The following is a 72,089-nucleotide window of genomic DNA, read 5'->3' on the forward strand; positions in this document are numbered from 1 at the left end:
CCTTACGAGGCGCTTTATGGTATGAGGTTTCATTCTCTTCTATACTGGGATGAGCTAGGTGAAAGGTGAGTTTCGGGGCCAGAAATAGTATAGTAGACATAAAGTCTGACTTATTCGAGATAGAATTAATGCAGCATAGAGTTGGCATAAAAGATACGCAGAAACTCGCCACTGGGAACTGGAATTTAAAGTGGGTGACCATGTGTTTTTGAAAATAGTACCATTGAAGGGAGTTATGAGATTTAGGAAGAAGGGTAAGTTGAGCCCTAGGTTTATTGACCCGTTTAAAATACTTGAGAAGATTGGGTTAGTTGCCTATCGGTTAACTTTACCACTAACTTTGTACATAGTACATGACGTATTTCATGTTTCTATGTTAAGGAAATACGTCCCAAATCCTTCCCATATCATCAGTTATGCAGAATTTGAATTCAGTGATGCTCTAGCTTATGAGGAAGCTCCAGTACAAATTTTAGATAGAAAAGAACAGGAATTGCGCAGTAAAAAAATACCACTAGTAAAATTTCTGTGGAGGAATCACGTGGTGGAGGAAGCTTCTTGGGAACTTGAAGAGGAAATCAGACAGAAATACTCACACCTATTTAGTGGGGTATACTAGTGATTTGCAAAGTTCAAGTAATGATAGTTTTATTTTGTTTAGTACGGGGTAACGAATGTATAGTTGAATTTTAGAATATAGGATAGGTAGTGTTTTGGTTTTGGGAGAATTTTTTTTATAAATATATTTGCAATCTTCCAGAACCCTAAATGTAACCACGGTATTCCTCCGCCATAAGTGAGGGTAAGTAATAAAATAAGTAGCCTATTTTCCTTAATGGACGATGTTCAACACAGATAGTAAATTTCAAGGACGAAATTTTATAAGGAGGGGAGAATGTAGAGACCCGTAGAATTATGGTAATTAAATAATAAAGGAAAGGATGAAGTAAAGGAGAATTTTTAGAGGGTCTGCAGGGTTTCATCAACGAATGCGAAGCGCTTGTCGACGAACAGGCTTCTTAGGATCATCGACGTGGACACGTGTCTCGTCGAAGAGAAGATACTGAGAGGGGTTTAGCAGAGCCTGAAATTTGTCGACGAACTCCCTTCTTGGACTCGTTGACAAGGTGACGTGTCTCATCGACAAATCCAGGTTTATAAATATGCCTAAATCGGATTTTTCAGTGAGAATTTGTGCAGAAACCCTTTTTTCTCTCTCTAAAACCGACCCTCTCCCCTTCTCTCTAAGATTTCGACTTCTTTTTTTGCCAGTTCGATGATCAGAAGCTACCACGCTACTCCTGGGAAGAGTCTTTTTAAGTCTGCTGAAGTAGATCATTGGTTAGGAAAACTTGGGCACCATCCCAGAATTTGGGTAAGTTGAATAAATGGGTATTTTCAGCTGTATGAGGCTTATTTGAGTTTAGATTTTAAGTTATATGGGTATATACTAGTATTTTGTAGAATAAAATTTGAGTATTATATTTTCAGGAATAGGGTGTTTCGGGACCTTGCTTATATGGGTTAGGAACCTAGTGAGTATTTTTAGAAGCCTAGGTAAACTATATTTCAAAAATTTACGAGTATGTAGGCTCGAAGAAAAATAGTTGATTTATTGGAAATATTCATGTGCATTATTTCAGGATTTTGGGGAATAGTACGCCGTGAGTGTGAGGATTAAGTTGAAGGCAAGCCTCCTAGCCAATTAGGTAAGGAAGATATTCTATGCTAGGAATTTTAGCAAATTTACCAAGAAATTATATATATATATATATATATATATATATCTATATTTATATAAGTTTATTATTCAGCTTTTCTAGAATATGAGTTTTGTTATTTGTGTGGCCTGAGTATATATTTGCCTGACACATAATTTATGTAGTTTTTCCGAAAAAATCATGATTTATAGTATATACATATATAGACAAATATTTACCATACAGATATTTATCAGACAAGTATTACAAATATTTTACAGACCAGTATTTTACAATAATTTCAAAATGCTATGTTTTCCAAAACCATAACACTCAGACTTTACAGATTATTCAATCAGATATTGCAATCAGACATACAGTTATTTTAGTAAGATATTACAATATTTATTGATCAAATTTATAGTGTTATGGTTATTTTGGAAACATGATGAAAAAAATAGGATAATTATAGTAATAGTATATACAATATCGGATCCCTAATGAACTATTTCAGATAGATTCAGTCAGCAAAGCACGGTACCATTGCTGTTTTTAGATCAAAGTGCAACCACATATTGCAAATAGTATGTGGATTCCGTCAACTATACCTGGAGAGTTTGTAGTCTCCTTAGTACTTTGGGTTAAGGGGGCTTGGTTTGACGAGGTAGTTTCCAGTTCCGTGTTTTAGGAGAGGAAGTAGTTTGGCCAGGTTGAGGATTGGTAGAGTGCAGTTTACTTACCTAATAGGCCAACTAGGATTAAGTCCCTCCTATGGGATGTACAACCCTGTCATGAGGGGTTAAATCATGACATATTGTTTTTCAGGGAAAAATCTCAGTTATGTATATATATACAAATTTATTGAATTTTTAGCAAAGATAGTATGATACTAGAAGTATGTGTTGGCCTTACAAGGTTTAAAATCTTGTTTTAATGTTAACAAACAAGTGGAACTTAACATTTTTGTTTGAGTGGTGATATTTTAGAACTCACAAGGATCACATATGTGAAAGTAAGGTCAAACTGCTCACAAAGATCAAATGAAACTTAAAAGAATCAAAGCATGGATTTAAAGATGATATTTTAATGCTTGAAGAAAATGAGGACATGGATGATTTATTGAAAGCCAAAGAAAAGTTAGAAGTCAAAAGAGCCAAAGAAAAGTAAAGTGAGAGAGCTCAAAGAAAGACAAAACATGAAGACTTAAGTACCTAGAATGTGAAAACTCTTAAAAGTCTTTATATAAGTACTTTAATGTTTAAATATTTATTATAATATCATTTGAGGAACTTTAGGGGAAATACGTGGACTGAGAGACCTATTTTAAAACCCTAGAAAATGTTTTATAAAAGAGTAAAGAAAGAGAGCAAAATAGATTTTTAAACTAAAATGAAAAAAAACTAGAAAATGGAAAGTTCAAAAGACCGAAGTCACTGCCCAAAAGACTGAAGAGTCAACTTTAAAATACTGAAGTTTAAGCTTAGTCGTGTGAAGAATTACTTTAGAAGATTGAAGATTAAGTTCATTCATCTGAAGATTTATTGGTGAAACATAGAAACAGATATAAGCACATTAGAAGACTGAAACTTGACTTTAGTCGTCTGAACCCAAAACTTCAGAAGTCTGAACCCCAACTTTAGACATATGACCCTGTGTCTAGTTCAATATTTTCAAAACTTTAAGGAACTTCAGAAGACTGACCCCAAAGGTTCTGTTATCTAAACATTGTTGGATTGTTGGCCAAGCGTGGGGTATTGCTTAGAGAGGTGTAACTCTAACCTATTGAAGGAGTGACTGAGTGTGGGGTATCACTTGGAGAGGTGGACTCTTGCCTATTGAAAGAGTGTGTAAAGGTGTTGCTCCACTTGGCAAAGGAATTGGTTTAGTGAATCCTTTGGTGGTTTGTCAAAGGCGAAGACGTAAGTTGGGTATAAGCCGAACCTCATAAAAATGCCGGTCTCACTCTCTTTTTCCTTTACTCTTTATTTTTAACACATATAAACTACATGGATGTTTTAAATTCCTTAATCATAAACACTAGGTGGATTTGGAAATCATTTAAACTTAAAGTCTAATTTTGATTTGAGCTGCGGAAACCGAAAGGGAGTACATTGGTTAAACCATACTTTGTGGAAGCCATAAGGGAGTATGTTACTTGGTTAACACCCAAAGATAAATTAATTAAGAGTTAATTTGAATTCTAAATTTTGGGAAGAGTGTGAATGTTTTGTTGAAAATCACTTTAAAAAAGCTAATTCATTATCAAAGGGATTGCATTAACAACAAGGCTGCAAACAAACAAAAGTTGAAAACTTGAACCTTATATCTTGGTTTGGATATTGTGTTTGATTGGATAATTGGTTTGGTTGATTCATTGGTTACTTAATTGTTTAAGCAATAGTGTTGTGGATTGTATAAAAAGAACTAAGTTCTTATATGATTGATAAATTAAACAAACAAGTCAAGAATTGGTTAAAAGAAGTAAAATATGTTAAGAAGTTTTAAAAGGAATTAAGAGAAAATTTTTTAAATCCAATTCACCCCTCCTCTTAATTATTAGCTATAAAAAATCTTAATGTCTTACATAGGCGTAACCCCCTTTGGAGAGGGTCAATCCTCAACCCGACTACCTATCTTTTGTTTACATAACTACACTTTTTGGAAAAAAACGAATGCAAATCTATCTTCAACATATGGATTGGAAAGCATGGGAAGTTGTTATGGATAGAGATCGAATTCCTACAAAAATAGTGGATGGAAAACAAATTCCTAAATAGAAAAAGGACTTGACTGATATAGACTACAAAATTCTTCAAATAAATTGAAGTGCCATAAATGTCTTGTATTGTGCTTTAGATGCTAATGAATTCAATAGAGTCATGGCTTGCAAATCGGCAAAGAAAATATAGGATAAGCTAGAAGTCACTTACGAAGGCACTATAGATGTTAGGGAAAATAGGATTGATATGCTTACAAGTGAATATGAAACTTTTAAGATGAACCCAGATTAATCTATAACTAGCATGTACATTAGGTTCACTCATATAATAAATTTCCTAAATGCCTTAGGAAAAACCTACACTACCTATAAGATGATAAGAAAAATTTTTAGAGGGCTGCCACCCATATGGGAACCAAAAGCCACTTCAACAACTGAAGGAAGAAACCTTAAAAACACTTCCCTAGATGAACGTATAGGTTCTCTCCTTACATATGAAATGACAATGAATGAAATAAGTGGAAAAACTAAGCTTAAGAATCTATAGCCTTCAAAGTTTCAAAAGAAAATTCTAGTAGTGAAGAAGAGATGGATTAAGATGAAGTAGCCTTCATATCTAAAAAGCTAGCAAGGATACTAAGAAGGAGAAACAAATTCAAAATAAGAAATCAAAACTCCGAATCAGATAAAGAAGGAACTAATACAAAGAAATCAAAGAATAAAATCCCCATATGCTATAATTGCAACAAAACTGGATATAAAAATCGGAGTGTCCACTACTTAAGAAAGATTCTAAAAAGAAAAAGAAAAAGACCATGAAAGCCACTACTTGGGATAGTTTGAGTACAAGTAGTTCGAAAAGTGAATCAAGAGACCAGGAGGTTGCTTATACTTGCTTTATGGCTTGGGATGACGAGGAAAGCTCCTCATCCAAATCCTTAGATAACTCTTGTAGTGATTCATAAAATGAATCCAATGATGAGTATATGCCATCTTATGATAAATTATAAAATGATTTATTCAAAGTACATAAGATGATAATCAAAACAACTAAACAAAACACATCATTGAAAAACAAAAATGATGGAATAATGAAAGAGCAGGAATCAATTAAGATTGCTGAAAATGATAAAGATTCAAAACTCAAGAAAATAGAAAATAAGTATAAAGTTGCAATAAAAGAATTAGAAGCTAAAAATTTTGCTGAAAAAGAAAAAAAAACTTGAAAATCAAGAAATTAGAAAGCAAGAACGAAAAGATGATTGAAGACCTTCGATCCCTATCCTCTATGGAATATGAGAAAGACAAATATATTTCTGAATTAGAGGATAAAATCAGAAAATTATCTCAAGAATTAGAGAAATCACAAAAAAGGTTGATGACAAGAAAGATATTGAGATAAAAGATCTCAAAAATCTAATTGAAGATAAATAAAAGATCATTTACAACTTCACAAAAGGAAAGAAAAACTTTGACAAAATGATAGGCTCACAAAGGATGTCCTTAAAAAACAAAGAAGACATTGGATTTAATGGGGTTGAAAATAAAAATAAAAAGAATCTTTACATAGGATATTTTTCAAAAGCATCCAAAGATTATGCTAGCACATCTTCTAATGTCTACACTAACACCATATGTTGCCTGTGCAAGAAAAATGGTCATATAAAGTTTGAATGTCCATTAAAGAGAAAGGATGTAAGAATTAAACAAGTATGGAGAATAAAAGAAAAATCAAGTCTTATGAAACCTTCTGGACCCAAGAAAGTATGGGTACCGAGATAAAAGGCCTTAGAAATCTCAAAGAATTTATTAGAACAAATAAAAACACAAATAACATTGTTGGCCAAAATCATAGGATGATTCATACAAGTTTAAAATAAAAAGTTTTAAAATTTGAAAATAAAATTCATATCAAAGCAAAAATCAAGCATATTACATGAATATTTTAAGAAACATTTTAAGAATGAGAGATACTTGAAGACAACTTGAGCAATATGACAAAGCAAATGAAAATGAAATATATGTTGTGCTAATTTGCTATATATACTACATGTATGATCATGACTTGACTCATATTAATAATGTATGACTCATTATATTGCAAACTTGAGCATGATTATGAAGCTAAATCTTGATATAAGAAATATGGAGTTTGAGCATGAGATTATTGAGCATGAGCATGAATCTTGATAGAAAATTAATTTTTGACTATGCATGCTAATAATGAATCAAGTAGATAAATTTGTCTTGTGCTACTCTTTATATTGGTCTCCATGAACTATGCATGATGTAATATTAGCTTTGGTATCTATAAAGTATTTTTGGTATCACGTTTTAAAAATTTAAATTATTATCACAATTTAAAAGGCTCAATTGGTATCACAAATCGATATTTAAGAATGATAAGCATAATTGAACTCATGAGCATGTTATGATATTGATGATGTTAACATGATATTGGTATTTGATGATTGTGTTCATGAGAACATACAGGATATGAATCAATATATGAAGCATGGATAATAAACTTAAAAGCATAATTGGTATCAAATCTGAATGTATTAAATTCAAGGGGAGTATTATGACTTATTGCTTGTATTATGTTTCTTCCCAAATTATTAAATTGGAATCATGGAATAAATAATTGGTACCATGAATTATTATGCATGCTGAAGTTTAAAGTACTATACTTTTTATGCTTGCTCATAGCCTTAGTACTTAATGTCTTACTCTTTTTGATTGATGTCAAAAGGGGGAGAGGTTTTGGACAAAAATTGAGCATAATATTTAAAATTGGAAGCTTATTGAAATGATATATCAAATGGAGGAGAACTACTTGATATTGATTGATATTGATATTGAATAATGTGATGAGCATGATAGTAAAAGAGTTTTTGAAATTGATCATGATATTATTAAGTTTGTCAATATGATGCTTATTGAAAGGGAGAGCCTTCTTAAGGCTTACTCAAATTTTTGCTTCTTATTTGTCATCATCAAAAAGGGGGAGATTGGTGGCCTTATAAGGTTTAAAATCTTGTTTTGATGCTAACAAAAGTGGTGATATTTTAGAACTCGCAAGGATCACATATGTGAAAGTAAGATCAAACTGCTCACAAGGATCAAATGAAGCTTAAAAGAGTCAAAGCATGGATTTAAAGATGATATTTTAAAGCTTGAAGAAAATGAGAACAGGAATGTTTTGTTGAAAGCCAAAGAAAAGTTAGAAGTCAAAAGAGCCAAAGAAAAGCAAAGTGAGAGAGCTCAAAGAAAGACAAAGCATAAAGACTCAAGTACCTAGAATGTGAAAAGTCTTAGAAGTCTTTATGTAAGTACTTTAATTTTTAAATCTCTATTGAAATATCATTTGAAGCTCTTTAGGGGAAATACATGGACTTAGAGACTTATTTTAAAACCCCGGAAAATGTTGTATAAAAGAGTAAAGAAAGAGAGTAAAACAGATTTTAAAACTAAAATGAAAAAAACCAGAAAATGGAAAGTTCAGAATATCGAAGTCACTACCTAGAAGATTGAAGAGTCAACTTTAGAAGACTGAAGTTTAAGCTCAATCTTCTAAAGAATTATTTCAGAGGACCGAAGATTAAGTTCAATCGTCTGAAGATTTATTGGTGAAACATAGAAACAGGCAGAAGCACATCAGAAGACTGAAACCTGATTTCAGTCGTCTGAACCTGAAACTTCTGAATTCTGAATCCTAAGTTCAGACGTCTGACCTTGTGTCTAGTTCAAGATTTTCAAAGCTTTAAGGAACTTTAGAAGACTAACCCACAAGGTTCAGTTGTCTGAACATTGTTAACAGTCAAATTTTTTAAATATTTTAAATATTTGAAAATGGTTTCTTGTGCTCCAAATTTTCCTAAAACTTGGGAAATACTCCAAGTAATCTTAGGCAATACGAAAATACTTTTGAAAGCCTATAAATACATGGTTTCGCAAATAAAAACACACCAAAAATTGAAAATCTGATTGATAAGCTGAAAGCACTCTTGTTCTTACAAAGGTCTCTTGCTTATTCATTGCAAAAATCTTTTACTAAGATATTCTAAAGTGCTGATCCTTCTTCCTCTGAATTCCTACTGCTAATCCTCATCCAAAAAGGATATTGGTGAATTCTATACTTGAGCTTCAATTCTAGTTCATATTGATATTTTTACATTGAAGTATATAGAGCTGAACTTGTACTAATATGCTCTTTAAGTGTGGGGTATCGCTTAGAGAGGTGTAGCTTTAACCTATTGAAGGAGTGACCGAGTGTGGTATCACTTGGAGAGGTGGGCTCTAGCCTATTGAAGAAGTGTGTAAAGGTGTTGTTCCACCTGGCAAAGGAACTGGTTTAGTGAATCCTTTGGTGTTTTGTGAAAAGCGAGGATGTAGGCTGGGTATAATCCTAACCTTATAAAAATCCCAGTCTCACTCTCTTTTTCTCTTACTCTTTATTTTTCGAACATATAAACTGTGTGGATGTTTTAAATTCCTTAATCATAAACACTACGTAGATTTGAAAATCAAGTAAACTTAAAGTCTAATTTTTTATTTGGGTTGCAGAAACTGAAAGGAAGTATGTTGGTTAAACCATACTTCGTGGAAACTATAAGGGAGTACGTTACTTGGTCAATGCCTAAAGATAAATTAACTAAGAGTTTATTTGAATTCTAAATTTTGGGAAGAGTGTGAATGTTTTGTTGAAAATAACTTTGAAAAAGCTAATTCATTATCAAAAGGATTACATTAACAACAAGGCTGCAAACAAACAAAAGCTGAAAAATTATACCTTATATCTTGGTTTGGATATTGTTTTTGATTGGATAATTAGTTTGGTTGATTGATTGGTTACTTAATTTTTTAAGCAATAGTGCTGTGGATTGTATAAAAAGAACTAAGTTCTTGTGTGATTGATAAATTAAACAAACAAGTCAAGAATTGGTTAAAATAAATAAAAGAGGTTAAGAAGTTTTAAAAGGAATTAAGAGAAAATTTTTTAAATTCAATTCACCCCCCTCTTGGGACTACATCTTAGTTTTCAGTATGAAAAATAGAAAACTCAAATGATACAGTTGTACTTTAAACTATGATAAATGTGGGTTATACTTTATATTAATTTACCAACTTATACAGTTTTAGATATTGTCATTATAGTATTTATGAAACTCGGTCGCCACACACTAATAATATCATATTTCTTCTTACTGAGTGTTGTCTCATCCCAGTGGTTTAACATTTTTCATATAATCTAGTTAGGCGAGTAGATCAAACTCGTCGATTGAGAGATCTTTTATTTTGCTCTGCTTATAGGGTAAGTGTATTCAATGGATTATGTTTTTAAACAAATGGTACTGGGGGTGATGTGTAAATATGTATGTATGGTTTAGAAACACTGAATTCTGGTATTGTAAATATAAGTGTATGACTTTATGTTTTCTGCTACATAGGTATGTCAATTTGTGTACAAGGATACCTTAATGCCCATCGGAGGCCTGAGATGTTATAGCAGGTATAGCAGGGGTATGAGAGTAATTTATATTTGAAATGAAAAAAAAAAAAATGAATGGTGTAATTTTTAGGTCGTTACAAATTGAGTCCACAAAAAATAAGTGGTCTCGTTGAGGATTGACCCTCTCCAAAGGGAGCTGCTCCTATTTGTGCCATCTAGATCTTTATATAGCTACTTGTTAGGATTTACTATAACCCTTCTATGATACCAATTGAAACCTAAGGTGTAGTCTCAAGAGGGGGGGGGTGTGAATTGGGTTATTTAAAATTCCTTAGAGTGTTTTTGTGAGTTCTTGACTTTCTACAATTCTTTTAAAGACTTCTTATATTCTTATTGATAGGAAATCCACTCAAACATTTACTTCTTTATTCAATCCACAACCATAACATACACAACCAACTAATTAACTGTTTCAAACCAAACAAATACAATGCAAGTAATCAATATATGCTTTGCAATATTCAGCTTAATTATTAGTAGCCTTGTATATGAATGTGTAAGTCATGTAGTTGGCCTTTGAACTGAAAATTAAAATAACATCCAATTACTCTTTTCAATAACTCATATTTTAAATAAACCGTTAGTTAAAAGAATTTAGGAGTTGATTATCCAACGTACTCCCTTTCGATTTCCGCAATCAATGATGATCAACCCAATCAATTTCAATCATAGGTTTATTTAATATTCAAGGTTGTTTGTAAGATTAACACATCTACGCAGTTTATATTGTTGTTGTAATTTAAAAGAGAATAAGAGAAGAGAGGGACACAGTGTTTTTACGAGGTTCGGCTTACCCCAGCCTACGTCCTCGCCTTAGGTCAACCACCTAAGGATTCCACTATACCTTGTTCCTTTTGGGTGGAAGAAAAAATATTTACAGTAACCAAACTCTTTTTTAGGAGGAGAAACCTCTCCAAGCAACAACCTATGCTTGGTGCAATGATCCAACTATACCTTGAACCGTCAAAGATCCTTTAGAAATGAATGGATATCTGCGTATAATAACACTCTCAAACACAGAGCAAGTTGTACAAGTTAAATCACTAATTGTACTTCAAAACCAAAACTAAATAGAAAATATGAATCTCAAGGTTTAGAAGTCACCAATGGTTATTTCTTATTGATATAGAAATTTTAGTTGCAATTCAGAACTGAAGCTTTTCAATCAATCAACAATTTTGTAGAGTTTCCCCCAGCAAGTGTGTGAGCATGTATGAGCTTTATGTGAGTTTTAGCGTAGAAATTGTGTATTGCTTAAGCATATATTTTCATTGAGCAAGAGAGGTATTTGTCAACTTCTTAAAGAAAAGCTTCCTCATTTAACACAGAGTATTTAGGTAACTTTTCAAAAGATATTAAATCATAGAATTAATTTTGAAAAACTTCTCGTATACTTTGAAATTCAAAATTTCCGTAGAGTTAGTCGGCTGACTTACTCAATTGGGTCATTTTTGTACAAGTTAGTCGGTTAGACAGGTAGTTAACACCATTCGGTCTCTTAAAAAATTAATCCTGATAAATTTTCAGTCGGTTGGACAAGCTGCTGACACCACCATTTTGTCTCTCAAAAAATTAATTCTAATAAATAGTAAGTTAGCTGACTCAACTATGTTCAAAATAGTCAGTCAGTTGGAGAGACCAGGGAGTTAGTTGGCTAACTGATCCCAGTTAAAAAATGATCAGTCGGCTAGACAGATGTTTTTCCATTCTTTGTGCTTGTTAGTCGGTTGGCCAAAATGGTGTGTTCTGGTCAGTCGGCTGACCAGTCCTCTCTTTTTCATTTTTGATTTTTAAACTCTAGTTCATTTTGAAAAACTCAAGTACCACTCTTTCAAAATAATTTTCAAGGGTTTTAGAAGAAATAGTTTCTAAGTCTTATTATTCTAATGAGCTTCACATATCTAAATAATAATGAATTTTAAGTACTTACAAATATTCTTCTAAGCATGATCTCCTTAACCACTAAGTCTTCCAGTCTCTTAAGATTCAGTCTTTTACTTCAAGTCCTGATTAGCCTTTAAGCTCTTCATTTGTCATTCATTGCTTCAATATACTAAGAAGTTTTCACTTGATTGACTTTGATTTCCAGCTTACTTTCATGATTAACCATAAGGTCCTTTTACTTAGACCTGAAATAAAGCCACTCAACAATACATGTTAAAACATCCTTCATTTGTTATCATCAAAACAAAATTGAAAAACCAAGTTAGGCCAACACATAGAACTCTAGTAATGAAATATGGAGGCTATTTTATTTATTTCCACTGTAATTATATATTTACCATGGTATGAGGTACACAGACGTCACTAAAATGGCACCTCGGGCCTATGTGGTGGGTTGGGGTGCTACGGGTGGTATCAGAGCCTAGATTTACTAGGTTCTACAGACTTGGATGATTAATGATTATCAGAGTATAGTTTGAGATAGGATAAGAATGGGCATTTTAGACGAGTCTTGGTTCGCAAGCTTAAAGACAGTGATCCTTGACGATCTTTTGTGTTTTTCCTGGAATGACGATTTCATGAAAACCATGGTAAATCCATCGATGGTTTCATTTCTAGGTTGCGAGACTAAAGCTTGGAAATTAAGGTTGGGAATGTTAGGTTGGAGGAGTATGTACGTAGTATCAACATTATGACTAGAGGACGATACCTTGGCAGTTTTGTAGCGGAAGTTTATAAATGTTGCCTTTAACTGCAAACTCATATGTTTTAATTGTTAGTCATTTCATACTTGCATCAACCTTGATAAATGTGGAATTTCTAAAGTCGGTTTCTATCCTATGTTCAAGATGGATCCTAGGGGAAAGGAGGTCATGGCTGGAGGGGATAATCATGTGGATACCTTCAGCGAAGATGGCATTGATGCCTCGGCAGTGCTGCATAGTATAGCATGTCAAGCTAGGAAGGAAGCTTGGAGGGATTCCTGAGAGTAGGATCAGTGATTGGCTAACAGAGGCTGCACGTTCTAGCAATTTACATAGATGAATCCGCCAGCATTTTTAGGAGGAGTGGATCCAATTGCAGCTAAAATTTGGGTTCAGGAGATGGAGGAGCTATTAGGCATGCTAGAGTGCTTAGAGGAACAGAAGGTTTGGTTTGCCTCCTTTAAATTGGTGGTGGAAGCAAAGAGATGGTGGAGGTCAACAAAGCTAGTGGAGAAATAGCACCCAGGGCATGCATTTATTAACTGGAGTTGTTTCAGGGAGGTTTTCTTCAACATATACTTCTTTGTTGCCATCTGAGAGGCGAAGGCAGAGGATTTTCTTCACCTGACTAGGGGCCCATGATTGTGTAGTAGTATGCGGCTAGGTTTGTGGAGCTGTACCGTTTTGCTCTGCATATGATACCAAATGAGCCAAAGAAAGCTTGGATGTTTAAGAATCGTCTGAGGCAGCGTATAAGCGCTCAAGTAGTGGCGTTATTGACGCAGAATTTTACTGAGCTGGTGGACAGGGCCATGGCAATTGAGGCTAGTATCTAGGAGGGGGAAAAAGTAGCAAACCAGAAGAAGAGGCCCTTGCCTCAAGGTTTTCAGTTTGGCGCCAGCTAGGGTTCATGGAGGCGACCTGTTAACTTTATAGGCCAGCGATAGTAGATGGGATCTCGAGGCCCTCAGGGGAGTTCTCAACATTCTACCTATCCTAGGTGCCATAAGAGGCATTGGGGCGAGTGTAGGATTGGATTGACTATTTGTTATCGGTGTGGTGGGGTAGGACACAAGGTGCAAGACTGCCACGTGATATTGAATTACACACCTCCACAGCATCAATATTGGAGAGGTACTCAGGAACCCCGAGGTAGTCACCAGAGGGGCACTACCCAGGCGCAGGTGTATTCAATGACTCCGAGTGACGCTGAGCACACATGAGGTGTAGTTACAGGTAAAATTTATATGCTTTCAAATAAAACTGTTGTGCTTTTTCATTCAGGTGCGACACACTCATTTGTATCTTGGGAATTTATTAAATGGTGCGGGCTAGAAACACAGTCGTTAGATGCTGTGTTGGGTGTGGCCACGCCAACAGGGTCAATGGTAGTGTGTAGCAAGATAATTAGAGACTACTTAGTAGATTTTCAAGGGAGAAAGCTGCTCGCTAGTCTAATCGTCTTTGATATGTATGGATTAGCTAGCATCCAGCTACACCGGCATTGATTGCCTCAGAAAGGAGGTAGTGTTCAGACCTCTAGGGGAGCAGGAATTTAGATTTATCGGGTCATGTGTGCACTCAGCACCATAGATCCTTTCAGCGATTCAGGAGAAGAGGTTGCTTCGAGATGGTTACCAAGGATATCTTGCTTTTGCGAAAGAAGCACTGGAGGAGGAACTGAAGCTAGAGGATATCCCAGTAATAAGGGAGTTCTCAGACGTCTTTCTAGAGGACTTACCAGGATTGCCACTAGATGGTGAAGTGGAATTCGCCATTGAATTAACTCTAGGGATGGTGCCAATTTCCAAGGCTCCATACCGAATGGCTCCAGGTGAGCTAAAGGAGGTAAAGGAGAAGTTATTGGAACTTCTTGACAAGGGGTTCATCAGACCGATCGTATCACCTTGGGGAGCACTAGTGTTGTTCGTGAAGAAGAAGGATGGGTTGATGAAGATGTGCATCGACCACATAGAGATTAATAAGGTGACAATGAAAAATAAGTATCCATTACCTCGTATTGATGATTTGTTTGACCAGCTAAAGGGCGCTCAGGTTTTCTCTAAAATTGATCTGCGATTTGGGTATCATCAGTTTTAGGTGAAATTAGAGGATGTATAGAAGACAGCTTTCCGCACCCGGTATGGCCGTAATGAATTTCTGGTTAGGCCATTTGGTTTGACGAATGCACCTACAACATTCATGGATATGATGAACAGGGTGCATGTGTAACAACCTAGAAAATAATGGTATTTAAATAATAAAGAGAGAGGGAAATGGAAACAGAAAGGGAAGGAGGCAGCAGGCTTCGACGACATTGCATTTTGGATGGAATAACCTGGAAGTAATACACAGGACCTCGTTGACGAACACAGGGAGTTCGTCGACTAGTGCATAAGGGGACCTCATCGACGAAGCTATGCCTCGTCGATGAGAAAATACCGAGAAGGGTTTTTGGGATAGTCTGAAATTCTTCGACGAGGGAGGAAGTTTGTCGACGAAATTATGAAAGGACTCGTAGACGAGGTGACGTGTCTCGTCGACAAATCTGACTCTATAAATAGTGAAAACCTAGATTTTAGAAAAAATTTAGCGTAGGAAGTCCTCTTTTCTCTCTCTCTATGTCCCTCTCTCCTTCTCTCTTCCATTTCAGGCCTTTTTCTCATCGGATCAAAGATCTAAAGCCACCACGACACTCCTGGCGAAGTTCTTTGCAAATTTGCTGGAGCTGATCGTTGGTGGAGTTGGTTTGGATTTCGTCCCAATCTCAGGATAAGGCATTTTATTCAGTATTTATCTTTCCCTTAGTTATAAGAAATATAATACACGAAGAAATACTGATGTTTTGTTCTAAGGGATGTGGTTTTTAAGGTGTTGAGTGGAGAGCCCTGCAGGTGTAGGGTTAGAGTACAGTAGGGGCTTTTCAGAGATAAGGTAGGGGAAATATGTTATGCTAGGAATTTTTATAATGTTATCAAAGATTTTACACATATGTACATACCAGTTTATTACCCAGTTTTATAGAATATGAGTTTTAAATACTTGTGTGGCCTGAGTAGATATTTATGTGCTGAACAACTTATATATTTTTTACAGTATATCATACTATACTGATTACACAGATATAGACAGTATGTTACAGATATTTTATCTAGAAAAGTATATGATAGTTTTACTTAGATCAGAATAAATTATAGCATTATACAAAACAGTGTATACAATATTTATAGTTTGCTATGTTTCCTATTACCATAACATTTAGAGCATATAGACAGAGTATATAGACATATTATACAGACAGATATACAGAGATAGCATCAAAATGCTATAGATATATGATATAGAGATTACAGGATTTACAATATAGAAAGATAGCGTTATGGTAATTTTGGAAACAAGATGAAAACAGTAAAAGAGCATATATATATATATATATATATGTATATATATGTAGTATCAGATCCCTGAGGAATGATTACAGACATATACAGATAAAGAATACAGAGCACGATACCGTTGCTAGATATAGATATAGTGCAACCACATATCTCAGATAGTGTGTGGGTACCGTCAGCCGTGCTCGGAGAGTATGTAGCTCCCTAGTTCATTGGGTTGAGGGGGCCGGTCTGATGAGGTAGTAGCCAATCCCGCACCTAGGAGAGTATGCAGTTTGGTTGGCGTGAGGTAGTGTAGAGTATAATGACTTACTTGGAGGGCCGACCAGGTTAAGTCCTGCCTACGGGCCGCATAACCCTGTCATGAGGGGTCAAATCATGACATACAGAGTCCCATGGAAAGAACACAGTTATGTATATGTATACAGTTTTACAACTTTTATTATATATAGTATGATGTAGCACTATGAATGATAGAAAGTTCAGATGATACAAATGTTTTAAGTTATTATACATGTGTTGTACATAATTGCTAGATTATGCAGTTTTTAAATACTATTACAATAATTTTATGACTCGGTCGCCACACACCAGTAATAACATATTTCCACTTATTGAGCATCGACTCAACCCATTACTTTACCATTTTTTAGGATAGACAGTTAGGCGAGCAGATTAGGCTCGTGGATAGGAAGTTTACTTGATTACCCCGGTTGTAGGGTGAGTTATGACAGGATTTTATAGTTTTAAGGTAGATGATGCTAAAGGGGTTTATTTTGTATGGTTGTGGCTTGTATATATTGTCTTCTGGTATTATATAGCATATATATAAATGGTTATATGATTTGTGTTTCTGCTGCTTAGGTATGGATGTAGATATACATACCAAAAAAAAAAAAAATGGTAAGAATTTTGAGGATGTTACATTTTGGTATCAGAGCCTAGGTTGCTAGGTTCTGTTGACTCTAAAGTGCAGCGAAAAACAATACCAGAATATAGGAAAAAGATTTGAGATTTTGTTATGTGATCTGGATACAGGATTTTGTGATTGTTTCTGTGTTTTTCCTAGGGTGACGATTCCAGGAAAACCATAGTAAACTTTCGATGAGTCATATGTTTAGGCTATAGGATTGGATTATGGGATAGAATCAAGGGGAAAATTTGATGTGTAGGAAATAGGATTCTAAAAATGGTGTTCTATATGTTTATAGGATGGACCTAGGAGGTAGCAGCGCTTACGCCAATGGGGATGATGGAGCAGGTCCTTTTGGCGTAGGAGGTGGAGATTCATATGTTGTGTTTCGTAGTGTGGCTTAGCAAGTTATAGCTGAGATAGCACGGAGCTCTAGAGAGCAGGGAGGTCCATCTCTAGTTCAGGGATGTACCATAGAGAAATTCATGAAGATGAATCCGCCAGCTTTTTCTGGAGCGACCAATCCTGTAGTTGCTGAGAATTGGATGCAAGAGATAGAGAAGATTTTGACAGTACTTCATTGCACCGATGAGCACAGGGTCTTATATACTACATACAGGCTGGCAAGGGAGGCCAAGAGATGGCGGTCAACCACCAAACTGTTGGAGGAGCAGAGGGCGATACCAGTTCAGACGACTTGGGCCCAATTCAGGGACATGTTCTTTGATAGATATTATCCTGCTTCAGTTAGAGATGCTCGAGTACAGGAGTTTCTGAGTCTGTCGCAGGGGTCATTGACTGTTCAGCAGTACGCTGTGAGACTTATTGAACTATTACGTTTCTGCCCCTATATTGTACCATATGAAGCAAATAAGGCTAGAATGTTTGAGAGAAACCTGAGGCATGATATTTATAGGCAGGTGGCAGTACTGAGGATCCAGGACTTCTCAGAGTTGGTTGTCAGGGCTATTATAGCAAAGGAAAGTTTGCCTAGGGAGACTGAGACGTAGAGTTAGAGAAAGAGGACTACACCCTCAAGTTTTTAGGTGGGTCCTAGCCGAGGCCCTTGGAAAGGGGGTAGATTTGGCGGAGGCCAGAAACGAATGGTAAAGCATGGTGGATTTTAGGGTAGACAGCTTCCTGCCATTTGTCCTAGATGCAGACGGAGACATCCTGATGAGTGCCGACTGGGGGAAATTGTTTGTTATCAATGCAAGAGGCCTGGTCAAATGGCTCGTTCATTTTAGATGTCGTCGAGTTATACACAGGCTCCCAGAGGTGGATATCAGGCGCCCCGCGGTGGTCAGCAGAGGAACACTGCACCTGAGAGGGTCTACGCATTGACACCAGGAGATGCTGAGACGACTAGAGACATGGTCACAAGTACTCTTACTACTTTACCATATAAAATTATTGTTTTGTTTGATACAGGTGCCACCCACTCTTTTATATCGGCGGGATATATGAAAATAGCTGGAATAGAGACACAACCATTAGATATAGAATTGTCTGTGGGTACGCCGATGGGATCTATGATTAGATGTAGAAGGGTACTTCAGAATTTTCCAGTAAGTATTCAGGAGAGAGTGCTTTTAGCCAATCTTGTGGTCCTGAATATGCAGGGATTTGATGTGATACTGGGTATGGATTGGTTAGCTATTTATCACGCTAGTATTGATTGTCATCAGAAAGAAGTAATTTTCAGACCCCCGGGTGAGCCAGAATTTAGATTTACGGGTTCACGCGTACATGCCTCGCCATAGCTGGTGTTAGCTGTTCATGTGAGGAGACTGTTACAGGATGGTTGTCAGGGGTATGTCGCATACATAAAAGAATTTCCAAAAGAAGCATTAAGCCAAGTTGATATACTAGTAGTGAGAGAGTTTCCAGATGTATTTCTAGAAGAATTACCTGGTTTGCCGCCTGATCAAGAGATTGAGTTTACTATAGACTTATTGTCGGGATCTGCACCAGTATCTAAAGCATCGTACCATATGGCTTCAGTCGAGTTGAAAGAACTGAAAGATCAGCTATAGAAATTACTGGATAAGGGTTTATCAGGCCCAGTGTGTCGCCCTAGGGAGCGCCAGTTCTGTTCGTGAAAAAGAAAGATGGAACCATGAGGTTGTGCATCGATTATAGAGAGATAAATAAATTAACAGTCAAGAATAAATATCCTCTCCCTAGGATCAATGATTTATTTGGTCAGCTCTAGGGGACCCAAGTTTACTCTAAAATTGACCTGTGGTCAGGTTACCATAAGGTAAAAGTTAGAGCAGGGGACATTTCGAAGACCGCTTTTCGTACCAGATATGGGCATTACGAGTTTTTAGTGATGCCATTTGGGTTAACTAATGCACCAACAGTGTTCATGGATTTGATGAATCGGGTATTCCATCAATACTTAGTGAAATTAGGATAGCTTCCCAAGAGAGGGGTGAATTGGGAATTTAAAAACTTTCTTTTTAATTCCTTTTAAGAATACTTAACTTCTTTTATTGTTTAACCAATTATTTTACTTGTTTGTTTAATTTGTCAAACACACAATAACTTGGTTTCTTTTATACAATCAACAACACAAGCACTTAAACAACTAAATCACCAAACAACCTTTCAATCAACCACACTATCCACACTAATCAAACACAATTTGAAAGCAAACAACCAAACCAAAATTAAGATATATAGTAGTAAGAAATTAGGACAGTTGTTTGTTTATGTATGCCTTATAAATATGAATCAAGCCCAGTAGTTGAATGATATGCTTGTTAAAATAAACTTGCTTCTTTTATATGATTTACAACCACACATCCACACTCTTCCCAAAATTCAGAATTCAAGTAAACTATTAGTTAATTTTCTTTGGGTGTTTTAACCAAGTAACGTACTCTCGTATGATTTCCGCAAAGTATGGTTTAACCAACGTACCCTCTTTTGGTTTTCGCAACCCAAATCAAAATTAAACTTTGAGTTTGTTTGATTTCCAAATATACGTAGTGTATATGATTTCAAATTTAAACTATCCACGCAATATAAATATGCTGAAAATAAAGAGTAAGGGAAAGAGAGAGTGAGACACAGGATTTTACGAGGTCCGGCTTCAACATAGCCTACGTCCTCGCCTTTGGAAAAAACCACCAAAGGATTCACTAAACCTGTTCCTTTACCAGGTGGAACAATACCTTTACACACTCATTTAGAAGGCTAGATCAGCACCTCTCTAAGCGATAATCCCTCGCCTAGCCAACGATTCAGAAAACCTGGAATCGTCACAATCTACAAGAATATAATATAAATTTTGCGTACAAAAAATACTCTCAAAATTTAGAACAGGTTGTACAAATTGAGATGTAAATTGTACTTCAAAAAAACCAAAGAAAATTAGTTTATATGAAGCTCTAAAGTTTTTAGAAGTCACCAATGGTTCGTTTAAAAGAGAAATGGAATTACAACCCAGAACCGAGCTTTGATATTTTCAATCAACCAAAATTGTAGAATTCCTCTCGAGCAAAAGATGTGAGTAAAGAAGAACTTTAGGAGAATTTCAGCACAAGATGAATTTCAAATTTTATCTGATTTCTCTCTTTTCTTGTGTTTTCTCTATCTTGTTTTTTTATTACCCAAAGAGGTATTTATAAGGTTTTTCAAAGAATAATGTCCTCATTAAATTAGGTAGCATTAAATTATTGAAATAATTTTGAAATTCAAAAATTTTCAAAAAACAATTTTCTCATTTAATTAGGTAGCAATAAATTATTGAATTAATTTTGAAATTTAAAATTTTTCCAAAGAACAATTTCCTCATTTAATTAAATTATTGAACTAATTTTGAAATTCAAAATTTTTCCAACGAACAATTTTCTCATTTCATTAAATTATTGAATTAAACTCTTTTTTGCTTAATTAATCTTGGATTGTTAACTTGTTTAACCTTGAAAAATGTGTTCCAAGACTTAAACTAAAGTCTCTAAGTCTCTTTGCCTAATGAGCTTCAAAATGAAAAAAAGAAAAAAAATATTTTAAGCTCTTTTAATAAGGTGTTTCTTAGTTTCTTTTTACTTATGAGAGCTTCACATATCTAACTAGCATTTGACTTTGAAGTACTTACAACAGTTCTTCTGATTATGGTCTTCTTAAATTCGTCAGCCTCCTTCAGCCTTTTGAGGTTCACTTTTGACTCTTGGTTTGCTTGCCTTTAAACTTCATCATTTGTCATTCATTACCTTCAACATTCTGAGGAGCTTTCACTAAATTAACATTGAGCTTCAACCTATCAACCTTGAGAGTTCTTTTACCTAAAACACATCACTTAATATTATATGTTAAAGCATCCTTCATTTTGTTATCATCAAAACAGGATTGAAAAGCCTAGTTAGGTCAACACTTAGATCAGTTTTTGGTTGTGTTCATCAATGATATACTGGTCTATTAAAGAAGTTTTGAGGAGAACGAACATCATTTGATACTGGTGTTGCAAGTATTAAGGGAAAGGAAATTATATGAAAAATTCAAGAAATGTGAGTTCTGGTTAAGGCAGGTTACTTTTCTCGGCCATGTGATCTCAGAAGCAGGAGTATCAATTGATCCGAATAAGATAGAGGCTGTGGTGAGTTGGGAAAGGTCGGGAAGTATTCAAGAAGTTATGAGCTTTTAGGGATTAGCAGGTTATTACTGGCGCTTTGTGGATGGTTTCTCCAGGCTATCAGGTCCATTAACACGACTTACGAGGAAAAATGTAAAATTTGAACGGACTTATGACTGTGAGCAGAGTTTTCAAGGGTTAAAGCAGCGGTTAGTATCAGCTCCGGCATTAGCTATTCCATCAGGGGAAGACGGTTTTATAATATACAGTGATGCCTCTTTGAAGGGTCTTGGATGTGTGTTGATGCAGGTCGATAGGGTTATTGCATATACGTCTAGGAAGCTTAAAGAATATGAGAAGAATTATCCTATCCATGACTTACAGCTTGCTGCAGTGGTGTATGCTCTTAAGATTTGGAAGCATTAACTATATGGTGGAAAATGCGATATTTTCACGGATCACTAGAGCCTGAAATATTTCTTCACCCAGATAGAGCTAAATATGAGACAAAGAAGATGATTAGAACTCATTAAAGACTATGATTGCACAATTAGTTATCATCCAAGAAAAGCAAATGTGGTAGCAGATGCTCTGAGTAGGAAGTTAAGGGGATTAGCACTAGCAGCCATGAAGATTCCACATTCAATTTTAATGGATTTGGAGAAGCTAAGTTTAGAGTTAATAGAGGAGGGTCCGCAGGTGGTCATTGCCAGTCTAGTGGTTCAGCCTACGCTTTACGAGACGATTAAAGCAGCTTAGGGTGATGATGCAGAGTTGGTAGTGGTGATGGCTAGAGTACGTGATGGTCAGGGTGAGAAGTTCAACATATCAGATGATGGAGCTCTGTGATTCCGTACTAGGCTATGTGTTCCTGTAGATATTGAGATAAGGAGAACTATACTGGAAGAGGCCCATAGATCCCTATACATGGCCCATCCCGGTAGTACTAAAATGAACAGGGACCTACGAGAGTATTTCTGGTGGAGTGGAATAAAGAGGGAGATAGCTGAATTTGTTCAGCAATGCTTGAGTGTCAGAAGGTTAAAGCTGAGCACCAGAGACCGGCAGGACAATTGCAGCCACTATTCATTCCAAAATGGAAATGGAACCACGTTTCAATGGACTTCATTACGGGGTTACCACTAGTGCGATAGGGATTAAATGCGATTTGGGTGGTTGTTGGTCGTCTGGAAAAAACCGCTCATTTCATCCCAATTAAAATTGGCTATTCCATGGATAGGTTGACAGAGATATATGTTCAGGAGATAGTTCGCATCCATGGTGTGCCGGTATCCATAGTCTCTAACCAAGATCCTCGGTTTACTTCACGATTCTAGAAAATTTTTCAGGAGGCTATGGGTACACAGTTAGCTTTTAGCACTGCTTTCCATCCCCAGACAGATGGTCAGACTGAGAGAACAATTCAGATACTAGAGGATATGCTTCGTGCTTATGTGCTTTATTTTGGAGGCAGTTGGATTCAATTTATGTCGTTAGTTGAGTTTGCTTACAATAATAGCTATTAGGCTAGCATCGGCATGGCACCTTACAAGGCATTATATGGCAGGAGATGTCGTTCTCCCCTTTTCTTGGATGAAGTAGGTGAAAGGCAAGTTTTGGGTCCCGAGATAATACAACAGGCATCCGACAAAGTCTGATTAATTAGAGAAAGGATCAGTACCGCACAGAGTCGGCAGAAAAGCTATGCAGACACTCATGGCCAAGAGTTGGAATTTGATGTGGGAGATCGAGTATTTTTGAAGATAGCTCCTCTAAAAGGAGTTATGAGGTTTGGAAAAAAGGGCAAGTTGAGCCCTAGGTATATTGGCCCTTTTGAGATACTTGAGAAAATAGGGTCAGTTGCCTATAGGCTAGCTTTGCCGCCAGCTTTGGCTCCTCGAATTCATGACGTGTTTCATGTTGTCATGTTAAGGAAATACGTCCTAGACCCATCCCACATCATTAGCTATGCAAAGATAGAGCTTAAGGATTCATTGGCATAAGAAGAAGTACCAGTACAGATTTTGGACAAAAAGGTTCATACTTTACGCACTAAAGAAATATAGTTAGTTAAAGTTTTGTGGATGAATCATGCCATAGAGGAAGCTTCTTGGGAGCTCGAGGAGCAGATCAGACAGAAATACCCGAAATTGTTCCAAGAGGTATAGAGGTACTTGTCGCGACGTCTCGGGCACGCGTGTGCCCCGGGCGGCGAAATTAAAATCAACTTATTAATTTCAAGGAAAATATTGAATGTTGGAGTCGCCACTAACCTTTTAGTGTGGTTAGAACACATGGTTACTACCCCGTTAGGGGTAGAGTGGGTCTATATTACCAGAGTTAGGTTCGGGAGTTCGGTTACGCGAGGGGAAGGTACAAGCACCCCCTACGCGCCCGTTCTTACGAACGGTACCTAATTAATTTGAAATTATCCCTAAGTTAATCTAATAAGTCTTTTGATTACTCCTTTTTATGAATTTATAAATACACGTAAAAAAATAAATAAATAAATACAATATATACATATACATTCCCTCAGAGCTTAAGGTACATGAAGCCCGAAGGCTAATACCCCCCACAATTAAATCATAGGGATTAAAAATCAAAAATACTTTATAAAATACGCTCCCAAATTTTAGAAATTTTGTGGGTTTTCCTAAGTATGAAAATACTAGTTTGGGAGGTTTTACTATATATTAATAAGATAATAAGTTAAAATATTAAATTATCACAATGCATATAAAAATAGTAATGATAATAAGCATATCTATTAAAATATTACAACTTTCAAAACAGGCAATAAAATACCATATGTATACATACATATATATATATATTAAAACACTCAAGATACTATACAAGGTAATACCATCTAAAAAAAAATACCCTAATAAGTGAAGCTAAATAATAATTATACCATAATATTATATATAATATCATACTAAGCAAAATATATACCAAAATACTAAACTTACCATAATGATTGATACCTTTATTTGTAAACATGATAAAATATTAGAATACGAATACTAAATATCAGAAAATATTAATATGAGTATAAATAACACATAAAGAAAACCCTAAGTAATTAAAATTGAACATACATCAACAATGAAAACCCTAAATAGCCCTAAACATATGGATTAAGTAAATAATTACAATAACTATTCTAGCTACGTATTAAACATACAACAATAATATTAACAATTCAACGAATAAAATGAAATTAAACTTTAAATATCTAGACAAGTTCCAACTATAAAAATTCCATACTCAAGAAAATTAACTTATATGAACAATGTAATCAAAACTTACCCTGCGTATCAAAAATTAAAATGACTATAAAAATTATAAAAACCTATGTACCTGCATACGCAAAGAAAAAAAACAAAAATCAAGACATTAGATATTAGGACAAACCAAAACTAGCAAAAAATAATAATAATAATAATAATAATAATAATAATAATAATAATAATAATAATAGCTAAATACTACAACAAATATTATATCAACATACACACATACATAGCCTAGATATAAACATTAACTAAATATTACAGCAAATAATGTATTAATATACATATATACACATAGCCTATATGCAAATATTTAACTAAAAGCTACAACAAGTATTATATTAATATACACGCACTAAATACCACAATAGATATTATTTTAATACATACCCACATGCAAATAAGAGAAAAGAGAAAAAAATAAAAATAAAAACTTGAGCTTTAAGATTTAAAATAAAACCAATATACATATATAAATAAACCCAATTAAATGTATATAAAAACAAATTAAACTTTACATGTACATGTATATATATATATATATAGACATATATATGTGCTAGCAAAAGTAAGCAACAATGTTAGTGTCTCAAATATTCCAAAACAAATAAAGATGAAAAATAAATAAATAAACCAGTAAATAAAAATAAAACAAAGTTCATGTGTGTGTGTGTGCGCGCGCGCTATGTGTGTCTACATGCAGTGGGGCTTACAGAGGGGGCCGGAGATGGGAATCGTGGCTGGAGGGGGCTCGGTTTGCCTGTGAGATGGCCGGAGACAGCCGCGGCTGGGATTGGTATTCGGAGTAGCAGAGTTGCTGTGCGCGGCTGGAGGGAGGCGGGGAGATGGTAGGCCGCAAGGTGGCTGCTGTGTGGTTCTCGGATGGTTGCAGCGGCGACGGTGAACGACGATGGCGGGTGAAGGTGACGGTAAGCGCCGACAAAGCTAAGACTGTTATGGTACGGCGCTGTTCTAGAATAACAACGGAGATGGTGTCTTCGGCTGGGAGATATGAGCGCTGGCCAAGGAGGAGTTTCAACGGAGAAAAGGCCGGCTGAGGAAAGCTGCTGCTGCTATCGCCGGAACTATTGGGGAGGCTCGCCGAAGTGTGTCTGTGCTAGTCTGCGGGAAACGATGGCATGGATGGTATGTCGGGGATTGCAGAAAGGGACGGTTGGGATGCCGGGTGAAAGCCGTGGCCATGGAAGAAAGAAGAAGAAGATGGAGAAGGAGACACAACAAGAAAATTGTTTATTTTTTTTTCGCTCGGCTACGCTGCTCTGCCCCCCATTGTGTGTTCCCCCCTTTGCCATTATATAAAAAAACATCCCAAAACCCTAAAACAACTTCCCTTTTTTGATTTTCTTTTTCTTTTTCTTTTTTTTTATGCTTTTATCCTTATGGTAATAATGAAAATGGAAATAGTAATAATAATTATCATAATAATATAAGTATCAATAAGGTAATAATAATAATAATACTACTACTAATAGTAAATAATAATAAATAATTATAGCAAAAATAAAAATTAAGATACTTATTGGTAAAATAATAATAATAATAATATTAAAAAATAAAGTAATAATACTAATATTAAAAGTAATAAATAATAATAATAATAATGATAACATTACTAAAAATAATAATAGCCAAAATAAGATACTAATAATAATAATAATAATAATAATAATAATAATAATAATAATAATAATAATAATAATAGTGATAATAATAATAATAATAATAATAATAATAATAATAATAATAATAAAAGGGGACCCAGTGTTCTATTTGGCTAGGGCAAAAATAGGGTGTCTACAGCTGCCCCTCTTTGTAGACTTAGTTGCTTCAATGTAACGGTAGGAACTCTCCCACGTTTTTTTTGTAGCAACAAGCCTGCAAAGATAAAAGACACCTATTTTAGCCAAGCCATTCAACTCTCTATGGCTTTTCAGGTTAATCAAGAGTTGTTTACTTCTGCCAACCAGAGGCGATCTGCACTGAATGTAAGAATCCAGGTTGAGGTACACAGGGATGGCTTGCTATGAATGTAAGAATCCGAGCCGTAGGGATACGATGATCCAGCCATGGGACACAATGATGGCTTGCTTCGAATGTAAGAATCCAAGCCGTAGGGACACGATGATCCAGCCATGGGACACAATGATGGCTTGCTTCGAATGTAAGAATCCGAGCCGTAGGGACACGATGATCCAGCCATGGGACATAATGATGGCTTGCTTCGAATGTAAGAATCTGAGTCGTAGGTACACGATGATCCAGCCATGGGACACAATGATGGCTTGTTTCGAATGTAAGAATCCGAGCCGTAGGGACACGATGATCCAGCCATGGGACACAATGATGGCTTGCTTCGAATGTAAGAATCCGAGCCGTAGGGACACGATGATCCAGCCATGGGACACAATGATGGCTTGCTTCGAATGTAAGAATCCGAGCCGTAGGGACACGATGATCCAGCCATGGGACACAATGATGGCTTGCTTCGAATGTAAGAATCCGAGCCGTAGGGATACGATGATCCGAGCCACCTCAACCAGTAACAAGATGTGAAAGCAAAGTTTGGAAAGTTGTTACTCTATTTGGAAAATGCGCTTGGGGTAAAATCCGAATGTCAATGAATGAATCCCCTTGTCTTTGGGATCTGTTGCCCCAGTATCAAAATAAATCAACGTGTGCCTGGGGCAACTTGCCCTAGTTTTCCAAGTAAATAAATGTGTGCTTGGGGTTAGTTACCCCAGCTCATAATTAAACACAACAGGAATCTCTCCATCAAGGTTGTCAAATAATCATTCGAAAGCTCAAGACAAGAGTGAAGGGTGCTTTATTGCTGCTTGTGATACTAGAATGCAATGATATGTTACTATATGTATGCATGTTGCTAACTTATAATGCGGTGATATGTCGCTATTGATATGCATGTTACTAACTTGTGATTATATGTATGCATTTTTTATTTTTTATTTTTTTGTGTAATGTATGAAACACACCATGGCGATGCATGAGATGTATGGTAATGCGTGAAATGCATGACAATGCATGAGATGCGTGAAATGTAGGTAATGCATGCAATGAATGACAATGCATGAAATGTAGGCTATGCATGAAATGCATGGCAATGCATGAGATGTGTGGTAATGTGTGAAATATAAGGCAATGCATGGCAATGCATGGCAATGTATGAATCTTTTCTCCCAATGTGCTTGTGATCAATGACCTCATCTTTGGTCTCTATATGAAACTCGCCATATTTGAATGGATCTGTAACTGATTTTGGCTTAATCTTCTTTATTCATCCAGTCATGAAAGTGACCGACTCAGCTCAAATGAAAATCACAAAATTTGCCCCAGTTGAATGGACCTACAGCTGATCTTGACTCTGATTTTATATTCCAATATGATAGGAAGGCGCTTGAATGGGACCTACTGAGACTCAACTCGAAATTTGCCCCAGTTAAATTCATCTACCACTGATCTTGACTCTATTGTTGGATTCTCTTTGAAACTTGACATAATATTTGCCTCAGTTAGGCCGCTCTTTTCTCGACAGGTATCTTGTTGTAGAAAGTACTAGGGAGTTTGAAACCTTTTGACTATCTATCCTCTTTTAATGCTCTAAAGAGTAAGAAGGGGTTTTTTTTTTTTTCAATGAACGATGACTGATTATGCAACTATGACATCAACTTGCTAAATCAAAAGGCCATCCACACAAAATAAATGTTTTACCATGTTTCAATGCTATCATAGGGGAAAATTCATACCAATATTCAATAGTCGTATAACGTTGATTTCTTAGCCTGGACGACTGTCATTCTCTTCAACTGCCCCAGTTCCATCAACCCATGCTTTGATCTCAAGATGGTCTTTAAGACTCGTTATGAAACGTAGGCTTAAGGATGTAGGCTTTCAGAATAAAAGGGAAACTAAGGCTCAAATATACCACCCCAAATGATGTTTTATGCCCCTAGTTCGAGTTGAGGCGTTTTGCAAGATGTTGACCGAACTTGTTATTTAAACAAGCTGCCTACGTACCTTTTCAAGATCAGTTCATTACGTAGTTCAGACTCAACATTGAGTCTGACAAATCATTTAAGACAACAATGTATACCAATCTGGTCAGGACTTTCTTTTGGATTATAATGTAGGCTAAGGGTATGGGTTGAAGAAAGAAAGATTTAAATAAGGCTCAAAATTTATCGATTTCATCGAGGGTAATTTGGTCAAAGATCACATATGTAGTATGTCCCATATTTTTCTTTCTTCTCCCTTTTCATCTTCTTTTCCTTCTTTTACTGCAACTTTCACCTTTTCTTTTATAAAGGAATCTTGACTTCATTTTCATTTGAACTTCAATTGGGACCAATCTTTTTTTTTTTTTTTTTAAAAAAACTGCCCCAGTGTGGGGTGTGATCCTTTGACGGGTTAATCAAGAAATGAATCTTTCAGGCTCAAAAAGGGTTTGCAAGGGATTTCTTCTTTGACTTTCTTTTGGGTAGCAGAACAATGGCCTGCCATCCTTTTGGTAATGACTATTGTCTCAAATGATTTGCCAAACGCTAAGGGACCCAAACCCAGGTTGGATTTTTGGTGATCTGACTTTTAAGAAAAAGCTGGTTTAACATTCAGGTTCAATTTGGTTAACAAATGGTAAATCATTGTTTGGGTTCTTTTAGGGATAACTGGTCAGCCAAAGAGGGCCATCCATCATTTGATCAAAACATGAGTGATTAATTTATCAAAACAGTGCAGCCACCTCGTTGAATTCCTTGGAAAGTAAAAAAAAAAAAACTTCTTCATAATGTCTGAATTCAATAATTGTTTCATCCTTTAACATCTCTTTCTAGCTCATGAACACTGGCAATATTACTTTCCCTATTCCGGCATGAAACATAAGCAAACATAATTTGGCAATGGGACTCATGATGCAAGTGAGATAACGAAATGCATAATTCATTTTATTGAATATAGAAACTATTCCAAGACACAGACGTCCACGGATTACGAAAAGCAAATAACAATGGAAAACAAAAGAACATCAACTGAAAAGGATTAGATAGTCAAAAGTTCGGTACTCCATCACTTTAGCCTCGACGGATAATGACTGAAACCATTGATTTGGGAACCTCCTGGATATGTCAACTACTTCCTTCCTCGTTTTTGGGCAAAGGATTCCCCTAGACTCCCGGTTGCTTGTCATCAAAAGCTAACCATCCTGCATCTCTTAACGATTGCACCTTATGCTTGAAAGCCCAACAACGGTCAATACTATGGCCGGGAGAGTTAGCATGGTACTCACAACGAACCCCAGGATCATACCACTGTGGAGAAGGGTTCGCAACGGGCGTCCCAGGGATTGCAGACACCATCCCCTTTTCCCGCAGCTTAGGAAATAATTCGGCATATGTCATGGGAATGGGGTCCACCCTTCGGAAGTTTCTGGTCACAGACCTGTCTTGTGTTTGCTGATTCGGTGGACCAGAGTGAACAATCTAGGACTTTGTGCCTGTATGCGCCGTTTGATTTCCCATGGGCTCAAAATCAAAGTTTCTCTTGGGCCATTGGTTCCCACCTCTGGTATACTGATTCTTCCAATTAAACTGCCCCTGTATCATTTGTGCTTCTTCCTCCTTCTTCCTATTAGTCCACCTTTTGCCTAAACTGATTTCTGAGCCACTATCCTTGACTAGGCCTGCCTTGATATCACCTTCAATTCTTCCTCCCGCAGCCACAATGTCCATAAAATCATGGGGAGTTGCTCCCCGAAGATGTGTGCGGTAAGGGTCTTTTAATGTGCTCACGAACAAGGAGATGGCCTCTCGGTCACTCACCGGGGGGTCCACTTGGATTGACATATCTCTCCACCTATAAGCATATTCTCTGAATCTTTCGGTGGATTTCTTCTCCATCTCTTGTAGAGTCATTCGATCAGGCGCCATTTCCGTCACATGGCGGTAGTGAGTAACAGAAGCGTTAGCTAAATCCTTCCAAGTGCGGACCCGAGCCTTATCTTGTTGAATGTACCAACGGATGGCGGACCCGATCAAACTACTTTGAAAGCAATGCATCATTAGTTTTTCATCGTCTGAGTACGCGGCCATTGCTTGGCAGTACATCACTAAACGTGTTCGAGGGCACCGGGTCCCTTCAAACTTTTCAAAGTCTGGCATTTTGAACTTTGGTGGCAGGGTGACTTTAGGCACCAAGCAAAGGTCATTTGGATTAACTAAATCAAAAGTATTAGAACCTTCCATTGCTTTTAAGCGCTCTTCTAATACGTCACAGCGACGCTCAGCCTCAAATTTGCTGATCCCCATATCAGAAGGTACTAATGGAGGAGTTCCTACTACTGGGAACCCCTGTGCTGGCATAGCAGGGATGAAATGAGGCATATTTGGCGGTGGACCCCCCATGACACCAGGCGGTGGAATTAATGTTTGTCCATGATCTGGGGTGAACCCTAGGGGATGAGCGGGGTCCATATCTACTTCGGGATCAACATGCACTGCCTTTCCCTTGTTCATCAGTAACTCCAGAACCTTACTTATCTTGTCATTTATCTCTTCTTGTCCTTGTTCTAGACCTAGGACTCTATTTTCCAATTGTTCACTCATTTCTCTCGCTCTTCGCCTGGTATTGTATTGATGCGTGGTGGTCTCAATTATTGCTTTATATTACTCAAACTACCTCTTTGAATTGAAAACCAACAATTTCCTCTTTAGAATCATGAATGCACAATTATGTACTGCATGAGTGAATGTGTTTTGATGCATGATTAGGGTATGCAATAGGTGTTTATGCATGGATGCAACTAGTGCACTTATATATACAAACAAAGATATGAGTGTGCATGCAACCTATCGTGCATGACTATGTAAGAAATGAAGTGCATGCATACGATGTAACCTAAATGAAAACTTAGCCAGGATTCTAGAAAATTCCACTAATGAAACATTTCAAAGATTAAAGCGACCATTGATAGGTGACGATTTCAATTCAATTTCTTCGCTCAACCATTCCTTTCTTTGATGATGGTCAATGTACCTTAGACCCCACGAAGGGTCAAATTATGGTCTGAGTTTGGGGTTGACCCAGGCTAGTCAACCCGTGGATTTATTCAATGTGGACTTGTGGACTTTAGTGTGTACTTGGACCTCAAGTATTTTAAAATATGGGCTTCGACCTATTTCATGATGGGCTAAGGCCCTAGTTGAAAAGGAATTGGGCTTGGATTACTTGAAAAAATGTTGGCCCGAATTTTTAGGTGATAGGGCTGAAGCCCATTTTTGGAAATCTGGGTTTGACCCTCTTTGGAAATCATATCTGGGCCAAGTTTTTACTTAGGAAAATGTCGGGCCTAGGTTTGTTTTTAAAGAATTGGGCCCGATTTATTTGAAAAGGATTGGGTCGACCCATATTTCATGATGGGCTGAGGCCCTAGTTGAAAAGGAATTGGGCTTGGATTACTTGAAAAAATGTTGGCCCAAATTTTTAGGCAATGGGGTTGAAGTCCTCTTTTGAAATCTGGGTTTGACCCTTTTTGAAAATAAGGCATGGGCCAAGTTTTTGCTTAGAAAAAGGTCGGGCCCAAGTTTGCTTTTAAAGAATTGGGCCCGAGTTATTTGAAAAGGGTTGGGCAGACCCATATTTTAAAATGCTTGGGCCAAGTGCTTCATTTTTGAAAGGATGGGCCATGGTCTCATTATTGGGCTTTTTCAGAATACCGGTTAAGTAGTATGTAAGTCTAAAATGGATGCAGAATGCATGGTATAATACAAGGTATCTCACAATATATATACAATATACTATACGTGGAGTAGGATGTGGCTCCTGTCCCAACCCAGGGTAGGTATATATATACATGGTTCTTCATGGCTCTATCCTAGTTAGGGAAAACTATAGACAAGTATGTGTGGGTAAGCTCTAATCCCTATATATAAAGGTTCCCAATCTAACCTCCATCCTCACCCAAAAGGGGTTTAGATAAAGTTTAAATTGAGCGGAGTGGTTCGCGGGTCCCCACAAGCCCTGCCACGTGGGGACAAACGCTATTACACCCCTATCTAACCCTAATAGGTAAAGTTCGGGTATAGAGCGTGAGAGTGTGTGAATTTAAATTTAACCTAATCCCGCTATCCCCACATTTATTCACATGCTATAAACAGTATGGAAACAAGATATCTACAATTAATATATATATTCAAAAGATAAGGAAACACAATATATGCAATTAATATGTTTATAAAAAAAATTTGGAAACAAAAAATAAGGAAACAAAATATTCACGATTAGTATACAAAATATCTATAATTAATATGCTTATTCAAAATATCTACAATTAATATTCAAAAAAATTAAGAAACAAAATATTTTTAATTAATTAAGGTTATTTACAAATTATGGAAGTAAAATATTTACAATTAATCAAAGTTATTTACAAATTACAATATTCACAAAATATGGAGTAATTAAAAGATTTATTAAATTTGAACTTGGGATAATTTCCAATTAATTAATGGTTCGACTCTCTAAAGTCCCCAGTGGAGTCGCCAAGCTGTCGTGGCGTTCCAGGAGCGCGTGTGCCCCGGGCGGCGGAATTAAAAATCAATTTTAATTTTTTCAAGAAAAATGGGAATATCGGAGTCGCCACTAACCTTTTAGTGTGGTTAGAACACATGGTTACTACCCCGTTAGGGATAGAGTGGGTCTATGTTACCAGAGTTAGGCTCGGGAGTTCGGTTACATGAGGGGAAGGTACAAGCACCCCCTATGCGCCCGTTCTTACGAACGGTACCTAATTAATTTAAAATTATCCCTAAGTTAATCTAATAAGTCTTTTGATTACTCCTTTTTATGAATTTATAAATACACGTAAAACATAAATAAATAAATACAATATATACATATACATTCCCTCAGAGCTTAAGGTACGTGAAGCCCGAAGGCTAATACCCCCCGCAATTAAATCATAGGGATTAAAAATCAAAAATACTTTATAAAATACGCTCCCAAATTTTAGAAATTTTATGGGTTTTTCTAAGTATGAAAATACTAGTTTGGGAGGTTTTACTATATATTAATAAGATAATAAGTTAAAATATTAAATTATCACAATGCATATAAAAATAGTAATGATAATAAGCATATCTATTAAAATATTACAACTTTCAAAACAAGCAATAAAATACCATATGTATACATATATATATATATATATATATATATATATATATATTAAAACACTCAAGATACTATACAAGGTAATAGCATCTAAAAAAAAATACCCTAATAAGTGAAGCTAAATAATAATTATACCATAATATTATATACAATATCATACTAAGCAAAATATATACCAAAACACTAAACTTACCATAATGATTGATACCTTTATATGTAAACATGATAAAATATTAGAATACGAATACTAAATATCAGAAAATATTAATATGAGTATAAATAACACATAAAGAAAACCCTAAGTAATTAAAATTGAACATACATCAACAATGAAAACCCTAAATAGCCCTAAACATATGGATTAAGTAAATAATTACAATAACTATTCTAGCTACGTATTAAACATGCAACAATAATATTAACAATTTAACGAATAAAATGAAATTAAACTTTAAATATCTAGATAAGTTCCAACTATAAAAATTCCATACTCAAGAAAATTAACTTATATGAACAATGTAATCAAAACTGACCCTGCGTATCAAAAATTAAAATGACTATAAAAATTATAAAAACCAATGTTCCAACATACGCAAAGAAAAAAAACAAAAATCAAGACATTAGATATTAGGACAAACCAAAACTAGCAAAAATAATAATAATAATAATAATAATAATAATAATAATAATAATAATAGTAATAATAATAATATTAGCTAAATACTACAAAAAATATTATATCAACATACACACATACATAGCCTAGATATAAACATTAACTAAATATTACAGCAAATAATGTATTAATATACATATATACACATAGCCTATATGCAAATATTTAACTAAAAGCTACAACAAGTATTATATTACACACACTAAATACCACAATAGATATTATTTTAATACATACCCACATGCAAATAAGAGAAAAGAGAAAAAAATAAAAATAAAAACTTGAGCTTTAAGATTTAAAATAAAACCAATATACGTATATAAATAAACCCAATTAAATGTATATAAAAACAAATTAAACTTTACATGTACATGTATATATATATAGACATATATATGTGCCTGCAAAAGTAAGCAACAATGTTAGTGTCTCAAATATTCCAAAACAAATAAAGATGTAAAATAAATAAATAAACCAGTAAATAAAAATAAAACAAAGTTCATGTGTGTGTGTGCGCGCGCGCGCTATGTGTGTCTACATGCAGTGGGGCTTACAGAGGGGGCCGGAGATGGGAGTCGTGGTTGGAGGGAGCTCGGTTTGCCTGTGAGATGGCCGGAGACAGCCGCGGCTGGGACTGGTATTCGGAGTAGTAGAGTTGCTGTGCGCGGCCGGAGGGAGGCGGGGAGATGGTAGGCCGCAAGGTGGCTGCTGTGTGGTTCTTGGATGGTTGCTGCGGCGACGGTGAACGACGATGGCGGGTGAAGGTGACGGTAAGCGCCGACGAAGCTAAGACTGATCTGGTACGGCGCTGTGCTGGAATAACAACGGAGATGGTGTCTTCGGTTGGGAGATATGAGCGCTGGCCAAGGAGGAGTTTCAACGGAGAAAAGGCCGGCTGAGGAAAGCTGCTGCTGCTATCGCCGGAACTATTGGGGAGGCTCGCCGAAGTGTGTCTGTGCTGGTCTGCGGGGAACGATGGCATGGATGGTATGTCGGGGATTGCAGAAAGGGACGGTTGGGATGCCGGGTGAAAGCCGTGGCCATGGAAGAAAGAAGAAGAAGATGGAGAAGGAGACACAACAAGAAATTTTTTTATTTTTTTCCGCTCGGCTGCGCTGCTCTGCCCCCCATTGTGTGTTCCCCCCTTTGCCATTATATAAAAAAACATCCCAAAACCCTAAAACAACTTCCCTTTTTTGATTTTCTTTTTCTTTTTCTTTTTTTTTATGCTTTTATTCTTATGGTAATAATAAAAATGGAAATAGTAATAATAATTATCATAATAATATAAGTATCAATAAGGTAATAATAATAATAATAATACTACTACTAATAGTAAATAATAATAAATAATTATAGCAAAAATAAAAATTAAGATACTTATTGGTAAAATAATAATAATAATAATATTAAAAAATAAAGTAATAATACCAATATTAAAAGTAATAAATAATAATAATAATGATAACATTACTAAAAATAATAATAGCCAAAATAAGATACTAATAATAATAATAATAATAATAATAATAATAATAATAATAATAATAAAATAAAAGGGGACCCAGTGTTCTATTTGGCTAGGGCAAAAATAGGGTGTCTACAGTACTCAGGTAAAGTGTAATAGTTAGATAAGTTTCTTTTGCATGTATATGCATGGATCTAGTGGGTAGATAGTTTCAGTTTTATATATGTAATCTCCTAGAACATAAATGTAACCACGGTATTCCTCCACCACAAGTGAGGGCAGGTAATAAAATAAGTAGACCATTTGCCTTTATGGGATGATAGATGGAGATATAGATAGTAAATTTCGAGGACGAAATTTAATAAGGAGGGGAGAATGTAACAACCTAGAAAATAATGGTATTTAAATAATAAAGAGAGAGGGAAATGGAAACAGAAACAGAAGGAGGCAACAGGCTTCGACCACATTGCATTTTGGATGGAATAACCTGGAAGTAATACACTGGGCTTTGTCAACGAACACAAGGAGTTCGTCAACTAGTGCATAAAGGGACCTCGCCGACAAAGCTATACCTCGTCAACAAGAAAGTACTGAGAAGGGTTTTTGGGACAGTCTAAAATTCATCGACGAGGGAGGAAGTTCGTCGACGAAATTATTAAAGGAATCGTCGACGAGGTGATGTGTCTCGTCAACGAATCCGGCTCTATAAATAGTGAAAACCCGGATTTTAGACGAAATTCAGCACAAGAAATCCTCTTCTCTCTCTCTCTTTACGTCCCTCTCTCTTTCTCCTTTTCATTTCGAGCCTTTTTCTTACCGAATCGAAGATCTGAAGCCACCACGATGCTTCTGGTTAAGTTCTCTACAAGTTTGCTGGAGCTGATCGTTGGTGGAGTTGGTTTGGATTTCATCCCAATCTCAGGGAAAGGAATTTTATTTAGTATTTTTCTTTCCCTCAGTTATAAGAAATACAATACATGAAGAAATACTTATGTTTTGTTCTAAGGGATGTGGTTTTCAGAGTGTTGAGTGGAGAGCCCTGCGAGTGTAGGGTTAGAGTACAGTAGGGGCTTTTCAAAGATAAGGTAAGGGAAATATGCTATGCTAGGAATTTTTATAATGTTATCAAAGATTTTACACATATGTACATGCCAGTTTATTACCCAGTTTTATAGAATATGAGTTTTAAATACTTGTGTGGCCTGAGTAGATATTTATGTGATAAACAACTTATATAGTTTCTACAGTATATCATACTATACTGATTACACAGATATAGACAGTATATTATAGATATTTTATCTAGAAAAGTATATTATAGTTTTACTTAGATTAGAATATATTACTGCTTTATACAGAATAGTGTATACAGTATTTATAGTTTGCTACGTTTCCTATTACCATAGCATTAGAGCATACAGACAGAGTATATAGACATATTATACAGACAGATATACAAAGGTAGCATCCAGATGCTATAGATATATGATACAGAGATTACAGGATTTACAATATAGAAAGATAGCGTTATGGTAATTTTAGAAATACAATGAAAACAGTAAAAGAGCATATATATGAATATATATAGTATTAGATCCCCAAGGAATGATTATAGGCAGATACAGATAAAGAATACAGAGCATGGTACTGTTGCTAGATATAGATAGAGTGCAACCACATATCTCAGATAGTGTGTAGGTACCGTCAGCCATGCTCGGAGAGTTTGTAACTTCCCAGTTCGCTGGGTTGAGGGGGCCAATTTGACGAGGTAGTAGCCAGTCCCACGCCTAGGAGAGTATGTAGTTTGGTCGGACTGAGGTAGTGTAGAGTATAGTGACATATCTGGAGGGCCGACCAGATTAAGTCCCGCCTACAGGCCGCACAATGAGTGGTCAAATCATGACATACAGAGTCCCAAGGAAAGAACACGTTATGTATATGTATAAAGTTTTACAACTTTTATTATATATAGTATGATGTAGCACTATGAATGATAGAAATTTCAGATGATACAAATGTTTTAAGTTATTATACATTTGTTGTATGGAATTTCCCGATTATGCATTTTTTAAAGACTATTATTATAATTTTATGACTCAGCTGCCACACACCAGTAATAGCATATTTTCACTTACTGAGCGTCTACTCACCGCATTACTTTACCATTTTTGAAGTGAGACAACTAGGCGAGAAGATTAGGCTCACGGATAGGAAGTTTACTTGATTACCCTGGTTGTAGGGTGAGTTATGACAGGGTTTTGTATTTTTGAGGTAGATGATGCTGGAGGGGTTTATTTTGTATGGTTGTGGTTTGTATATACTGGATTCTAGTATTGTATAGCATATATATAAATGGTTATAAGATTTGTGTTTCCGTTGCTTAGGTATGGATGTAGATATAGATATAAAAAAAATGGTAAGAATTTTGAGGATGTTACAGCATGTTTCACGAATATTTAGATCAATTTGTCGTGTTGTTCATTGATGATATCCTAGTGTACTCGAACAGTGTTGCAGAGCATGAAGTTCGTTTGAGGCTAGTACTGCAGGTACTCAAAGAGAAAAGGTTATATGCTAAATTTAAAAAGTGTGAGTTCTGATTGGAACATGTTGCATTTCTAGGGCATGTAGTGTCCAGGGAAGGAATCTCAGTGGACCCAAGAAAAATAGAGGCAGTAGTTGATTAGGCAAGACTGAAGAACATGCATGAGATTAGAAGTTTCTTGGGTCTAGTAGGGTACTATCGCCGATTTGTCAAGGGTTTCTCCAGGCTATCAGGTCCTTTGACATAGCTTACAAGGAAGAACAATAAATTTGAGTGGACTAGTGAGTGTGAGCAAAGCTTCTAGGAATTGAAGTAGTGACTAGTCACAGCCCCAGTGTTGACCATTCCATCAAGGGATGGTGGTTTTGTAATCTATAATGACGCATCCCAGAAGGGACTTGGGTGTGTTTTGATACAACAAGGAAGGGTTATTGCATATGCTTCTCTCCAACTCAAGGAGTATGAGAATAATTATCCCATGCATGACTTGGAACTGGTAGCAATAGTGTATGCATTAAAGATTTGGAGGCACTACCTATATAGTGAAAATCATTACCGACCACAAGAGTCTTAAGTACTTTTTCACTTAGAATGAATTGAATATGAGGTAGAGGATATGGCTTAAGTTAGTTAAGGACTATGACTGTACCATTAGTTACCACCTAGGAAAAGCTAATGTGGTAGCTGATACTTTAAGTCAAAAGTTAGTGAATGCGTCAGTTTGAGCTGTTGGGGTTCAACGTGAGATTGGAATGGACCTGGAAAGGTTGGGTGTGGAATTAGTGGAAGGAAATCACTAGGCATTCATTGCTAGCCTGGTAGTGCAACCAACCTTCTGGGAAAGGATCAGAACAACTCAGATGAAATATGTAGAGCTGGCAAAGATTGTGAGTGGAATAAAGGATGACCTGAATGCAGATTTAAATATCTCTAGATATGAGATGTTAAGGTTTCACACTAGGATATGCATGTCTGACAATGTAAAGATTAAAAAGATGATTATGGAGGAGGCTCATCACTCTCTATATACTATTCATCTTAGAAGTATGAAAATGTGTAAGGATCTGTGAGAATCCTTCTGGTGAAGTAACATGAAGAGCGAAATTGCCAATTCATGGAGCAGTATCTAACATGTCAGTAGGTAAAAGCAAAGCACCAAAGGCCAACAGGACCACTTCAGCCACTTGATACTCCTAAGTGGAAGTGGGAGCATATCTCAATGGACTTTGTATCATGGTTGCCTTTGGTGGGCATGGTTAGAAAGTTATATGGGTTATTGTGGATCGACTAATGAAGACTGCACACTTTGTTCCAATTAGAGTCAGATACTCTATGGATAGGTTGGCAAATCTTTATGTGCAGGAAATTCTACGACTTCATGGTATCCCAGTTTCCATTATTTCAGATCGAGACCCACGATTCACTTCTTGGTTTTGGAAGAGTTTGCAAAATGACTTTGGATCTCAACTCACTTTAAGTATTGCTTTTCACCCGTAGATGGATGGACAATCTGAGAGGACCATTTAGATTCTAGAGGATATGTTGCGGGCATGTGTATTAGATTTTGGGGAAAGTTGGATTCAGTATCTACCGTTCATAGAGTTTGCATATAATAACAATTATCGCACCAATATTGAGATGGCACCATATGAAGTTTTGTATAGTTGCCGGTGCTGATCTCCGTTGTACTGGGATGAGGTAGGTGAGCAACAGATTTTAGGGCTGGAACTAGTTCAGCAGACCTCTACAAAGGTCGAGCTTATCAAGGGCAGGATTAAAGTAGCATAGAGTCGGCAAAAGAGTTATGCAGATACTCGCTGATGGGAAGTAGAGTTCAAGAGTAGTGATATGATATTCTTCCGAATTGCTCTGATGAAGGGGGTGATGAGGTTTAGGAAGAAAGGCAAGTTAAGCCCTCAGTACATTAGGCCATTTGAGATCTTGGAAAGGATTGGTTCAGTGGCCTATCAAGTGGCATTATCCCCAGCTTTGTTTAGAGTACATAATGTGTTCCACGTGTCAGTGTTGAGGAAGTATATGTCAGATCCTTTGCACGTAATAAGTTATGAGCCTTTGGAGATCGGGGATGCTCTAGCATACAAGGAGGTATCAGTTCAAATTCTGGATTGGAAAATACAAGAACTATGTACCAAGGATATACCATTAGTAAAGGTGCTGTGGCGTAATCATGTAGTGAAGGAGGTTTCTTGGGAGTTAGAGTCAAAAATACGTTAGATATACCCACAACTTTTCAGTGAGGATCAGTGGTAGTCAGACCAATATAGTTGCACGGGAAAGTATTAGATTGTTTGTAGGTCAGGTAAGGTAGGTGTGTTAGTTTTATTAGTTGTTTAAGGTTTTAGTCTCTAAATGGTCTCTGGGAGAGTTTTGTATGGTATTGTAATCTCCCGAGACATTGTGTATGACCACATTATTCATCCTCCATAAGTGAGGGTATCTAATAAACTTGGGATGGGGCCGCTATGTGGGGGCTACCGACTCTTCGGTAGAATTGGATTGTGTGATAAGGATGTGATCGATATCAGTTAGCAATTTCGAGAATGAAATTTTTGTAAGGGGGGAGATTGTAGAAACCTGAACTAAGAGAATAAAAGAAACAAATAAGAAATAAGCAAGGAAATTTTGAAAAGGAAATTTCAGTAAGCTTTGTTGACGAATACCTTGTTTTCATCGACTCATGCTCTTCTATTGTTTGTCGATGAAGTCTAAAGCATCGTCGACGAAGAGATCCTGAATGACTAAGATTTTAGTTTAGGAGTTCATCGACGAAGGCGCCAACTCGTCGATGAAGGTGACCACGTCAGCGACTTATAAAAGGATTTTTGGGTTGCTTAATCATTAAGAAACTTATTTTCTCACTTTCTCTCTCTCTCTAAACTGGCTCCCTTCACTTTCTCTCTTTGGTTTCTTTGCCATTCATTGCCCGAATCGACGATTGGAAGTTACCACGAGAATTAGGGGGAAATTCTCTACAAGTCTAGTGGAGTGGATTCTTGAATGGGGTCTTTCCAAGCACCACTCCAAAACCAGGATAAGTAGGTATTTTGGAGTTTTATTGTTGTTTTGGAGTATAGAGGGCTTAGGGAGTGTTTAATGAAAAGTATTTTGTGGGTTGGGATGATTAATTTGGAAAAAAAAATGTATTTCAGGGTTTTGAGCTTTGAACACCGTTAGGCGTGGATTAAGGGTGTCAGAGGGCTTTCTAGTAAGCCAAGTAAGGGGATTAAGTTAAGTTAGAAGTTTTATAAAAGTTGAATCGAATAAAATGCCTATATATGTATATTTATGTTTTCAGTTGTTATTTCAAAAACCAACCATTCAAACGGTCTTTTCAAACTTAGGACATATGTTATGGTATTTTCAGTAAAAATGAATGGTGGAAAGTATAGTTTGACGTTATAAATAGGATATATTGTATACAAAAAATTATGTGGCAGATGGATAATATTTTTGGGTTATTGTATAACCGAGGTTATGAAATTGGTTGTGAAATACTGGAAATGTTTGTGAAATATAGGAATTGTTTGTGAAAATGCAAGAAATTTTATATGAAGGGTGGAAGGGCTGGGATTATGTTTAATGGTCGTGGGCCAAGTTTTACATGATGGCCACAAGGGCGTAGTTTCATATGATGGCCACAAGGACTGAGTTTTACATGATGGCAGTGAGGGCCAAGTTTTATAAGATGGTCATGAGGGCCGAGTTTTATATGATGGCCGCAAGGACCGAGATTTATAACATGACAGGTTTTATATGAAATGAATTGAAATACAATTTTTATTACTTAAATTGCATGATATGCTTTAGGAACCCTAAAGATCAGTTATGTTATGGGCACGATATCATTGCTAGGGATTTAGTATTTGACTATGTTTGCCCACACTGTTCATAAGGAAGTGTAGGGTGGTCTCAGCCGATTAGCCTCAGTAGAGGGTGTACCTTCCCCTAAATATTGGACTTTTAGGATGTGGTAGGGCAATCAGACCCGCAACCAAGTTGCGGATGCTTGCATAGTCAGAATTAGATGCAGACATATTTTTTGACTTAGTTTTGGTCGATATTCCCTAAAGCTAAATCACCCCTTCAGGATGCATAACCTATACCATGGGGGAAGTAAATGGTGTTTAGTCTCAGGGAGTGTTTTTTATGCATATCATTAGATTTATGTAAACGATATTATTTTTTTACTGAACTGTATATACCATGGAAATGAGACGAGTATTTTCAACAGTAAAAAGTGAGTACAATGTATAAATGCTATTTTCAGTTAAATGGATGATGAATGTTTTTTGTAAACAATTAATGCATGCTGACCACAAACTGATGTTAACTTAATCCTCCTTACTAAGAGGTGTCTCACCCTAATATACAAATTATCTTTTCAGGACCATCTCTAGGTCGAGTCTAGCGATCTCCGGGGTGGGTTGATAGGCAGTTAGATTTTTGTGAGTGTCAGTAAGAACTTTATTGTAATTAAGTTGGGTTTGAAGCCCTGAGTATGTGATATGGATGTAAAAACTGAGTTAGTTCTGGTATTGTACTATGGTTTGTATTATGAGTTCAGAGAGATGTTGATGTAAATTAGTAGCATAGAACTCTGGTAGTAAAATATGGAGACTATTTTATTTATTTCCACTGCAATTATATAATGATTATGGTATCAGCTACACATACGTCACTAAAATGGCACCCCAGGCCCACGTGGTGGGTCAGGGCACTACAGGTGGTATCAGAGCCTAGTTTTGCTAGGTTTGTAGACTTGGATGATTAATGTTACTAGAGTATAGGTTGAGATAGGATAAGAATGGGTAGGTTAGGTGAGTCTTGGTTTGGAAGCTTAGAGACGGTGATCCTTGACGGTCTTCTGTATTTTTTCCCAGAATGATGATTTCAGAAAAACCATGATAAAGCCATCGATGGTTTCATTTCCAAATTGAAAGACTGGAGCTCAAAAATTTAGGTTAGGAACAATAGGTTGGAGGAGTATGTACATACTATCAGCGTTATAACTAGAGGTTGGTACCTTGGCAATTTTGTAGCAGAAGTGTATAATTGTTACCTTTAACTACAAACTCATATGTTTTAATTGTTAGTCATTCCATACTTACATCAACCTTGATAAATGCGGAATTTCTTAAGTCGGTTTCTATCCTATGTTTAGGATGGATCCCAGGGAAATGGAGGTCATTGAAATTAGGAATAGCTTCCCAAGAGGGGGGGGGGGGGTGAATTGACTTTTAAAAATTTCTTTTAATTCCTTTTGAGATACCTTAAACTTCCTTTATTTCTTTTAACCAAATCTTGACTTATTTGTTTAATTCTTTAATCTATCAAGAACTTAGTTCTTTTATCCAATCAATAACACAATTAAACAACCAATTAATTAAATAATATCTTCAAGTCAAACAATCAATTTACTTGCAAAGTACAAGTTAAACAACAAACAACCACATCAAGATATAAAATATTCAACACTTTGGTAATATAACAACTCAAGATGGTTGTTTGTTTATATTTTCCAAATTTGAACCAAGCCCTGTAATGAATGAGAATTTATGCTTACTGATGTAAAGCCTTGTATAGATGAATCAAATCACTCTTTCCAAATATTTAGAACTCAAATAAACTCTTGGTAAATTTATTTTTGGGATGTTAACCAAGTAATGTACTCCCGTAAGGTTTCCGCAAAATATGGTGTAACCAACATACTCTCTTTCGGTTTCCGCAACCCAAATCAAAATTAAACCTTAAGTTTGTTTAATTTCCAAATATATGTAGTTTATATGATTTTCAAATTTAAACCATCCACACAATTTAAATATGCTGAAAATAAAGAGTAAGGGAAAGAAAGAATGAGATGGAGATTTTTATGAGGTTCGGCTTATACCCAGCCTACGTCCTCGCCTTTGGAAAACCACCAAAGGATTCACTAGTTCAGTTCTGTTGACGAGTGGAACAATATCGATTACAACACTCCTTGGTTAAGGCTAGAGCCCGCCTTCTCCAAACGATATTCCCTCGTTCGGTCACTCCTTACATAGGCTAGAGCCCGCCTCTCTAAGCAATGTCCCCTTGCTTAGCCAACGATCCAAACAACCCTTGGAACGTCAAAGAACTATAAGAAACACAAGATATAATCTGCGTACAAGTATACTCTCTCAAAGAGCAAGTTAGTACAATTTCAGTACTATATACTTTAAATGTAAAATATCAATATGAAATACAATGAAGTTCAAGTGTAGAATTCACCAATATCCTTCTTAGAAGAGGATTAATAGTAGAAATTCAGAGGAGGAAGAATAAGCACTTCAGAATATCTCAGCAAAATAATTTTACAATGAGTGAACAAGAGAGCTTTGGAAGAACAAGAGTGCTTTCAGCTTTACAAGCAGATTTTTCAATTCTTGGATGTATTTTGATTTGCAAAACCATGTATTTATAAGCTTTCAAACTTATTTCCATGTTGCAAAAGTTTCCTTTGAGAGTTTCCCAAATTTTTAGAAAATTTGGAGTTCAAACGGCTATAATTTAAAAATAAGAGTTTTAAAAATTTTGCCCGTTGAACAGTGTTCAGACGTCTGAAGTCACGAGTTCAAACGTCTGAACTGCTACTGCCTTTTGTATATTCTATCCAAAAAATCTTCAGACATTTGAACTTAATCTTTAGACTTCTGAGGTCAGCTGTTCAGTCATCTGAAGTAACTCCCGTGAATAGTGTTCAAATGTCTGACAGCAGTGACCCTACTTTAATGTTTTAGCTATAACTTTTTTCTGTATAACTCCAAATTAGCTTTTCTTAGTGTCAAATGAAAGTTAAGAGAAAATCCTACAACTTTCATGTTGACCACTTTTCAAAATAATGAGTTTTTAATAGTAAAAAATGCACTTGAATACGGCTATATAAAAACTGATAGTAAATGGAAGAACTCTTTTTGATGCTTTTCATTCAAAAAATGACTCTAACCTTTTTAAAATAATTTTTGACCTTATAAAAATATTTTCTAGGTATTTTAAAAAGTATCTAATTCTAAGTTAACCTAAGAGTTTCAAAATATTTCAAACGATATTTTAAACATTAAAAGTACTTACATGAAAGCTTCTAAAAGTTTTCTCATTCTAGGTTCTTGAGTTTTCATGTTTTATTTCTTCAAGCTTCCATCTTTTCTTCTAGCAGGGGTGGCCCTGCCTTTAGAGAATTGAGGCGCCCGCCTAGGGCCCCCAAAATTTTGGGGCCCCTCAATTTTTTATTAATATAATAATATAGTTTTTGGGGCCCAATTTTTTTTTAATTAAATAATATTAATATTATTTATTATGCTCTATTCCCATAATTGACTTCCCAACTAACAAATAAATGAAATTATATTTTAAAATATAAAATAAATATAATTTAATTCTTTTTTTTTTAAGTCTTATACTTCCCAACTAACAACTTTATTGTATTTCAAATTATCTATTACTCTCACCTCTCTCTCTTAGCCTCTCTAATTTTTTTTTTTTTTCATCTCTAACGCCCTCACACTCTCATCTCTTGGTCTCTATATGATTTTTGCTCCAACTATTGTGTTCATCATCTTCGGGCCTCCGATTCTCTGTAATTTTCATCAACTCTAATTTTGATTTCAATATTTGTATATTATTTTTCTATTATTTTCACTCTGAATTTTTTTTTTTTCTATTTTTTCTTAGATTTTGGAAGCTTTGAGGTTGGAGCATTGTATCCAGCAAGAATCTGATATCTCTAAAGTCTTGCTCGCCGATCGATTTGCAATAATAATAATAATTAGGTTATATTATTTCAATCTACTATTTCTATAGATTATTAAATTTATTTTTATTTGTTTACATAATTTGTCAATTTATCGTTAGTGTTAATTTTGAAATTTAATTATGTCAACGAGAAAATATGAATCCGGATATGAAAAACGAAGAAAAAAAAATAGAAGAATTAGTGTCATCTCAAAAAGGAGCTCTTAATAAATTTATTTTTAGTTCTAAGTAAAATATAAATGAGCAAGATGAAAATCCTCCAAGAAACGAGCAATCAATTCCAGAGATGGAATTAGAATCTAATAATAATAATAATAATAATAATAATAATAATAATAATAACATTGATATACAGGAAATGTTCACTAATGATATTTCTTTTGAAAGACATTTTAACAATATAGAAGAAAAATAAATAAATAATGATGATAATATTTATGATCCAAAATATTGGGAAAATATAGGTACCAAATTATGAAATTTACGAGTTGAAAAAGGTCCTATTAGGGATAATGATTTAATTTTTTCAAAAGATGAAAATTCAAGACATTTTTCTAATATATATTATATTTGAAAATTATCAAATGGAGAGAAACATGATAGAAAATGACTTATATATTCTAAAGATTTAGATAGAGCATTTTGTTTTTGTTGTAAGTCATTTGGCCAAAAATTAAATAACCAACAACTAGCTAATGAAGGGTATAAAGATTGAAAAAATCTTAGTACTAAGTTTAAAAGTCATGAAACTAGCTAATGAAGGGTGTAAAGATTGGAAAAATCTTAGTACTAAGTTTAAAAGTCACGAAATTAGTGAAGAACATATTTTCAATATGAGTAAATGAGCTGATTTAGAGTTAAAATTATTAAAAAATACAACAATTGATAAAAATATAGAAGAACAAATTAACAAAGAAAAAGAACACTGGAAAAAAAGTATTATTGAGAATTATTTATGTTGTGAAAACTCTTGCTAAAAATAATTTGGCATTTCGTGGGAAAAATGAACGAATTTATCAAGAGAATAATGAAATTTTTTTAAGTTTAATTGAAATGATAGCAGAATTTGATCCAATAATGAAAGAACATATTCGACGTTTTCAACATGGTGAAATTTATAATCATTATCTTGGTCATAATATGCAAAATGAATTGATAAATTTATTAACTCTTAATATTAAAAATAAAATTATGAAGCAAATCAATGAAACAAAATATTATTCAATCATACTCGATTGCACTCCGGATGTAAGTCATCAAGAACAAATGTCTTTAATAATACGATATTTGAATCTTTCTACAAGTCCAATTAAAATAGAAGAACATTTTACAAAATTTCTAAAAGTTTATAAAATGTCATACAAAAATTTGAACTTGGTATTGTGAATATAAGAGGGCAAGGATATGATAATGGATCTAATATAAAAAGAAAACAACAAGGTGTACAAAAGAAACTATTAGATATAAATCCTAAAGCATTTTATACTCCGTGTGGTTGTCATAGTCTTAATCTAGTACTTTGTGATATGGCTAGTTGTTGTTCTAAAGTTATAACTTTTTTTGGAATAGTACAACAAATATATACAATATTTTCTTCTTCTACGAAACGATGGAAAATTTTAACCGAATATGTACCAAATTTAACTATAAAATCATTATCACAAACACGTTGGGAAAGTCAAATAGAGAGTGTTAAGGCAATAAGATTTCAAACTTCTCAAATTAGAGATGCTTTACTTCAATTAGAAAAAACTAGTGATGATCCAAAAACGAAGAATGAATCTTATTGTATAGCAACTTATGAAATGGAAAATTTTGAATTCTTACTAGGAATGATTATTTGGTATGACATACTATTTGCTGTTAATTGTGTTAGTAAAAATTTACAATCAAAAGATATGTCTAATGATGTCGCCATTAATCAATTAAAAGGTCTTATTGTTTTTCTAAAAAATTATAGGGAGAATGCATTTATATCTTTTATGATTTCAGCAAAAGAGATTACACTTGAAATGAATATTGAACCTATATTTCGTAAAAAACATGTAATTAAGAGGAAAAAACAATTTGATGAAAATGCTAATGATAATACAACACACTCAGCTAAAGAATCTTTTAGGATTAATTTTTTCTTATACATAATAGATCAAGCTATTATTTCAATTGAGAGTAGATTTGAACAATTTCAAATATATGAGAATATTTTTGGTTGTTTATATGATTTAAAAATATTAAAATCATTATATGAGAATAATTTGAAACAAAAATGTTTGACACTAGAATATTTTAAAATGTGGAACAGATATTAATGATTTTGATTTATTTTCAGAATTGAGAATTTTAAAAGAAAGTTTGAAAGAAATGAGTACACCAATTGAAACATTGAATTTTATAAAAAAGATAGATTGTTTTCCAAATGCATTTATTGCTTATAGAATTTTATTAACGATACATGTGACAGTAGCTTCTGTTGAAAGAAGTTTTTCAAAACTTAAACTTATAATAATTATTTGTGATCAACTATGTCACAAGAAAGATTAAATGGATTGACTATGTTATCAATAGAAAAAGAAATACTTGGAAATCTTGAATATAAAACTTTAATTACTGATTTTGCATCTCAAAAAGTTAGAAAAATTAATTTTAAATAAAAATAAAAATTAAACAAAATATTAAGGGTCATTGATTAAATCATTCGCTTAGGGTCTCATATTATGAAGAGCCGGCCCTGTCTTTAAGCTTTCATATTCTTTAAGCTTTAGGTTCTTGAGTTTTCATGTTTTGTTTCTTCAAGCTTCCATCTTTTCTTCAAGCTTTCATATTCTTTGAGCTTTATCACTTTGGTTTCCTTTGGCTCTTTGGACTTTAATATGCCTTAGCTTTCAACAACTCATTCATGTCCTCATATTCTTTAACGTTTTATATATCATCTTTAAATCCATGCTTTGACTCTTTTAAACTTTATTTGATCCTTGTGAGCACTTTGACCTTACTTTCTCATATATGAGCCCTGAAATATCATTACTCACACAAATACATTAAATTTCACTTGTTTGTTAGTATCAAAATAAGATAACAAGATTTTAAGCCTTGTAAGGCCAACAGTTATGGCTGGAAGGGATAATCATGTGGATACCTCCAACAAAGATGACGTCGATGCCTCGACAGTGTTGCGCAGTATAGCACTGTTAAATGGAAGTTTAATTTTTTTAATTTTTTTAGCCAAATATCGTGGGAGGTCTTTATGGATTTTAAAACATTTCTCCTTCTCTAGCGAAGAAATCAGTTGCACTATTGTCTTTCCTATATTACAAAAAACATACATATTTAGGATAATGGAAATATGCATCGGTCAACTTTTCCTAAAGCACATGATTTTATGTGATCATGAGATAAAGAAAGATCAAACAAGTTTTGGTTATTAAATATGAAAAATTCCTGACATTAATAAATATCATTTAATTATATATATATATATATATATCTATATATATATATATATATATATATATAAGTATTGACTTATTTCACAAATTAATTTCAAGACTAAAATTTTAAAATATCCCCATAACTCATTTTATTTTTTCTTTTCTTTAATATGAAAGAAACAAATTAATTTAATTTTAAATCCTTAAAATATATTTATGATTTTTTAAAAGAATTATTGGTATAATGTTTCTACAACTCTTCATTCGTATGTCCTCTCTATGCAATTGGTCATTACCAATCAGCACCCATTTGTTCTTTTATCTATAATGGAAGTATAGATTGTTCTATTGTTTCTTTGTTTTTTTTTTTTAATGCCTTACTATTAATATATTTTCTATTATCACCAATTGTATAGTTTACTTTTTTTTTTTTTCTCTATTTGGAACAAATTTAGTTTATGATTTTTCAATTTATTTTGAAGTTTTTAAAGTTTTACTTTTTAATAATAATCGGTCACTCCCCATAGTTTTGTTGTCTTATTTGTGATGAAACTATAAAATAATCTACTTTTTTGTCATACCATTAATGTTTGTTTTTTCATTAACGATTGCATATTTTGTCCTAGGCGTATTTGTTATGAATTCCTATTTTTTTTTTTTAAACTCTTATGACTATGTCTATCTTCATCTTCATTTTTTGTAAGTCCTCTTTACGTACAATAGGGGCCATAATTGATTATCTTCGATTATCTTCCCATTCTTTCACTTGTAAAGGAAGTGTACACTGGTTTTTTTGGTCTCACCTTCAATATTAGTTCTCTTATCGTCAATTGCACATTTCTCTTTTGGTTTAGGATTGATTTATGCTATGAATTCTCAATTTCTTTTGAAATTCTTTAAACCCAACCCCCCCCCCCCCCAACTTTTGCAGGTGGTTCTATGTATCTTAACTTTCAATTTTTGTTGGTTCTCTCTATGCATGGCACCAATTATCACTGACCACTAATTTTATAAATGCAAATTAACACACACACACACACACACACACACACACACACACACACATATATATATATATATATATATATATTGGTTGTAATCAACATATGTGCATTGCACTAAGTAGAAACTCTTTGTAAGAGTTTGTGTGCAATTCCACAAAAATATTTTCAAATATTGTAATTTAGTTATTGTCATTGATTTAGAAATGTAATTGAACACTCAAATTATTACATGTTAAAAAGCATGTGAAATGTCTAAAATAGAGAGGTAATGCATCTAGAAATGTTGATAGAATTTAATAATAATGTTATTTAAATTTTTTTATTTAGCATATAAACTCGTCTCTCGTGCATAGCATGGGTCTCCACTTGTATGTATATATATGCACACATGCACTAACGAATCAATGAAGAATAGTAAAGTTACTTGTAAATGAAGATTAATAATAATATTAAAAGTCAGAATTTTGAAATGTAAATGTACTAAAGAAAATTAAAGTTAGAGGGCTTTCAAGTAAGCCAAGTAAGGGGATTAAGTTAAGTCAGAAGTTTTATTAAAGTTGAATCGAATAAAATGCTATATATGTATATTTATGTTTTCAGTTGTTACTTCGAAAACCAACCATTCAACTAGTCTTTTCAAACTTAGGACATATGTTATGGTATTTTCAGTAAAAATGAATGGTGGAAAGTATAGTTTGACATTATAAATATAGGATATACTGTATACAAAAAATTGTGTGGGAGATGGATAATATTTTGGGGTTTTTGTATAACCGGGGTTATGAAATTAGTTGTGAAATGCTGGAAATGTTTGTGAAATACTGAAATGTTTGTAAAATATAGGAACTATTTGTGAAAATGCAAGAAATTCTATATGAAGGGTAGGTGGGTCGGGATTATGTTTAGCCGCCGTGGGCCAAGTTTTACATGATGGCTGTAAGGGCCAGGTTTTATATGATGGCTTCGAGGGCCGAGTTTTATATGATGGTTGCAAGGGCCGAGTTTTATATGATGGTTGCAAGGGCCGAGTTTTATAACATGACAGGTTTTATATGAAATGAATTGAAATACAATTTTTATTACTTAAATTGCATGATATGCTTTAGGAACCCTGAGAATCAGTTATGTTATGGGCACGGTATCCTTGCTAGGGATTTAGTATTTGGCCATGTTCGCCCACACTGTTCGTAAAAAAGTGTAGGGTGGTCTCAGCCGATTAGTGTCAGTAGAGGGTGTACCTTCCCCTAAAGACTGGACTTTTAGGATGTGGTAGGGCAATCAGACCCGCAAGAAAGTTGTAGATGGCTGCATAGTCAGAATTAGATGCAGACATATGTTTTGACTTAGTTTTGGTTGATATCCCCCAGGGCTAAGTCCAACCTTCAGGCCGCACAACCTGTACCATGGGGGAAGTAAATGGTGTTTAGTCTCAAGGATTGTCTTTTATGCATATCTATAGATTTATGTAAATGATATTATTTATTTACTAAACTGTATATACCATGGAAATGAGATGAGTATTTTCAACTGTAAAAAGTGAGTACAATGTATAAATGCTATTTTCTAGTTAAATGGAGGATGAATGTTTTTTGTAAACACTTAATGCATGCTAACCACACACTGATGTTAACTTAATCTTCCTTACTAAGAGGTGTCTCACCCTAATATACAAGTTATCTTTTCAGGACCATCTCTAGGTCGAGTCTAGCAATCTCCGGGGTGGGTTGATAGGCAGTTAGATTTTTGTGAGTGTCAGTAAGAACTTTATTGTAATTAAGTTGGGTTTGAAGCCCTGAGTATGTGATATGGTTGTATAAATTGAGTTAGTTCTGGTATTGTACTATGGTTTGTATTATGAGTTCAGAGAAATGTTGTTGTAAATTAGTAGCATAGAACTCTGGTAGTGAAATATGGAGACTATTTTATTTATTTCTAGTGCAATTATATAATGATTATGGTATCAGGGGGCATCTTGGGCCCACGTGGTGGGTTGGAGCACTACAGATGGTATCAGAGCCTAGGTTTGCTAAGTTTGTAGACTTGGATGATTAATGTTACTAGATTATAGGTTTAGTTTGGATAATAATGGGTAGGTTAGGTGTGTCTTGGTCTGGAACCTTAGAGACGATGATCCTTGACGGTCTTCTGTATTTTTCCTAAACTAACGATTTCAGGAAAACCATGATAAAGCCATCGATGGTTTCGTTTCTAGATTTAAAGACTAGAGCTCAAAAATTTAGGTTGGGAATGATAGGTTGGAGGAGTATGTATGTAGTATCAGCGTTATGACTAGAGACCAGTACCTTGGCAATTTTGTAGCAAAAGTGTATAATTGTTGCCTTTACTACAAACTCATATGTTTTAATTGTTAGTCATTCCATACTTACATCAACCTTGATAAATGTGGAATTTCTAAAGTCGGTTTCTATCCTATGTTCATGATGGATCCTAGGGAAAAGGAGGTCATGGCTGGAGGGGATAATCGTGTGGATGCCTCCAGCGAAGATGACGTCGATGCCTCGGAAGTGCTGCGCAGTATAGCACTATTAAATGGTAGTTTAATTTTTTTAATTTCTTTTATCCAATTATCATGGGAGGTCTTTTTGGATTTTAAAACATTTTTCATTCTCTAGCGAAGAAATCAGCTGCACTATTGCCTTCCCTATATTACAAAAAACATACATATTCAGGATAATGGAAATATGCATTGGTCAACTTTTCCTAAAGTACATGATTTTATGTGATCATGACATACAGAAAGATCAAACAAGTTTTGGTTATTAAATAAAAAAATTCGTGACATTAATAAATATCATTTAATTATATTATATATATATATATATATATATATATATATATATAAGTGATGACTTATTTGACAAATTAATTTCAAGACTAAAATTTTAAAATATCTCCATAACTCATTTTCTTTTTTATTTTCTTTAACATAAAAGAAACTAATTAATTTTATTTTAAATCCTTAAATATCTTTATGATTTTTTAAAAGAGTTATCGGTATAATGTTTCTACAACTCTTCATTCATATGTCCTCTCTATGCAATTGGTCATTACCAATCATCACCCATTTTTTCTCTTATCTGTAATGGAAGTATAGAGTGTTCTATTGTTTTTTTTTTAATGCCTTACTATTAATATATTTTATCTTATCACCAATTGTATAGTTTACTTTTTTTTTCTCTATTTGGAACAAATTTATGTTATGATTTTTCAATTTCTTTTGAAGTTTTTAAAGTTCTACTTTTTAATAATAATCGGTCACTCCCCATAGTTTTGTTGTCTTACTTGCGATGAAACTATAAAATAATCTACTTTTTTGTCATACCATTAATGTTTGTTTGCTTATTAACGATTGCATATTTTGTCTTGGGCATATTTGTTATGAATTCCTAATTTCTTTTGAAACTCTTCAATGCCCCCTCTTATGACTACGCCTATCTTCATCTTCATTTTTTATAAGTCCTCTTTACGTACAATAGGGGTCATAATTGATTATCTTCCATCATTTTCCAGCTCTTTCACTTGTAAAGGAAGTGTACATAGATATTTTTTGGTCTCACCTTCAATGTTAGTTCTCTTATCTTCAATTGCACATTTCCCTTTTGGTTTAGGATTGATTTATGCTATGAATTCTCAATTTCTTTTGAAATTCTTTAAATTATGTACTAGAAATTAAAAAGAGCAATCTAATTAACAACACATGCACCAAAAAGTAGTAAAGGAGAGTGACATGCAGAAGTGTTATTGAGCTTGGGCAAATGGCCTACGTCCCCACCTTGGCTAACAAGCATAAGGATTACCACTATACTTGCTCACTTAAACGGGTGGAGCGGCACTTAAACAGAATAGGTCAATTAGCATAGTGCTGAACTCAACCTTTACAACCAATCCTTACCGGACTGGATTACCGCCCCCTCAAGCCACGCCTGGAAACTCTCAGATTTCACAACAATGAAATTGGTATAGTGATTATGCTTTCATGTAAAGCAGATGTGTACCCAGTTACTTGCAATCACATACACCACCAAATGATATAATGAAGTAAGCTCAATGTGGTTTTAGATGTCAACTCTCAAATATATATATATATTTGTAATCATTGTAATCAGTGCGTGAGAGTGCAAGCAATAAAATCTTTATATCACACAATGTATGTTCAATCTAAATGCTTAAACAAAGATATCAGTCAAACTTTGTATACATCAACTAGTAGATTTTCTCAATGTATAAAGCTGAAGTAATATACGAGTTTTGTTTGCAAAAAGAATTTAATCTTTGTTTTCAACTAATGATATAACTCAGTGAATATTGTAATAAATATTTTTATCACATAAACAAATATCTCTGATGAAATACAATAGATATTTGAAAGTGATTTGAAAATATTTTGCAACCAAAATCAAATATGAGCTTCTCAAGATGTTGCAATGAATATGCAATACCCAGACGATCAAACAAAGTCTTCTTGGGAAGGACTTATTAATAAAGCCTCCTAAGAACACTTGAGGATTTACTCTCAAATAAAATCGTATCAATCAAGTACAACACTTAGGAGAGCAAACTTTTAGAGCAATCAACACTCAAATCAAACTTACAAATGATTTTTGGTAATATGGCAAGGTAAGAATGAGTGTATGGAGCTTAGAAATGAGTAATATGAATTTTGGAATTGAGAGAGAATTTTCTAATTGGATTTTCCAATCGGGTTTGCTAATCTTGTTGCTAATCATTCCAAATGAAAGGGTATATATAGACTTCTCCCTGATTATAACCGTTAAGGACATAAATGGAATAATTATAAAAGATTTAATATTATTTAATTAAATTAACACAGTTAAAAAAATGTTAGCCACGGTAAATTTTTGGGCAGCCCAAGAGCGTCGGTCGACCGAGACGAGTTCAGTTGACTGAAGTGCTTGAAGTTCGGTCAATTGGGCATTAAATGAACTATGAGTTTGGTCGACCGAACTTGTAAGTCCAAGGGTGATTTTTCCCTTTTTGTGAGGTTTGGTCTATAGGAGACATTTTGAACTACCTTAGTCGGTCAACCAGGGCATTGATATACAATTTATGCTCGGTTGCCCAGAAGGTCAAAATGTTAACGCCTAGGGAGTTCGGTCGACCGGGGTCAAATGAACAAAGTGAGTTCGGTCGATTGGGCTGTGGTCAACTTGTTGACCTGGTCCTAGTTCGATCGACCAGGGGCTTTTTTGTACATGGGAGTACGGTCGACTGAATGTGCACTTTTAGTGCATTTCGGTCCTGTTTAAGCATGCATTCACCCAATTCAAAGGATCATTCAAATATGGGCATGAGAGAGAATCCTAGGGTCTTTTCTAGGTTCTTTTTAGTTTGAACTTATCAAATCATGTAGGTGATGTGTGTGATTATTACAAGCCAAGCCCCATTTACTATTATAGACCCTTCAAATAATAATGAAATAAAATACAACAAATGTTGGGTCTTTAGCTTCAATTCCTGTTTGTGCTATTATTATGATCTTCCAATTATAATACCTGCACATAACCTCAAATGTGCATTAAATATAATAAGTATTTGTCATTATCAAAACCTGGCATGATCTAGAGGGTCAACACATGGCATGGGTCTCCACTCGTATGTATATATATGCACACATGAGCTAACGAATCAATGAAGACTAGTAAAGTTACTTGTAAATGAAGCTTAATAATAATCTTGAAAGTCAGAATTTTGAAATGTAAATGAACTAAAGAAAATTAAAAATTGACCTATTCCCTTGACTATGCGACAATTAGGTTTAATAGTGTTAGATATCATTGCATTTAGGTATTAATTTATTATGTTAATGAAATATATATTTTGATAATGAATGAAAGGATTAAAATGTTATTATACTAATTGTGTAGGCCTTTTCAATGTAGAGATAAAGTTGATAGGGGTGCCTTAATATAAACTCTAATTTTAACATAAATTCATATATTGTACACGTAATAAATAGTCATTTCTCATTCACTTACTTCACGCCATTATATTTATTTTTTCCTTTTTTTCATATTATTCTATAGCGTCACTATGTGTGTGCATGTGTATGATAGATATTCAATAAATAAATAAATCTAACACAGTTTTTATAAGCTTGGATTTATAAAACATTATAAATTAGATAAATACAATAGAATTAATAAATTTTCTATATAAATAAAATTATGCACACTCACACTAGTATTGAAAAATCACAACTAATCAAAGCAAAGTAAAGCAAAAGTTTATCAAGAATTGATATTAACAAATGGTTAAAAGAGTATGAGTACGTGTGTGTGTGTGTGTGTCTACATAAGCTACAGCAAGAAAATCAAATTTATGGGGTGTCACAAGAACCCCATGTGTTCCATGATAAAAATAAATTCAACTTGGCACTTGAAGGGGTGATGGCTTCTTGGTTATACCATGAAAGGTGCTTATAAAAAAAAGAATAGGCGTAAGCGTGCATAACAAACTTGTTAATATGACCATAAAGTGACACATTAGCCTTGGAAATGGATGGATTCCTAAAATCCTACCCACATAGTTATTAGTGCCTACTATACAAGTTACAAGAGAGGATAGAGGCAAAGTAAGTGCACTTGGCCACCTTTATGGTATTGCTATCTTTCGAATAGATTGAATACCCTACTAACTCTAGCATTGAAAGATTTTCTTTGGAGTTATCTCCTTTATGTGGATTCCCTGTATTAGGAAGACTTTCACCTATTCGAGAGTAAAAATAGCCTGGTCATTAACTATTGATGCATTTTGTCAAATTTTGCGCCAATATATTGGTGCCCTTTATAGGAAGAAAATAAAAGTTATCTATGGTTTAATCATGTATATATTAAGCAAAGAAGGAGAAGGCCTTGAGGATGGTCAAGAACGTATTTCTATGTTCACTCACCTTGGCAATCATTCCTAGTATGGAAAACACTACCTTGGTTGGTCGACCAGATCATTAAGTTCCCACACGTGGGAATTCAGTCGACCAGGGCATTGATATACAATTTATGCTCAGTCGACCAAAAGGTCAAAATGTTGACTCCTAGGGAGTTTGGTCGACCGGGGTCAAATGAACTAAGTGAGTTCGGTTGATTGGGTTGTGGTCAATCTGTTGACCCAGTCCTAGTTCGGTCGACCAGGGGCTTTTTGTACCTGAGAGTACGGTCGACCGAATGTGCACTATTAGTGCATTTTGGTCCTTTTCAAGCATGTATTCACGCAATTCAAAGGATCATTCATATATGTGCATGAGCGAGTGTCCTATGGTTTTTTCTAGGTTCTTTTTAGTTTGAGCTTACTCATTAAATCATGCAGGTGATGTGTGTGATTATTACAAGTCAAACCCTATTTACTATTTCAGACCCTTCAAATAATACTGAAATAAAATACAATAAATGTTGGATCTTCAACTTCAATTCCTCTTTATGCTATCATTATGATCTGTCAATTATAATACCTGCACATAACCTCAAACATGCATTGAATATAATAGGTATTTGTCATTATTAAAACCGAGCGTGACCTATAGGGTCAACATTCTCCCCCTTTTTAATGATGACAATTACATCAAGAAAAAATATGGGTTTAGCATTAGAAGGCTCCCCCTATCAATATGCATTAAAGAAAACTTTTTTTTTTAACCCAATCATTTTTCCCTCTTCATCTCCCCCTTTTGGCAATAGCAAAAAGGGCCATAAAAAAAAAAAAAAAAAAAAAAGAGTTCTAGGCAATGGGTAAACATCATTTATACATTATAAGTTTTGGAAGGGTTTTGAAAATTTTTGGTAGAGTGCCGTTTAAAAATAGGACTTCCCAAAACCTATCCTGTATAAACAATGACATGTTTGAGTTTATAAATCCTAGTAGTTTATCCACAACTAATCAAACAATTCTAGTATGATCAAAGCAATAAAACATAAAGTCCAACATTATCATGCTTTAGATATTTAAAGTATGGATTACAAACAACAAGCAATGATGAATTTTTACTAAGTCTAATCCAATAGGAAATATCAACAATTATATATTTTAGTTAGACTTGTAGATTTTACTTGAAAGCTCCCCCTAAATTTATGCAAACAATGAAATATCTTAGAAACCTCTCTACTGTGCATTAGACCTAACACACATCAAATTTGTATGAGCCTATCTTCAGGAAGTGGTTTAGTAAATATGTCCGCCCACTGCTCTTTAGTGCATACAAACTCAAGTGCAACATCCTCTTTCTGCACATGTTCACGGAGGAAGTGATGTCTAATCTCAATGGGTTTAGTTCGTGAATGTGAGATAGGATTTTTAGAGATGTTGATTGTACTAGTATTATCATATTTAATCTGTATTTTGTCATAGTGCAATCCAAAATCCATAAGTTGTTGTTTCATATAAAGAGTTTGAGCACAACAACTTCCATCCGCAATATATTCTGCTTCGACTGTGAATAAGGCAACTGAGTTCTATTTCTTGGAAAACCAAGAAACAACAGATTGTCCTAAATAATGACAAGTGTTGCTAGTACTCTTTCTATCAACCTTACTACCGGCAAAGTCAGCATCAGTATAACTCACAATCTCAAAGGTGGTATGCTTAGGGTACCATAAGCCTAACTCTATAGTCCCAACTAGATACCTAAGGATTCGTTTAACTGCTTTTAAATGGGATTCCTTAGGAGCAACCTGAAACCTGGCACACATACACACACTAAACATAATATCAGGCCTACTAGCAGTGAGATATAGGAGACTGCCAATCATGCCATGATATAATTTCATGTGAACAGGGATTCCTTACTCCTCTTTATCAAGCTTAATGGAAGAGTTCATAGGTGTACCAAGAATTTTACAATCTTCCATATTAAATTTCTTTAGCAAGCCCCTGATATATTTAGATTGGCATATGAAAGTTCCACATTTAGCTTGCTTAATTTGTAGCCCTAAAAAGAAACTAAGTTCACCCATCATGCTCATTTCAAATTCACTTTGCATGCACTTGGCAAACTCATTACACAAGTCATCATTTGTTGCTCCAAAAATGATATCGCCCACATAAATTTGAACAAGGAGCATATCATCATTTTTAGATTTGATGAAGAGTGTAGTTTCAATTTTGCCACGAGTAAACCCATTTTCTAGTAGAAAACCACCAAGCCTCTCATACTAAGCTCTAAAAGCTTGTTTGAACCTATACAAGACCTTAGACAGCTGGTAAACATGATATGGATATTTATGATTTTCAAAATTGGGTGGTTATTCTACATATACTTCTTCACTAATATAACCATTTAGAAAAGCCCTTTTAACATCCATTTGAAACAATTTAAAATTTTTAAGAGCAACATAAGCAAGTAGCATACGAATGGCTTCTAACCTAGCAACAGGAGCATATGTTTCATCAAAGTCAATTCCCTCCTACTGATTATAACCTTGGGCAACTAGTCTAGCCTTATTCCTAGTTACTACCCCATTCTCATCTTTCTTATTTCTATATACCCATTTAGTTCCACTAATGGTATGATCACTAGGCCTAGGAACTAGGGTCCACACTCTACTTTTTTCAAATTGATTAAGTTTTTTTTGTATGGACATCACCCAAGATTCATCTTCTATTACTTCTTCAACATTTTTAGGTTCTTCTTGGGATAAGAAAGTAGAATGACTCACTAGGTTTTTCAAGGAGGATCTTGTGGCTACACCACAGGATGGTTCACATATGATTTGATCTATATGATGGTTTCTAATAAATTTCCAATCTCCAGGCAACTCCTGAATTTCATTTTCATTATCTTCAGATAATTTTTCATCAATATCATCTTCATCATCTTTCCTAGAAAATGAATTAGATTCATCAAATACGACATGAATAGATTCAATGACAGTCAATGTTATTTTATTCAAAATCCTATATGCTTTAAACCCTATAAGAGAAGTTATGTGATATACCCTCTAAGTCACAATAATTTTCTATGCCCTCATTCTTAAATTTCGTGCCTCTATCACTTCTTATATGAGTTATCTTATATCCCCTTTCATTTTGAATTCTCCTATAATGTTTGGTAAACTGTTCACATGATTCATTTTTGTGTGCAAGAAATAACACCCATGTGAATCTAGAAAATTCATCTACAATTACAAAAGCATATGATTTACCACAAAGACTTTGCACATAATTAGGACCAAACAAATCCAAATGAAGCATCTCAAATGGTCTAGTGGTAGATATGAATTTTTTTTTCTTAGAACTAGATTTTGTTTGCTTAACCATTTGACATGCATCACAAATTTTATCTTTTACAAATGACATTTTAGGTAAGCCTTTTACTAATTCTTTTCTAACAGGTTTAGACAACAAGTCCATGCTAGCGTGTCCTAAGCGCCTATGCCATAACCAAGTAGCTTCATTTACAGAAGAAAAGCAAGTTACTTGTTGTGAAGCTAAGTTATCAAGAGAAGTAGTATAAACATTTTCATGGTGATCGGCAGTAAAAAACACTTTGTTGTCTGATTTATTTTCTACTATGCATTTATCATTTTCAAAAGACATCTTATATCCTTTATCACACAATTGACTTATGCGTAGTAAATTATGTTTCAACCCATCAACTAATAACACATTATCAATAGTAAGAGAGGAATCCTTACCAACCTTACCTACCCTGATGATGCATCCTTTGACATTATCGCCGAATGTCACATATCTTCCATTCTTGGGAATAATTGATGCAAATTTTCCCTTGTTGCCGGTCATGTGCCGTGAGCACCCACTATCCAAGTACCACCTGTCCTTGGAGGAGGACTATCTTAGGCACACCTGCAAGATAAACTAAGTATCTGATGCTGGTCCCCAAATTTTGTTAGGTCCACGGGGGTTAGAAGTAGGATCGCCTTTAACTGCCCATACTTTCCTAATTATCACATGTTTATTCCTAAGTAGACAATCAAATTGAATATGACCAATTTGTTTACATTTAAAACATTTTATTCTACACTTAGGATCTTTAGGAGGGACATGGGATTTTGACTCACGTGTGAAGGTACCTAAGTAAAGATTAGGTCGTCTAACATTTTCAACACCATTAAAACCAAGACCCTCTTTACTTAAGGAATTCCTTTGGGCACCAAGTAGTTTTTCAAAATTGTGTTTGCCTTCGGTGAATTTAAAAATAATTTTGGAGCTATCCTCCACTTTCCTCTCAAGTTCAACAATGGTCACATCTTTTTCTTTTAAAATAGAAGCATGAGAGGTTTTTGCCATACCAAACAATTTTGACCAATTTTCACATTTTTTTTTAAATCATTTTCTTTGGTCATTTTACTCAACAGTTTAGATACACGAATATATTCAAATTGTAATTCTCTAAATGTAGGCATGCAATCATAATCACAACCATTAGATGAATAATAAGTAGAAAAGGAAAAGGAGGATGATACCTCATCATCATGTGCCATCAGACACATATTAGCAACCTCTGAGTTGCTGTGATCTGAATCTGATTCACTGCTGCTCAACTTATCCCATGAGGTGCTTTCTTTCATGGCTTTCTTCTCTTTTTTTTAGCCTCTTTTCTTAGTAATGGGCAGTATGGCTTGATGTGCCCAACTTTGTTGCAATTGTAACACGTGGGAGCATTTGATTTTTCTTTTCTTTTTCTAGACTCTCCCTTCTTAGATGTACACTCCCTATATTTTCGTATGGCTTTCTGTTTGTTCTGAAGAATCTACTAAATTTTCTAGTAAGCATAGCCATATCATCATTAGTGTCAGGTTCACTGCATTCACTAGATGTGTTAGTGGAGGTTTTCAGTGCAGTCACTTTATTTGCCCTATTCTGTTCATTTACTCTCTCATTTATAGCTAATTCATAGGTGATCAGGGAACCTATCAATTCATCTAGAGTCATGGCCTTAAGGTGTCTACCTTTAGCAATGGTTGTAGCCTTGGCTTTCCAAACTAGAGGAAATCCTCTAAAATCTTCCTAATCATCTCATATGTGGGATAGGTCTTTCCTAATGCATGCAGTGAGTTTATGATGTGTGTGAATCTAGTGTACATACTCTGAATGGACTCACCTATATTCATCCTAAAGGCTCATACTCGCTAGTCAACATATCTATCCTACTATGTTTCACATCCCTAGTACCCTCATATGTGACCTCTAACTTATCCCATATTTATTTTGTAGTAGAACATGCCATAATTCTGTTAAATTCATTTACATCAAGACTATAATACAAAATATTCATAGCAGTGGAATTTAGACTAACAACTTTCATGTCATCATCATCACATTCATCTTAAGTTTTAGGAACTCTAGTTGCACCCTCAGTTTTCATAGGGATATAATTTCTCTTAGAGATGATCATTCACACCTTTCAATCAGTATTTTGGAGGTAGATGCGCATGCTCTGTTTCCAGAAGGTGTAATTAACACCACTGAAAATCAGAGGTCATGTGGAAGATGGTCCCTCAAGAAAAGGGGTCATGGAGCTTTGAGCCATATATGATCTTTTGCAAAATAACTACTAGTCTATGTGTCTTCTAACTTATCCTAGATTTTTTTTGCAGTAGAACACGCCATTATCCTATTAAATTCATTTACATCAAGACTACAGTACAAAATGTTCATAGTAGTGACATTTAAACTAACAGCTTTCATCTCATCATCATCATATTCTTCCTCAGTCTTAAGAACTCTAGCTGCACCCTGAGTTTTCATAGGGATATAATTTCTCTTAGAGACGATCATTCACCTTCCAATCAATATTTTGGAGGAAGATGTGCATGCTCTATTTCCAGAAGGTGTAATTAACACCACTGAAAATCGAAGGTCGTATGGAAGATGGTCCCTCAAGAAAAGGGGTCACATAGCTTTGAGCCATATATGATCTTTTGCAAAATAACTACTAGTCTATGCTATGTGGCTTTGATATCAATTGTTAAGTTTACAATGATCCCAAGAGGGGGGGGGGGTGAGTTGGTACTTTTAAAATTTAAGCCCTTGGTAGGTATCCTAACAGTAGTATATTCACAATCCTATGGTCAATCTAGTGTAAGTAATATAAATCAGTTATAATTATGTACCAGAAATTAAAATGAGCAATCTAATTAACAACAAATGCACCAGAAAGCAGTAAAGGAGAGTGACACACATAAGTATTATCGAGGTTCAGCAAATTGCCTACGTCCCCGTCTTGGCTAACAAGCACAAGGATTACCACTATACTTGCTCATTTAAATGGGTGGAGCGGCACCTAAACAAACCAGGTCAATTAGCACAGGGCTGACCTCAACTTTTACAACCAATCCTTACCGGGCTGGATTACCGCCCCCTCAGGCCACGCTTGGAAACACTCAGATTTCACAACAATGAAATTGGTACAGTGATTATGCTTTCATGTAAAGCAGATATGTACGCAATTACGTGCATTCATATACACCACCAAATGATATAATGAAGTAAGCTCAATGTGGTTTTAGGTGTCAACTCTCAAATATATATATTTGTAATCATTGTAATCAGTGCGTGAGAGTGCAAGCAATATAATCTTTGTATTACACAATGTATGTTCAATATAAATGCTCAAACAAAGATATCAGTCAAACATCGTATATCTCAACCAGCAGATTTTCTCAATGTATAAAGCTTAAGTAATATATGAGTTTGGTTTGCAAAAAGAATTTAATCTTTGTTTTTAACTAATGATATAACTCAATGAATATTGCAACAAAGATTTTTATCACATAAAAAAAATATCTCTTCAAAGATTTGTCAAGATGAAATACAATAGATATTTGAAAGTGATTTGAAAATATTTTGCAACCAAAATCAAATATGAGCTTCTCAAGATGTTGCAATGAATATGCAATACTTAAAAGATTAAATGAAGTCTTCTTGGGAAAGACTTATTAATAAAGTCCCCTAAGAACACTTGAGGATTTGCTCTGAAATTGTATCAATCAAGTACAACACTTAGGAGAGCAAACCTATAGAGCAATCAACACTCAAATCAAACTTACAAAGGATTTTTGGCAATATGGCAAGGTAAGAATGAGTGTATGAAGCTTAGAAATAAGTAATATGAATTTTGGAATTAAGAGAGAATTTGCTAATTGGGTTTGCTAATCTTATTGCTAATCATTCCAAAGGAAGGGGTATATACAGACTTCCCCCTGATTATAACCGTTAAGGACATAAATGGAATAATTATAGAAGATTTAATATTATTTAATTAAATTAACCCCATTAAAAAAATGTTAATTGCGGTATATTTTTGGGGCAACCCGAGAGCACTGGTCGACTAAGACGAGTTTGGTTGACCAAAGTGCTTGAAGTTTGGTCGACCGGACATTAAATGAACTATGAGTTCAGTCGACCGAACTTGTAAGTCCAAGGGCGATTTTTCCCTTTTTGCGAGGTTCGGTCAGCCGGGGATATTTTGAACTACTTTGGTCGATCAACTAGACCATTGAGTTCCCACACGTGGGAACATTCTTATCCTTTAACATGCTCATGGCCATGTTAAGGATCGTGTGGTTCTTCCTTTCAGCTACACCGTTCAACTGGGGAGTGTAGGTCAGTGTGAACTGCTTTTGAATCCCTTGTTACCTAAGAAATTCTAGGAAATCTTCATCCTTGTACTCTCCTCTTTGGTCTAATCGGAGTGACTTGATGCGATAACCACTTTGTTTCTCCACAAGAGCTTTGAACTCTTTGAAATTGTCGAACACCTTTAACTTCTTTTTCTGGAAGTAGACCCAAGTCTTCCTAATGTAATCGTCAATAAAGGTGAGCAAGTTTCGATTATGTCCATTTGAAAATGGCCTTAATAGACCACACACGTCTGTGTGTACTAGTTGGAGTGGCATGGTAGATCTCCAGTCGGCTTGCTTTCCAAGGCTATTTCTGTGTTACTTGCTCAGAACATGGCTTTCACATATCATATTTGGGTGGTGGATGTTGGGTAAGCCTTTCACCATCTTCTTGATCCCCAATTTTTTCAAACTTTCAAAGTTAAGATGTCCGCACCTGAGATGCCATAGCCAGTCTTTGATGATAGTACTCAAACACCTTGGCGTATCATGTTGAATGGCGAGAGAAAAATTCTATTCTTTGTTATTTGTACTCGAGTAACAAGCTTACCTCGAGCATCTGTTATCACCATCTGCTTATCTTTAAGGCTAATTCCATAGCCTTTCTCCACAAGATGTCCGAGGCTAAGTATATTAGTCTTCATGGCTGACACATAGTACACATTGGAGAATAAAAGCATGGTCTTCATTCTTCCTCTCGATTAGGACATTCCCCCTTCCTCGAAATGGGACTTTAGAGAGATCATCAAATGATATCTCTCCCTAAACTTTCTCATCAAGTTCATTAAATAGGTGCTTTCTACCAGTTATGTAAATACTGGCTCCAAAGTCAAGGTACCAAACATTTTGGTCCTGGTGGGTTGAATTGTATGTCATCAGCATCAGCGATTTTCCTTCGGCTTTCTCCTTTTCTTCAAAGTTAGCATTTTCATTTACTTCATGATTTTAGGGATTACCTCTGCACTCATTGCTATAGTGTCCGTACTTATGGCAGTTGTAGCACTGAACATCTCTCGTGTCTACGTTTGGACGATTATTGTATCCCCCTTTTCTTTCTTGTCCTCCGCCTCATCGGACATAGTTCTGTTGATTGCGTACTTTTCTAGTGGGACCTCTTCCACCTCTGCCACCTACTCTGAAGTAAAAATTTCCATAATTTCTTCCACGAGATCCTCGACCTCATTGTTGACCTTATTGGTCATATCCCGTTTTGATTATGACAAATACTTTGATATTTAATGGTTAATGAGTTTGTGATCAAGACCGATTGGAAGTATCATATGGTGCACACATATTGGCCTAAAGAAGACAAAGACCTTAAAGATTATTTTGTATTATAATTTATTATTATTCAATTTGGGTAATAGTAATTAGGGGAAATGGTCTGTAATGATAATGAATGCCTTACTTGCATAGTAGAATGGATAAACTCAAGACCAAAAATGGACCTTAGGGAACACTCACACATGCATATATATTAATGGTCATTTGAATAGGGTGTTTGCATGCTTAAAAAGAACTGAAATGCATTTAAGTTGCATGTTTGGTCGATCGTACTACTCGAGTACAAACTCCCTTGGTCGACTGAACTAGTGTCGGGTTTGACCACGGCCCGGTCAACCGAACTTCCTAATCTATTACCTGTCAATCGACCGAACCCAAACCGGGTCAACAAAATTACCATAGCCTAGTCGACCGAACTTATATAGTTCATTTATACCTGGTCAATCGAACTCCTTAGAAGTCAGCTTTTTGACCACCTGGTCGACCGTGCCCAAAATGCAAACCAACACCCTAGTTGACCGAGTTCCCACGTGTGGAACTCAACGGTCTGGTAGACCGAACTTAATAGTTCAAATCTTCCCAGTTGACTGAACCGCACTAATTGAGAAAATCGCCCTTGGACCTCCGAGTCCGGTTGACCGAATTCATAGTTCATTTCTTGCCCAGTCGACCGAACTTCAAGAACTTCGGTTGATCGAACTTGTCCTGGTTGACAGTGCTCTCGGGTTGCCTCATATTTTTACCACGGTTAACAATTTTTTAACGAGGTTGATTAGGGTTAAAATGGTTTAAAATAATATTAATAATACCCTACATGTCCTAACGGCTATAATTTTTCCTATCTCTATATATAGGCCTTCATTTGCAAAAATTAGTAACAATATTAGCAAAACAATTAGAAAATTTTCTCTGATTTTCAAAAGTTCTATTTCTCACATCCAAACTTTATTTATTCATTCTTACTCATCCTCATTGCAAATCTTGCTGAGCAAGAGTGCTATTGTGAGCATCTAGTTAAGCTTACACTCTCGTTAGTTATAGTTGATTGATATATATTTTTATCCGAGAGTAAGCTTGAAGTTTTTCTATGAGACTTCATTAATAAGTCTTCCGTAGGAAAACTTCGTAGAGCTTATGAGTTTTGCATCACCATTGCAATACTCAAGAGTTCATATTGCTTTTTGTTTGTGAAATAACTTTTTGCAAACCGATCTCAAATATCTCGTGTGATTTACTTTGAGAAATACTTTGTTGAGATATTTGTGCATACTCAAAAAGATCTTTGTTGAAATATCCTTTGATTGATTTTATCTTCTTGAACACAAAGATCAAATTGTTTTATAAATTAAATGTGAATATCTTTTGTGATTTATCTTGAGAAACATATTTTGAGATATTTGTTAGCATGTTGAAGATCTTTGTTGCTATATCTTTTCATCTTGATACAAAGATCAAACAAATATTTTACAAACCATTTTTGAATATCTCTTTTGGTTTATATTAAGAAAAATTATTTGTTGAGATATTTGAAGTGTGCTTATAATCTTTGTTTATGCATTTTGATTGAATATATTATGTGAGACAAAGATCATATCATTTGCACTCTCATGCACTGATTACATCGCTCATATAATTATTTGAGAGTAGATACTTAGACTACACTGAACTTATCAAATCCTATCTTTTGGAAGTGTATTGATTATACTGTGCGTATTGGGTACATATCTGTTTTACATGAAAGCACAATCACTGTACTAGTTTCTCTATTGAGAAATCTGTTGTATTCCAAGCATGGCCTGAGGGGGCGATAATCCAGTCCGAAAGGATTGTGTAGGTTGAGGTCAACCCTGTGTTAATTGACCTAGTTGTAAAGGTTGAGGTCGACCCTGTGCTAATTGACCTGGTTGTTTAGGTACCGCTTCATCCGTTAAGTGAGCCTATAGTAGTAATCCTTGTACTTGTTAGCCAAGGCGGGAACATAGGCAATTTGACTGAACCTCGATAACATTTCTGGGTGTCATCTCCTTTACTGCTTTACTGTGCATGCCTGGTTAAATTTCTATTACAGTTTAAATTCTGTTGTATATTTACATTGATTTATTTTACATGCACTAGATTGACCTTAGGCTTGTGTAATACTGTTGTCAGTGGATTGACCTAGGGGATAAAATTTTCCAATACCAGTTCACCCCCCTCTTGGGATTGCCCCAAAGCTAATACTCATCCCCTTCCTCACTGTGACGTCCCCTTTTTACCGTATCTATCTATAGTGAGGGACAACTTCTTTTGGAGGGCTTGCTTCAATGCTTTATCATCACTCCTTCTGTTGACTTTCTGCTCATAGGCTTGGAGTGAGCCCACAAGTTTTTCTACGAACATGGTTTCCAAATCTTTTGCTTCTTCTATGGTCACAACTATATAATCATATTTTGGATCCAAAGATCACAAAATTTTCTCACAAATTCTCTCGTCATTGAGAGTCTCTCCATTTCTTCTCAATTGATTTAATACTACCATAACTTATGTATAATAGTTAGCAATAGATTCAGTAGATTTCATTTTTATTGTCTGCACCTTTGTGTGTTCGATGGAGAGAGTCCCAAACTTCTTTGGATGTCTTGGTGGAGGCGATGATTTCGAACGTGGCATCATCAAGGCCTTGGTAGATTATGGACTTTGCCTTGCAATCTTCTTTCAATCGGCTTGCAAGATCGTTCTTTGAGTGTCAAACATAGTTGCTTCATCTTTTTTTAATGGGCTTTCTCTGTACCCATCTTCAACAATGTCCATGACATCCTGAGCACCTAGAAGGGTTCTTATTTGAATAGACCAGTTGTCATAATTCTCTCGTGTCAACTTTGGAATGACCACTTAGGCAGCACCGTTCATCATTGGGTTTAATATATCAAAAAATAGAGTGATAGAGACTAAATTTGGCAAATTTGATGCCACCAATGTGCTCAGAAGGATGAAAAACCTTGGGAACCTGTTTTGGGTTGCAAAGAATCGTTTTAAAAATCACTGAACCGGCTAAAAGAAGTTCTGGACCGTTTTTCTTTTTTATAAAAAAATGCTTTGACTTAAGAGAGTTTAACGGCATCAATATTTACCGTTTTACCATGTGGCGGCCTTTGTGCATGCCGTGTGTCAGTAATTGGACGTGGGTCAGTCACCTAAGTTGGGTTGTGTTCGCAGGTCATTAGTTCGGGTTGCTAGTTGCTGGGCTGAGTTGCAGATCGAGTCTCTGGGTAGGATCTCACCATCTAGGTGAGGAAGACACGTGCGGGCGCGTGACGTTAGCGATTAGTGTCCTTGTCGACACGTGCGTTGTGTGTGGAGGGTGCTATTTCATCTGTCGGCACGTGAGAGTGCGAGTGGGGTCTTTTGGACTTTGTTTGAAGCACGATTTTCACCTTTGGAATCGTGTTGACGCGAATTTCACAATGGTATGCTCAATTTTGGATTTTGACCAACTTCAAATATGGAAAAAAAAAAATTGAATTTCTCTCTGTTCGCCTCTGTTTGACGAATTTCAGCGAATGTGGACGCTCTGATACCTCTGATGGGTGGAGGGGACTCACTCAATCATTGGTTGTGATTGAAACTCATTGAGAATTGCACACAAATGCAAACAATTAATTTCAATCTGAAAAAAATATAAAGACGAATTCAAGATACAAATTTCTCTCTTCTCACTGGTTATTCACCCTCACTGCACCACACATTACATTACGCACACACACATCTATTTATAACAGAATATGGACGATAGGTAGAATTAAATTCAAACAAGTAGGCTGAAATTGGTGAAGAGTTGGTGGTTGACTCTACGTTGCAATTCAAGAACAGTGGGCTGGTTGGTGCGGCTGCCGACAAAGGCAGTCAAGTTTTATCTTGAATAGGAGTTGCAAACCACCTAATCTTTGGAGTCGACATAACTTTATTGGTTTTGATCTTTTGGTAAAGTGGTACTAGAATTTGGCCTTTAATTGTATCCACATAAAGTAACTACAATTAAGAAGTTCTCATAAACACATATTTCTTATAATTTTAGAGAGAGAGAGAGAGAGAGAGAGAGAGAGAGGTGTGGTAAATAAGCAAATGCTCGCTTGTCAAAATCTCTTATACTACGGTTTTATAGGAAAAGAAGAGAGCAAGAGTGGATGGTCCCCACTGGGCTCCTAATAACCTTAATATAATTATGATTTTATTATTATTATTATTATTATTTTTTCTTATTTATATTTCACCTCTCTTTATGCATCTTATCTGTTTACCTAACTTTTCATATTAGTTGCTCATCCATTTTATCTATTACCACTTAAATCAATTGTAATTAGAATAATGGGTAGAATAAAATTAATCTCCTCCATTAATGCCTCAATTAGAACCACTCAATTATGTTGAATTAGAAAACCTTCTAATTAAGACTTCCATTACCCATATGTGATCCTAAAGACACATCATGGCTATCCTAATTGGATTGAATGTGAGAGAACCTATTTTAATACATTTACCATATGGTAGACAAGGTTATGAAATGGAAACAAACATACAAGTCTGCACAAACAAAAAATCAACCATATTTAATTAAAAAAAAAAAAAAAGGTTGAAGAAAGATTCAGGGAATGCCAACCTTGGATTCAACATAACATTATTAGTTCTTCTTGATACTGGCACCAGCACCTTATCTCTAAGGGTTTCCACGTCCAGCAACTATAATAAAAAATTTCTTACAAACCCATACTTCTTAACTAAAACCTAAACGTAATTAAGGATAAAATAAATTCAATTTAAACAACTTTCACACAATGTTCAATAACTTTCTCCATAAAAAATCAATTGAGACCAAAGCGTAACTATAAAGACTAGACTCGTCAGGCTTCAAGATAATGTGGTTCGTCACATGGTTCAATCAAATGATCTAACCACGAGCCAAACTTGTGTCAAAAACTTCTTTTTTTTTATTACATAAGAACTCCAGCCACCAATGAGCCCTTTAGACCCCCTGGTGCGACACCAAACCTACGAATTAGCGTCCTCCGCCCCCAAGTTTCGCTGACCAAGTTTCGCTGATCAAGGTAAAGTCCGGAATGCGAACACTGTTTCTGTGCATCAGTTGGATGTTCGACTAACCCGACCCCCGGGACACATTTCCATTACCATCCACAGTCCCCGTTGGCTCAAAGAGAACTCTCACCATCCACGGTTTCCATAGGCTCACAAAGCGAACTCTCACTATCCATGGTTTTTGTTGGCTCACAGAGTAAAGTCTCACTATTCACAGGTACCGTTGACTCTATGAGTGTATCTAC

This window comes from Malania oleifera, chromosome 9 (assembly GCF_029873635.1).
Source record: "Malania oleifera isolate guangnan ecotype guangnan chromosome 9, ASM2987363v1, whole genome shotgun sequence".
In the NCBI taxonomy this organism is placed as follows: domain Eukaryota; kingdom Viridiplantae; phylum Streptophyta; class Magnoliopsida; order Santalales; family Ximeniaceae; genus Malania; species Malania oleifera.